This window comes from Populus alba, chromosome 14 (genome assembly GCF_005239225.2).
Source record: "Populus alba chromosome 14, ASM523922v2, whole genome shotgun sequence".
Lineage (NCBI taxonomy): Eukaryota > Viridiplantae > Streptophyta > Magnoliopsida > Malpighiales > Salicaceae > Populus > Populus alba.
In genome coordinates, this window is record NC_133297.1 from 13,040,112 (window position 1) to 13,109,193 (window position 69,082).

The 69,082-nt window shown below is 32.6% G+C and overlaps 9 protein-coding genes, 1 non-coding gene and 1 pseudogene across 24 annotated transcripts in view; 4 read left to right on the forward strand and 7 right to left on the reverse strand.

Annotated features, from left to right (window-relative positions):
- The first annotated feature begins 1,995 nt into the window (after window positions 1–1,995).
- On the forward strand, window positions 1,996–2,067 carry TRNAQ-UUG (transfer RNA glutamine (anticodon UUG)). The gene has a single exon. It is a non-coding gene; the product is annotated as a tRNA-Gln (tRNA).
- A 772-nt stretch (window positions 2,068–2,839) lies between these two features.
- LOC118027788 (chaperone protein dnaJ 10) lies at window positions 2,840–6,778 on the forward strand. Of its 3 annotated transcripts, none has more exons than XM_035031305.2 (10): window positions 2,840–3,098; window positions 3,488–3,547; window positions 3,868–3,950; window positions 4,333–4,486; window positions 4,961–5,090; window positions 5,204–5,368; window positions 5,480–5,658; window positions 5,947–6,027; window positions 6,137–6,271; window positions 6,473–6,778. In XM_035031305.2, the coding sequence occupies exons 1-10, from the start codon at window positions 3,012–3,014 to the stop codon at window positions 6,551–6,553; spliced, it is 1,155 nt and encodes a 384-aa protein (XP_034887196.1). In that variant the 5' UTR covers window positions 2,840–3,011; the 3' UTR covers window positions 6,554–6,778. The 3 variants fall into 3 exon arrangements, with proteins under 3 accessions (XP_034887196.1, XP_034887262.1, XP_034887321.1); XM_035031371.2 differs by having other exon boundaries at window positions 6,140–6,271; XM_035031430.2 differs by having other exon boundaries at window positions 5,210–5,368.
- Window positions 6,779–7,378: 600 nt separating this feature from the next.
- LOC118027496 (F-box protein SKP2A) lies at window positions 7,379–10,406 on the reverse strand. 4 transcript variants are annotated; one of them, XM_035031041.2, is made up of 5 exons: window positions 10,305–10,406; window positions 9,715–10,025; window positions 8,717–9,065; window positions 8,490–8,631; window positions 7,379–8,070 (listed from the first exon to the last, which is right to left on the reverse strand). In XM_035031041.2, the coding sequence occupies exons 2-5, from the start codon at window positions 9,984–9,986 to the stop codon at window positions 7,700–7,702; spliced, it is 1,134 nt and encodes a 377-aa protein (XP_034886932.1). In that variant the 5' UTR covers window positions 9,987–10,025; window positions 10,305–10,406; the 3' UTR covers window positions 7,379–7,699. The 4 variants fall into 4 exon arrangements, with proteins under 4 accessions (XP_034886932.1, XP_034886856.1, XP_034886795.1 ...); XM_035030965.2 differs by having other exon boundaries at window positions 10,211–10,376; XM_035030904.2 differs by having other exon boundaries at window positions 10,206–10,376.
- Window positions 10,407–15,883: 5,477 nt separating this feature from the next.
- On the reverse strand, window positions 15,884–22,484 carry LOC118063208 (ACT domain-containing protein ACR3). 7 transcript variants are annotated; one of them, XM_035077418.2, is made up of 10 exons: window positions 22,149–22,468; window positions 21,930–22,014; window positions 20,314–20,384; window positions 19,914–20,029; window positions 19,754–19,799; window positions 19,125–19,239; window positions 18,770–18,837; window positions 18,020–18,628; window positions 17,392–17,496; window positions 15,884–16,339 (listed from the first exon to the last, which is right to left on the reverse strand). In XM_035077418.2, the coding sequence occupies exons 4-10, from the start codon at window positions 19,982–19,984 to the stop codon at window positions 16,019–16,021; spliced, it is 1,335 nt and encodes a 444-aa protein (XP_034933309.1). In that variant the 5' UTR covers window positions 19,985–20,029; window positions 20,314–20,384; window positions 21,930–22,014; window positions 22,149–22,468; the 3' UTR covers window positions 15,884–16,018. The 7 variants fall into 7 exon arrangements, with proteins under 7 accessions (XP_034933309.1, XP_034933182.1, XP_034933388.1 ...); XM_035077291.2 differs by having other exon boundaries at window positions 20,250–20,384; XM_035077497.2 differs by having other exon boundaries at window positions 20,314–20,409.
- Window positions 22,485–34,212: 11,728 nt separating this feature from the next.
- Window positions 34,213–39,204, reverse strand: LOC118063124 (2-oxoisovalerate dehydrogenase subunit alpha 1, mitochondrial). Of its 2 annotated transcripts, none has more exons than XM_035077094.2 (9): window positions 38,716–39,204; window positions 36,154–36,291; window positions 35,846–36,028; window positions 35,586–35,743; window positions 35,368–35,467; window positions 35,165–35,276; window positions 34,838–34,977; window positions 34,527–34,712; window positions 34,213–34,425 (listed from the first exon to the last, which is right to left on the reverse strand). In XM_035077094.2, the coding sequence occupies exons 1-9, from the start codon at window positions 39,076–39,078 to the stop codon at window positions 34,258–34,260; spliced, it is 1,548 nt and encodes a 515-aa protein (XP_034932985.1). In that variant the 5' UTR covers window positions 39,079–39,204; the 3' UTR covers window positions 34,213–34,257. The 2 variants fall into 2 exon arrangements, with proteins under 2 accessions (XP_034932985.1, XP_073260477.1); XM_073404376.1 differs by lacking the exon at window positions 38,716–39,204 and adding an exon at window positions 36,742–37,167.
- A 2,322-nt stretch (window positions 39,205–41,526) lies between these two features.
- LOC118051034 (pentatricopeptide repeat-containing protein At1g43980, mitochondrial-like) lies at window positions 41,527–42,811 on the reverse strand (annotated as a pseudogene).
- A 1,731-nt stretch (window positions 42,812–44,542) lies between these two features.
- LOC118062922 (putative pentatricopeptide repeat-containing protein At1g77010, mitochondrial) lies at window positions 44,543–48,145 on the reverse strand. 3 transcript variants are annotated; one of them, XM_035076975.2, is made up of 2 exons: window positions 45,817–48,145; window positions 44,543–45,629 (listed from the first exon to the last, which is right to left on the reverse strand). In XM_035076975.2, the coding sequence occupies exon 1, from the start codon at window positions 47,939–47,941 to the stop codon at window positions 45,896–45,898; it is 2,046 nt and encodes a 681-aa protein (XP_034932866.1). In that variant the 5' UTR covers window positions 47,942–48,145; the 3' UTR covers window positions 44,543–45,629; window positions 45,817–45,895. The 3 variants fall into 3 exon arrangements, with proteins under 3 accessions (XP_034932866.1, XP_034932813.1, XP_034932738.1); XM_035076922.2 differs by having other exon boundaries at window positions 44,543–45,649; XM_035076847.2 differs by having other exon boundaries at window positions 44,543–45,723.
- Window positions 48,146–50,961: 2,816 nt separating this feature from the next.
- On the reverse strand, window positions 50,962–54,414 carry LOC118062839 (pentatricopeptide repeat-containing protein At3g26540). Its single transcript, XM_035076733.2, has one exon. It carries the CDS (start codon window positions 53,812–53,814, stop codon window positions 51,685–51,687), a length of 2,130 nt encoding a protein of 709 aa, XP_034932624.1. The 5' UTR covers window positions 53,815–54,414; the 3' UTR covers window positions 50,962–51,684.
- Window positions 54,415–55,097: 683 nt separating this feature from the next.
- On the reverse strand, window positions 55,098–55,857 carry LOC118050954 (auxin-induced in root cultures protein 12-like). Its single transcript, XM_073404249.1, has one exon. The coding sequence runs from the start codon at window positions 55,643–55,645 to the stop codon at window positions 55,223–55,225; it is 423 nt and encodes a 140-aa protein (XP_073260350.1). The 5' UTR covers window positions 55,646–55,857; the 3' UTR covers window positions 55,098–55,222.
- Window positions 55,858–62,890: 7,033 nt separating this feature from the next.
- LOC118062751 (uncharacterized) lies at window positions 62,891–64,873 on the forward strand. Its single transcript, XM_035076629.2, has 2 exons — window positions 62,891–63,845; window positions 64,524–64,873. The coding sequence occupies exons 1-2, from the start codon at window positions 63,046–63,048 to the stop codon at window positions 64,582–64,584; spliced, it is 861 nt and encodes a 286-aa protein (XP_034932520.1). The 5' UTR covers window positions 62,891–63,045; the 3' UTR covers window positions 64,585–64,873.
- Window positions 64,874–68,549: 3,676 nt separating this feature from the next.
- Window positions 68,550–69,082, forward strand: part of LOC118062665 (TOM1-like protein 3) — a 6,158-nt gene continuing 5,625 nt past the window's right edge. Inside the window, exon 1 of the mRNA XM_035076528.2 lies at window positions 68,550–68,811. The gene's annotated coding sequence lies outside the window, so the exon portion shown is untranslated. The remainder of the gene's footprint in view (window positions 68,812–69,082) is intronic.

Sequence of the window (69,082 nt, forward strand, 5' to 3'; positions counted from 1 at the left end):
AATCTTTTAATGATCACCAATATGGTGTCTTTTTTCTTATAACAGTAGAAGTCGCTCAATGGAATCCTTTGTAATATTCCTCCATATGCCTTTTAAAGTTGGCAAATGTTGTCGCAGTCCAGGATAAGCTATTCTTTCTGATTTGGCTTGTTTTCGTTCATCACACTCATTTACCATTCTTTTTATCAAGACCTTCATGGACGAGCAATTGAACATAAATTTCAGCTCCTGTAAGAATTTTAGATGCCAATATGCCCTCCAATATATGAATCATGAGTAGCTTGCACCAATCTCTCCCTGAGATTTCCTTTCCCTTCAATTACTATCCTGTTCTTCAGCCTCAATACCCCTCCTATGAATGAATAATCAGACTAGCTATCTTTATTCAACATGTTATCAACCATAATCTTTATCAATTATTGACCATCATCATAAGAATCATTAACCTCCTCATACCATACATGTACTATTGCTGATATGGCTTCTAATTTCCCACAATCCTGAATAACCATCAGTTGTTCAGATTCCAATTCACTTTTCACTCCAATAGACCTAGATAATGCATCAACCACCACATTTCCCTTCCCTTTTCTGAATTGAATTTGATATCTCAGCCCTAGTAGTTTCGTTAAACCTTTCTTCTATAACTGAATATGGATCTTCTGCTTCAGTAAGTACTTCAAAATTTCATGATCAGCTTTGATTATAAACAAGTCATTCTCTAAATAGTGTCTCCACTTTATCCACAACTATTAATATTATCGAACACTCCTTTTTCATAGATGGATAACACTTGATGTCTAAGACTCAATGCCTTGCTAAAAAAAGGAAAATGGCCTCCCTTCCTGCTCCTAACCTATTAGAAGAATCACGTGTTTCTAGTATAATAGCATATTTGAAATTTAGTAATGCAAAAATAGGAGCTTGACACAAGGCGACCTTCAAATGATTAAAAGTCTCTTAAGATCGATTTCTGGTTCCAACTTCAATTTTCCTTCTTTAGCAAATATATTAGAGGTTTGCTTATAATTCCAAGTCCTTTAAAGAATTTACAATAGTATCCTACCAACCCTAGAAACCCTCTCAATTCTTTGACTGATTGTGGAATTGACTATTTTCTAATAGCCCCCGTCTTCTTAGGATCAGTAACAATACCATTTGATGAGATGGTGTGACCTTAATCTTCCACATGTTGTTCACAAAACAAACATTTTGACCTCTTAAGGGACTCTAGAACATGTCTTAAGATTTTCATATATTTGGAGTGGTATATTGGGATCTCACTATCTCGGCTTTACAGATCAAGTGATGCTGGTGTACACTTTTGGCATGGTATTAGTCACTCAACAATACCAAGTTCTTCATGGATATCTCTTGTTAGGCTAAATTGTAGAGTATTATGCCATGAGAATAGGGTGCAAGTAACTGGAGGTTTTCTTCGTAGATCCTGCAATACATCAAAATCGCTTCAAGAAGGTATAATAATAATAATAATAATACAACGAAAGAAGATGTGCAACTGGGAAAAGGAATGATTATGTCTGCAACCACAAATTGCCTACAAAACCAGTATATTTCGCAAAAAGGAAAAGCAATATGCCTTATGTACAGTAACTAGAGAGTGTCTTTTGCGGTGAAGAGAAAAAAGCCCAACAAAATTCCTTCACTACATGTGCGAAAACAAAATTTTGTACAGGTATAATCCAGCGAAGAATATCTTGAAAGTGGCATCTGGCAAATTTGAATAGGACGCCTGTCAAATAATAATAGTCAATAATGACACTTCGGGTTTTTTCTGCTCCGTGAAAGAATTTGATCGCATTGGCAAAACACCAAAAATATTTCCTGCTCCTGCTGCCTTTGCTGATCGCCACAACCCTGAAAAGAGGGATCGATAGTTTGATACGGTGGCTCGAAATTAAAGATATACATATTTAGTTCCCTTAACGATAATGATGTTATAAATATATTAAGTGTAATATTCTAGACAAGAATGGTTCTATGGTGTAGTGGTTAGCACTCTGGACTTTGAATCCAGCGACCTGGGTTCGACTCCCGGTAGGACCTTTACTTTTGTATTTTCGGTTGACAACCTATTTTCCTCTAAACGGCACCGCACTCAGACACAAACATATAGTCCGAGTAAAGGCCCTGCCAGCCCTATCTCAATGGACCGCTGCTTTTGCTGTATTTACTTATGAGTATGATTAAGTTGTTTTTTAAAATTAATTTTTGATAGTAACATATCAAAAAAATATAAAAATTAATTTTTAAAAAATTAAAATTTAATAAAAAAGCAGTTTAACGGCAACCCCCATAAAAATGCAGATACTGTAGCCTGACTAGTGCTTTTCTTTTGTGTCGTGGAGCCAACACATACCACGTTCCTTCTCATGATGCTCAATCCCCAAAAGCAACGTTCCTTTATCATCATTATTTTATTTTTGAAGAAATATTTCCTTTGTTCATTGTATATAACAGCCTTACGAAAAAGAAGGAGGGAAGATCATTCAGGAGACCTTCCCTTTTGAGTAGGTCCACCCAATCTCCTTCTGGGGCTAGATAATAGAGCCCACCTTCAACAACTTGGATCGAAACTAAACCTAACAGTGAACCCCACTACCCAAAAGAGGGGCCACCTTTATCAAGCCCACCTACGGACGAGCCCCGGCAACACGAGCCCAAGCCCAACGACAGCTCTCTGACCTGAAATCAATGAAAATCATATGCGCCACCTTGGTGGCAGTTAAAATACTGTTTTGCTCCCGCGTAAAGGCAGTTCCAGGTATTTGTTTATTGCAGTGAAGAACTGGAAAGGCAATAGAAGCTAGTGGGGCTCTCGGGCTCTCCTCAATATGGCCATCTCTCTCACACTCAAGTCACTTTTCCTATATTCTCATTTCTTTTCCTATCATCTTTTCATTTCCCAAAACATTTCTGACTCTCCAACTACTTGGAGAAGAAGCTCCAGTTCATCATTTCACTTTCTTACTCTATAGACACAATCAGGGATGGTGAAGGAAAGTGAGTACTATGATGTTCTTGGTGTCAGCCCATCTGCTTCAGAGGAGGAGATTCGCAAAGCTTATTATCTTAAGGTTTGATCACTTAGAGAGGACCTATATTGTTTGACGCTGTGTTACCGAGTGTAGTTAGCAGGGTTATATATGGCTACTAGCGATGCCTGAAATACAAAATTTAGTGTTTTAGTTTTGGTTTCTCTGTGGTGAATTTGAGTTAAGAAACATATCCAGGTTGCTTTTACTTAGACTGGTAAAGAGTGAATTATAATCTAAATTGAGTTTAAAAAGTAACGAAAATTTTGATTTCTTTTTAATGGAACCTGGTGCCTTTCAAAAAGTAAAAAATGCTGAGCTTCTTTGCGTCCAAATTGTTTTTCCTCAGGATTTTATATTGTAACTCTGTAAGAGTTTTCGTTCTTTTCACCATGGCTAACTATAAGAGAGAGAGATATTATATTTTACAGGCCAGGCAAGTTCATCCAGACAAAAATCCAGATGATCCACAGGCTGCAGAGAGATTTCAGGCAAGTCCACCCGGTTATGATGGTTATTTATCCCTTCAACATAGACATAGACCACATCTTTTTCCTTATCAAATGTCCGATTCGTTTCTTAAAATAATTGGGCAAGTGCAAGGAAAATGCAATTAGGGATGAGGGTGTCAGGAGTCGTCTTTCTATTGCTAAATCCATTATTATATTGGCAGTGTGTTTCTCGTGTACACCTAGTAAATGTGGAGTGTCTAATATTCCAGAACACAATTTCACATAACAAGCATAGAGAATCTAGTCACAAATTATTGATTGGAAACTACAAAGGGTTTAAACCATTTTAACTTTGGCAGGTTTTAGGTGAAGCTTATCAAGTTCTGAGTGATCCAGTGCAAAGAGACGCATACGATCGAAATGGAAAGTATTGCATATCAAGGTGTTTATTTTAATTTTTCTTCCGTAATTTTCTCTAATCCTGTTTAAAGATGATTCTAGTCCCTTAGGTTTGCTTGAAAATATATACCATAGATGTCTTGGCTTGAAAAATGCAGAATGATCAACTGAGACAGTTTTCTGGTCAATACTATATATTTCTTACTGTAGCAAAACCCTTTTCAAATAATGGCTCGTTCATTTTTCACTGAATACTTTTTAGCGAGTGCAGTTTGATCAACAATTTGGGCATGTAAATATCTATTTTTACTTGCATAATGGATTTTATGCGTCATTAAGATGTAGATTTCCATTTGAATATAGCTGTCTTCGTCTTCCCAGTATGGTATCTTCCCCTTCAAATAATTTGATATCCTATTTCTCAGGGAAACCATGCTTGACCCCACTGCTGTATTCGCTCTTCTGTTTGGGAGTGAACTATTTGAGGACTACGTAGGACATCTGTCTGTGACATCAATGGCTTCTTCTGAATTAGCTAGTGAAAGTGGGAATCCTGATAAAGTACATGAGAAATTGAAGGTATGGAATTTCACCAAGTTCATGAAGTCTTGTGCTTAAGAAGTAAGCAGTCCTCTAAGTACAATTAAACTCAATTATGCAATAGCAGGTAATATCGTCACACTCATATAGAGCTTACACTGTAGTATTTCACTCCACCAAGGAAATTCCAGTTGGTTTGGCCGTTCCCATTGTATTTTCCTCTGTAATTTCACGAATAGCAGAGTACCATGTATTTTGACTTCGACTTCTACCTGTGTTTTTACCCTTACCCTACTAAATGTTTCAGCTTTGAAGTTCTGCAAAAGTAGCGATGGCTTAGAATTTCTGTCCCTGTTATCACACATGCTGGAAGTATGCAGTGTGTAGCTTGTTCTAACATATCTATCCCTACATAACCCTATTCTGTTTTTTACGTTTCTGTTTTTGATAAGCTATGATGTATGGATTATTTAGACTAACCTTTTGTTTTCGGTTTGTGATTATTCATTGAAGGCTGTCCAAAAAGAAAGAGAAGAAAAGCTAGCAAGATTTCTGAAAGATTTTCTTAACCAATATGCTCAAGGTGACAGAATTGGATTCTTAAGGCGTGCAGAATCAGAAGCCAAGAGGCTTTCTGATGCAGGTAAATTAAACTGAACTCTCCCATCCTTCCTTTTCTTGTTACATCTGCAATTTGATGGTTCTCTATGATTAGAAAACTCCGCAGCGTAGCTTAATATTTCGTTTGACTGAAAGATACAGCTTTTGGAGTGGATATATTACATACTATTGGCTACATATATTCAAGACAAGCAGCACAAGAGCTTGGAAAGAAAGCAATTTATCTAGGGGTGCCATTTTTGGCAGAGTGGGTTCGCAATAAAGGACATTTCTGGAAGTCACAGATTACAGCAGCAAAAGGTATGAGACATCAGCACCCCAAACCCACATCTCTGCCTCCAGTAATAGCATTGTTTGCGGGTGTCTGTGTACAAGTAAGCTTACCTAACTAAATATGGAAAACAAATCCAGGTGCCTTTCAGTTACTACAGCTTCAAGAAGATATGCGCCGCCAATTTAAAATGGATGGAAGCGGCCCTGGAAATGATGTTGAATCACATTTACTTTCAAACAAAGACACATTGATGAACTCGTTATGGAAACTGAATGTAGTGGACATTGAAATTACCGTGATACATGTGTGCCAAATGGTGAGGCTCTCCATTTCAACTCAAGAAAACCTTGGTTATCTTCTCTGTTTCACAAGTAGGAGTTATTCACGAACTATTCCTTTTTATATTCTAACTCTTGTTTAACCTTCCATTTCAGGGTAGAATTTAGGAAATCTAGTTTATTTTGAGTCGTTTAAGACTTTGTTGGAGAAAAACAGAGATGAATTGGGAATGCATTTTCTCCCTAGTAGCTACTTTTTTTTTTCAACTGCTTGAAAGAAAAAGGTCTTCCATAAGATTCTTCTCATAATTTTATTTTTTTTGCAGGTCCTAAAAGAAAATAATGCTAGAAAAGAAGAGCTTAAAGCCCGTGCTCTGGCATTGAAAATTCTTGGGAGGATCTTTCAGGTGGATTATTATCATAATCACTACACAATATTGTCTTTGTAATTCCATGAACATTTATCGGAAAAATTGATAATTTTGGACTTGATGTTGCTTTATAAAAAATATTCAGCAGGAAAGGCAATCAAGAAATGGCGCAACATCAAAGGGAAAAAATGCTGTTGAAACTGACGACGACGACGATGATAGCAGTAGTGAAGAAGATTCACCAAGGGCATTATCCTATCGAACTCCTCTCCTTACTCAGGCATGTTGAAATACCATTTAGAGCTAATACATCAGTTGCATTCGTGTTTCGACTGCTTCTTCTTTTCTCCTTTTAGCTCTAAATTTATGCCCGATGAGAGCATAATTGTTATGACCTGCATTCCAGGAAAATCATTCTGAATTTAATAGTAAATTGATTCCAGGAGAACAATGTCATTAGTGTGATCTTTTGCTTTGGCAGGGTATTGGCAGACTATTCAGATGCCTGTGCAATCCAGCATTTGATGTGGATGATGAAGAGATCGTGTACAAAAGCAAATGATGCACAAGAATGTATATGCCAAAGGCTGACTCTGAGGCTGTAACACAGTGTTTTTCTCCTTTTAATCATAGATTGGGACAAGCTATATTTATATTTTATATTGTGTGCGTATTTATTTAAAGAGAGAACAAATCACATTGATTGTAATCTCTCGTATAGAACTGGCTGTCCATTTGACTGGAACCCTATTTGTCAAGTAGAGGTTGTTTTCTGATATAATAGGAAGGGCACTTTTCAGAAATGCATTGAGCACTTTTTCCTGGTTCAAGCCGTCTTCGAATGATGAGTCCAACAAAGCTGCGGGGTGGGGCATTTTATGTTCATTGCATTCCTCGCACTAGCAGCCATCAGAAAAGGAAAAGATGAGGTAACATGGCTCCAACTGTCCTCCTGGCGACAGGTAAGCGACAAGAGAAATAACTAGGGTTTCTTGATTGATTTTTTCCCAAGTCGTTTTGAGTGCGAAATGAGCAATACCTACAATAACTCGTTGGCATTAGGAGGCAGTTCCAAAAGCTGAACATGACAGCTTGGGCTGGAAGGTTCTTGATTTGGGTCGAAGCAAATCTAATGAAACGCAGGAAGCACCACCACCAGCAAGAAAAAACCTAAATGCCGAATGGCTTCCGAGCCACTTAAACATCCTCAAACGCTAATAAAAAGACAATACATAGCATGATCAGTCAGATTCTTGTTCTTTTTATTTGAGATCTTTTACGGAGTTTTCGCGTGACAGAATACTTTCTGCTTAAAAATCTGAAGTACATTACATATTCGAGGAAACGGAGACAATCTTTAAAATTCTCAAGAAAGCGTGCCCCTTGGTAGATCATATGAAGCACTTAGGCATATAGCCAATGATTTGGATTGATTATCACATGAAGGTAGGTTTATAATTGTCATAATAAATCATAAGCAACCAACACACACATTTGACCAGTAAACTTGGAGCCAGCATACTTGCTCAACCAAGAGCAGAAAAAAGTCCACAGCTTTACTTACAGACCATATTTCGCAACAATGAATGGGCTGCCCATGTGCATCCACATTGTCAACTCTTAAACACAACCACATTTACAAGGGCACAGTTCTACCTTTACAGGTTCACATGCACAGTTGCTTTAAATTCAGAACTGCATGTGCGGCTCAATGTGCCGGATGAGGAATAGAACTTGCGGTGTGGTGTGCTTGGACAGCACAGGCACAATGCACGGAAGTTAAGTTCCAACAGCCACTCATAACGAGGGAATGCCTCCCTGAGCAGGTATGAAGTGCAGGGAACGAGTCACATAGAGCCTGAACAGCAGGAGGTGTGATTGCCGTGCACTGACTGATGTTGAGACTCTTTAATCCTTCCTCATCATACCTGCCTTTCCTTGATTCCCACGTTGCAGGCTTGTTCTTCACTCGGTTGTGGACAAGGGAATACATTGCTCTATCTGTGATGTTCCGGCAGTAGTACAGACAGAGGGATCTAAGACGGGGACACCTGTTTGCCAAAGCAATCACGCTATCATCTGCAGAAAAATTGTGAGTATTCCATCAGTTATCATCATAATCAAAATACCAAAACAGCCTTAGCATGTAAATAACATCTGCTCTCAAATTCAAATTGGCAGTATACCTTTCACGTCAAATTAACAGGTTGCAGGTTCAGTTTAATATTGTTAGCACTAAATGAATCACCTTTCTCAATTTCATACTCTTACCAAAAAGGGACACCGTCCAGTACTATGGAAAACGTCATAGGATTGCAAATATAATTTGATCAGGCCATGAGAATTCTTGGGATTGCATTGTTTCTAAGTCTCTTGCCCATTCAATGGTTCAGTGAAATTTTGCGTCTTATAGCCAATTAACAAATACATTTTGGTGAAGTAATAATGCAAGAACATCTTGTGAAATGATACAAAATCATCCCCAAATTTGAAAATACCTGTTATACAGACACAACCACACAAGTCAAGGGTTCTGAGATCAGGACACCCGTATGCTAGACTCATTACTCCGACATCACCCACATTCTCACACCATCCCAGATTCAAAGATTGCAACTGACTGCAGTTGCGTCCAATAGCCTGCAGATTGTTTACCAAACTTGTAAGCCATATAACTCCTTCAGTGGCAGATGGGGAAAAAAAAAAAATAGTTACAAGCATAAACCTGCAAGGCACGGTCAGTTGCACCATTCACACATCCACAGAGATTTAAAAATTTTAATTTTCGGCAAAATTCTGTCAGATACTCTAGAGAAACATCACTGAATGCCGTACAACCACTGATGTTGAGTTTGGTAAGATTGGGAGAACCGTGAGCTAATGCATACAAGGAGAGATCACTAAGCTTAAAGCTTTTGCTGAGATCCAGGTCCTGCAGATCATGACAGTAACTTACAATAGTCTCAACAGCATTGTCCTCGAGTTGTGGTTTATCTTGGCGCAGCACAAGAGTTTGCAGTTTTGTAAATTTAGGAGCAAGAGATAGAACCAAGTTGTTCATGTTGTTTTTGCACCTGAAGAAAAGAGCTGATGCGAGATGTTATCGGTGTCAATGATGAAGAAGAATAAATTCAGAACAGATTGGTCAACAAAATAAGACCTGATAATAAGCCGGAACAATTTCTAAAAGGTTACTTTTCAAAAGGTCTTGAATGTTGATTAGAAATACTTTAGGAATTATACACAACAAATCTAAAATCTTGATGCAGAGCAAACTCAACCAAATCTTTTAACATTCCCCTCGCAAACAAGCAAATGAATTTCTGATTGTCTATGTATATCACTCATTTACCCGTAAAAAAATCAAAAACTACCATGATGAGAACTGATTACAGCACGTGACATTAAGACTGAATTAGGGTTACAAGTTTTCAAAGATAGCATGTTTCATGTTACTTTCTGTAACCAATCAGCAATGTTTTCGATCATGGCCTCGGAGAAGATGGCAATCCGGGACAAACTGCTCTGTTTAAAAACCACATACAAACTCTTAAGTAAGAAACACTTCAATAACTCAAAAGGCATGATCACCTGGGTCGGATTAAGAGATAAGAACAATTTTATATACAATCGATACAGCTTAAATAAAACAAAATCCCAAAAGAATTACAATCAGCTTGAACAACATATTGATTATTAAAGACAGAGGAAGAAAGGTTATACCAAGAGAGACACAGATGGGTGAGTCCCGAGCAAATAGCATCCCTCCATCCACTGCAAACCCCGGAAGCCATAATCAAGGTCCTATCATCAACAAGAGAAACAATCCTTAACAACAGCTCCATAGGGATATCTTTCCACTCAGTGATCACCAAGCCTTCGATTTCCACACCTCCTGCACCAATCCCACTCTTTCCACCATCAAAAGCAAGCATCATCGGCTTCTCAGAATACAAATTCAAGTCTTCCCTCCTCCCTTTTACTTCCCCTGCCATTTCACGTGGAAAAGTTTGTTTGTTTCTTGTTTCTGTTTTCTGTCATCAATACAGTTTAAGAGGTTACGAGAGAAAAGAAGAAAATTTTAGTAAGACGACAAAAAAAAACCCATGTCAAAAACCGAATTAAAATCATGAAGGCATAACAAAAGAAACATTGATTAAGAATCATTAACAAGACACAACTAAATGATCATTAAAAAACAATCTTTAACTCACATTACCGGCAGATTCTATGACAGAAAAATTGAGTCTTTCAGTACCAAAAGTCAAGAGGGACAAAAATAAAAGAAATTTTGAAGGGTGTCAGTGATATACGTTTTTCAGCTGTAATTTTCTTTTTCTCTGTGTGAGCTCTGCTAACGGCTGAAGCTTTGGAGCGGAGGTGCATTTATCGAGACAAAAGGATTTTAAAGAAAGGAGAAACGTACGGGAAGAGGTTAAGCGGCCCGTGTGGTGCCATGTGTTTGATGTTAATCAGTGATGTGATGACGGCCCCGCTCAAAAGTGGCCCTTTGATTGCTTTCTAATTTTACTAGATTCCATGCCGCGCGACGCCACAATTTCATGGCATACTTGTGCGTCGTGGCGGGTTTAATGAAAAAATCAAATAAAAAATTATATAAAGAAAAATTATTGCAATTTATAATTTTTTAAAAAAAAAAAATTACAAAACTAAATTTTTAACCAGATTAATATTTAAAAAAATAAACTAAACAAATAAAAATTTTTAAAAAAATCATAACAAAAAAAAGAGAGAGAGAAAAAACCATACAGGAAAAAACTGTAGGAATCTATAATGTTTCATGAAAAAATCTACAGTTGTAATTCTCAACCAGTTCAGTATTAAAAAAATCAACAAAGATAATTTTAAAAAAAATCATTATAAAAAAAAACATATATAGGGAACACTATAACAATCCACGGTGTTTTTAAGAAAAAAGAACTACAAAACTAAATTCTCAACCAACTTAATATATAAAAAAATCGATAAAAAAAAATTTTGAAAAAAAAAATAAAAAAACAAATTCTCAACTCAGCTGCATATTAAAAATATAAAATCAACAAAAATATAATAAAAAAAAGAGAGAGAGAAAAGAAGAAGAAGAAGAGAGACAATTTTGGATAAAAAATGAAAAAAATAAAAAAACAGAAAGTTAAAATTAAATTCTCAAACCAACTCAATATTAAAAAAAAAATTGACAAAGATAATTTTTGAAAAAAACTATATAGGGAAATACTATAGCAAAATAAAAACCATGTGGGAAAACATTGTAACAATTCATAGTGTTTTTTTTAAAAAAAAAACTACGAAGCAAAATCTACAAATATTATTTTTGAAAAAAAAAAAGCATGTAGGGAAAAAATTATAGTAATCCATAGTGTTTTAAAGAAAAAAGTTACATAACTAAAATTTCAAACAATTCAATATTTAAAAAAAATCATTAAAGATAATTTTAAAAAAAAAATAAAAATAAAGAATAAAAAAATAAAAAACAAGAAACAAGAAAGCATGTAACGTGAGGAAAGCTACAAATATTTTTATGGATAAACAATTCTTAGAGATTTTTTATTTTTTAAAATTAATGTTATCTCAATTATTCTTATGAATCTCAAATTTAACGATCATTTAAATTTTTAATAATTTTTAAAAGGATTGAAACTTATAACTATTTAAAAGCAAATTTAAAGTTTGATGAAATAAACTACCTCTAAGAAATTTTTTTTTCTTAACATTATAAATGGGAATTTTTTATATAAATTAGCATAGCTTAAAAAAAAAAAATACAGTGTAACTAGATCTGTTATGAGGAACAGCACAGCATAATTAATAAAATTTTAAGAAATCGCACCATTTTTTAATAGCATGATTAATAAAAAAATTAAAGAATTTCGCTAATGAAATAACAAAAGCCTTCAAAAATACAGTAAACAAACAAATAAATATTCATTTGAGCCCAAATCTTGGAACAAATGCTTACTAGAAAATGTAAGGGATGTGATACTTTTTATTAGCATATTTTTCTTTTATATATATATATATATATATATATATATTATATATATATATATATAATTTTAAAAAACTATAAATAACACAATTATTTAAATGTCATCTGATTTACGCTGCAATAAATAAGGTAATCAGTAGCACAATAATAATCGGTTGCTCTATTAAGAATAATCCAACCTATTAAATTTTTATTGCTTATACTATTTTTAATAGTATGATTATTTAAATTATGCCAGTTTGAAAAAAAAAAAAAAAATCCCCGTCAATACTCCATTGTTTTTAAAGCCTTGAGTTTTTTTTTTTTTTTTTCGCATACAATACTAGTACCAGTCTAGTCCAGGATAAGCATTAGACAATTTCAGATTGACCGAGGAATGGAGCTGTATTATCAAAATATATAGAGACTCCATAAAACAATTAATGAGCTATTATTGATCATTCCGTGAAATGTGACTTTTTTAAAATTAAATATTCAAAATATAGTTTTACTTTTTTTAAAAAAAAAAACCACACTGCTCCAGTGGGAGAAACATGTTGATCTTGATGAAATTATTTATTCTGTCCCGAAAGAATAGAGGACAGTTTTTGAAGGGAAATGAATTTTGCTTTTTAAGAAACTGTAAAATATAGTGGAGAAAGAAAACAAATAAAAAAAGTTCGGAGAGAATGGATGAGTGTAGTGTTAGAAATAATATAAATCATATATTGAAACTCACCTAATAGTTTAAAGTTATTGAGTTGAAATAGTTTTTTGACTAGATGATCAAACATTCACGAGTTCGAATCTTATTATTTCTATTTATTTAATAAAAATTAAACATAAAGTAAAACGGTATGTTCAAGTTTCAAGTCAAAAGACTTTCACTTGATGAAGTGTTAGAAAATAATATAAATTATTTTTTGGCGTCATTTTTTTAATGGTTGAGTGTTTGGAAACAAATTATATTTTAAATTTTTTATTAAAAATATATTAAAATAATATTTATTTTTATTTTTTTTAAAATGATTTTTTATATATAGACATCAAAATAATTTAAAAATATTAAAAAATTAATTTAAAACTAAAAAAATTCAAAAACATAATTAAACTACAGTAAAAAAAACCCTTCCCTCTATCTTAAATCTTATATTTTTCCAAGATAGAAAGACTCCCTTTATTACGAATATGGTCAATAACATGTGGGCTGGATAATATTCCAATTTGATTTCGTGTTGATCGGACAAATTCTAAAACTTTTAATTCGCAGTTCCATTTTCATGAATCCTTTGACTAAATATTCCCCTTCCTTTTACTTTAGGACCTGGATTCCTTTTTACTTGTGGACCAGGAGGATCAACGGTGAGGGTGGATGCTCTGACAGGTTTTCGTTTGAAACCAAGATGTAAATTCCCCGTTTCGATGTGTTTTGGTTTTTTCAATTAGAACAGAATGTTTTTAGTTTTGGGAGTGTTTCGGCGTGCCGTTTCGAGGTTATAACTGTTCATATATATATATATAAAATTTATAAATAGCCGTATATATTAGTGATAAAAACTAATTAAAAAATTAATATCTGTTTTCCATATCGCTATTGAAAATATATAATAAAAAAACTTTTTATAATCGGGAAAGCTGGTTTAATTAATGAAATTGAACAAGGTTCAAGATTTAATGGCTCATGTGGAATGAAAACGTTTGGCCGGAATTTGGTTCCCGGAACGGGCCGAGAATTTTAAAAAATAGATGAAAAATTTGTTTTCCGTTTTGTTTCGTTTTTTTGAAATTGGGTATGGAATGAAATTTTCGGCCATTCGAAACTTGTTTGAAAACTTGAACCCATCATTTTTGTGTCCTAAATCTTCAACTATTATATCAGGATATTATTTATTTTATTTATTTATTTATTTATTTGTTGTAATATATTCCTAATTAAATTATCTACGTCTTGAGAAATATAGAAGTAAGCATACTGGGAATAGAGTTGCTAATGACTAAATAATTAAAATAAGAATATTGAAAAATAAAACCTTTTTCTTATGTTTCGCTAGAAGAGTGGATAAGTATATTTTGAAACATCAAATAACTATGTCGGAAATAATAGTTTTTAATTATATGGATTTGATTTGATTCTAGAAGAAAAAAACAATAATAGTAATAACACTCAATGAGAGGAGATAGGATCAAAAAGGTTGTCAACAAGAAGTAACCTTTTCGGAAAATAATGGATCATAGCGTCCTAACTTGTATGAGTATTTTTTTACTGTTTGTATAATTTTTTAAATGGGTATGGTGAAGGAATTAATCATATACTCTTATAAAACATTTTCCTTCTCTTGAAATCTCAGACTCGGCCCCTGAGCGGCTGACGTCTAGATCATATGTTTTTATATGGGAGAAAATACATTTAGTAGTTGGTAGCTGGCAAGAAAAGGAAACGATTGTTGGTTTTGTCAAGTTGGTGGATATATTAAACAGACTTGAAGGTAAGGTGTTTATTTTTTTGTTTGGTTTGATTTTTATTAAAAAATAATAATTAAATTCAATTAAAAAAAATACAACCGGTTAAAACTGGTTTTGGTTTGTTTTTTTTTTTTTTAAATTGATTTGCCTTTGTTTTTTTGCGGTTTAGCTAGGTTTTTTTAAAATTTTTCAATTAATTGGTTTTTTTTTACGGTTCGGTTTTTTTCAGTTATTTTTTTTCTGTTTTCTCGATTTAATGGTTTTTTTAATTTTTTGCTCACCCCTACTTCAAGGCTAGAAAAATTATTATATTAAAGATATCTAATTGGTTATATTTGTTGCATAATTAAAGTAATATACAATAAACAAAGTTTTTTAAGCTTATAAACATAAATTTTCATAAGTATTTTTTTAATTTATATTTTGTTTTTGATAAAATATGGGTCCTAATAAGAAAGATATTTTTTTGTGTGGTGATTGCAGCAATTGATATATAATTTAAATATATGCTTAGTTTTGGTATTAGTTAAATGGATTTAACTAATTAAAATCAAGTGAAGTAAAAATTATGTAATTGTTAAAAAAATAACTAAAAAAAAATTAAAACACCTATTCTTAAGTCTAATTTGAGCATATCTCAATATCTACATGCATTAACTAAAAATTTATCCTGATTTAATAATCATAAAAAAAAATTATGTTATTGTTGTTAAAAAGCTTACCTAACAAGAAAATTTTATTTAAAAATAAAAAATAAAACTCCTGAATACTGTTCGTAAATATATCTGTTAAAACTTTCACATAATTGAATTGCCTATGTTTCGTAGGCAGCGTCGATGGATGGTTAATAGTTGATCTTTCAGCGGTATGCTTTCCTTTATATTACGTCAAATTGACACTTGAACTCTGACAGTTTGCAATTTTATGATGATGGAAAATGTTTTTTTTATTAAAAAAAATATTTTTTAAAAATTTTTTTATATTAGTATATTAAAATAATAATAAAATAATTTTTTTAATACACAACATAAAGGCTGCATAAAATGTGAATTTTTTCTTCAAGAAATCTATATTATATGATAAAAAGTATTTATTCAGTATGCACATAGTTATACTCCTACATCTTATATCCAGAGCAAGATTTATGAATCTATTTTCATAACAAAAATTGTATTTTTATAAAGCAATAATAGTATAACTACTTGTATATCTAATTATTCCTCACATTTTATAGATGGAGTTTCAATACCCTACTCTCGTACGTGCTTTTTGAATAAACATTTGTTAAAAAATATATTAAATTTTTTTTATTTTCTTTTATATTATCAATATGAACCCGTTAAAAAACACTAAAAAATTAATTTAATGTTTTCTAGATTGAAATATATATTATCATTAATTTTTGAAATTTCTGTCCTTTTTCCGCCGAAGGTTCGAACTTCATTAGCTTGCAAGATTTATTCTTTGAATATTGAACACAGTCTAGTGCAAGCCCTGTCCATAGTTCATACTTGGTAATGAAGAGGTTTATTGTCCTGTACAGTTAATTATTTCTGTGACAGCAAAACAGAAACGTTGTCATGCCAAGAACCTTTCCAGCAAGTTCCCGAAAAAGAAACTTGTCTTGGCCCATCCTCTAGCTTCAGGTTCTCTGGAACTAGCAGGTGTTTTCTTCACGTTAAGCATCATGGTGTGCCCGATTTCTTTACGAAGCGCTTCGATAATCTTCGTGTCCACTGGATTCCCAGAAGCATCTCTTACATAGAAAACATTCGTTGCTTGCTCTCCTATTGTCATCACACCTGCTCTTGATACGGATAATCCATTCTCTCGCAGAATCCTTGTGACTTCAGACAGTAAGCCTACTCTATCCTTTGCACAGAGCTCAAGGCTCAGACCCTGAAATCACAGTGAAAGATTCAGAAAACAGGTTCTCTTCATTTTAATTAATCACCTTCTCTTATCCCTCATGCTTCTGAAAGCAAACGATAAGGTCCTATGATGCACGCTGTACAGTTCTGAATATTGAGCATAATTTCAATCTCTTTTATTCTCTTACTTCGTCCTTAGAGTTGACCTAATATCCATAGCAATCAGCATCTCTCAACTCTTCTAAGTATCTTTGTAGACTAGCAATACTGATTTCTCATTCATCAAAAAGAAGAAAGAAAAGGAAAACGAAAACGAAAGGCTGACAAGACTTTGGCATGCTGCATGTATTTTGTGAAGTGATAGATGTGAGGTTGCAGAAGATGACAGACAATGTTATGAGTACTTTTACATTATTAGAGTGAAATCTTATCTAAAAGCTAAGTCTATGAGATGGTTCTTGACTCAGAGGACTGTCACGATGTCTGTTATGTGGTGACTGTGCTGACAGCTACAAATTATTAGATGCCATCTTCATACCGTTTTCATTCCCGGCTTAGTGAACCTAATTGACATGGTTAGCCAGCAAAAGTGATTACAATTTTCCGCATTGGTTATAGAGAATCGTTAAATTAACCATGAAGTGAAGTATCAATACAATACATGTGAGAATCCCAGTTATAGACTTTCAGAAGCATTAAATTAAACATAAACTAAACCTATATCTTCTTACTGTTGTCTCAGTTACATTATATTCTGCCACAGGCCTGTAGCTGAAAAATGCTCTCTATTTTATGCTATTATAAAGGATTCTACCATGAAACTGTTTCAAGGCCAACAGCTCAAAGATTCTGTCATTTCAGCTGGGCATCAAAGATAGACTACAGCATAACTCAGAATGCAAAACCTGAGATGTTCTACACTAATATAAAGGGAATAACAGAAATAGAATTTTAAAATCACTACTTTTAGCTGAACCATGAAAGACAAACAGCAATGTTAGACGACAAAGCACAGCGATGCCCTTATCTACAATTTCATACAGCACCAGCAGGAAACTGTAAGGTAAACAGTTTACTCACCTCGCTCACTCTTCTTCTAATCGCAGCTTCAAGGCATTTGATAACTCTTTCCTTCTCTCCTTCGGTATCAAGCACGCAACCATCCATGTGACGAATATAGTACTCCTAAAAGTTCGTATACTGGGTCAGTTGCTTCAATAAAATCCTACAGAGGCTATGAAATTTATTACAACTGTAACAAAGATAGTGGAGTCATTTCAATCATTTCAGTGAACAAATGGGCTCATAACAAATGAACCTTTTTTATTTCTTAAATTCAAATTCTGCAGCACACAAAGCATAATGCTGTATTGAAAAAGACAAAAGGAAGATGGAATGAAGTAGAAATCTGTGTAAATTTGACAAATTGATTTGCAGAGACTAAAAATTTTAAAACATTCTGTTTCTAGTTGCTACTCCCCTCTACTGATTGGAGCAGTTCCGGTAAAACAATTACGAGCTTAACTAATCTTCAGCATGAGCTCACATACACAAACAGACAATCTAGTGTCAATGTGAAAAGATGGAAGCATTGAGCTTCATAATGCATGCGTCACATCAACAAAACTAGAAATGCCTTTAAACGAGAAATGTTTCTTTTTTTCTTCTAGTTATCGGTGTACGTATACTTGAGTGGGGTAAGAGGTACCTGTGATGCATGGGGGCCATCAGACGAGACTGTAGCATGGAAAACAACATATTGCATGTCTGTGAGAGTGCACACTATGTCAAACATTAACTTGGCACGGTCTTTGCATCTAACGGTGACCACAGAGTATCCTTTATCCTCACAACGCTCAACTGTGATCTTTGGCTTGAGGGAGGGAGGATAATCAACCTCAGTAGCCCCTATTCCACCTTCATAATCCCTGTCGGCGAACAACATTTGGTGCAGCCTACGGTCAACATGAGTAAACCCCATGGAGAAACTAGTACGACCCGCCTCATCATTCTCACACCCGCGTAGGATGTTCTTGAGCTGGTCCTCCATTATAGACAACCTGGTTGGGTCAGCTACAGCACGAGATGTGGTGTCATCGTTGACATAGACAACACATGCTATCCGCCTATTATGGGTCCAAACTTCAGCAGCAACCACATTGAAGTGAAGGTTGGCAAGGACGGCTGAGATTTCAGATAAAAGACCAGGGCGATCCTTTCCAATGAGTTCAATGGCAGTGTGCCCACCAACAGAGTGCACTCCAACCCGTTTGTCTGCCCAAGTAGTCACTTCTTCTTGGCTTTTCGGTCCTAGAGCCTGTTGCGTTGAAGACACTTTCAGTTAACACTGGTGCTAAAATGGGTCAACTCTTTTCCAATCAGCACTGAACATCCTATATTGGTTTGAATTTATAGCACATGAAAGCAGATAAGCGAGAAAAACATAAGGATTGCATACCTTCTCTATGTAGTTAATGGTTTTATTATCTGTAATCTTCTTTCCTTGTTGTTCAGTGACATGAAATACTGTGGATCAGAAATAACTATATAATCAATACCAACTTGTTCTGTGTGAGAAAGTGAAAGAGAAAACTTAACAGAAGGATATAGTAAGATGGCGCCTTGTTTTGATCACTTGGTTTAAAGTCTATTCTTTAGACTTAAAATCAAAAGATTGGATATAATAAATTCATAATCAGGTGAAACATGTACTAATTCCAGAAAGGATCTTAGGAAGCACATGTAGAGCACTGCCCTTGCATAACCATTAAGGAAGAAGAAAACAGGGGAAGTCAATAGAAGCATACTCATACCATCCATGAACCAACCACCATCCGAGGAGATGTAAGCTTTGGTGATAATGAGGTCAAGATCCGTTAGGACTTGCACAACTTCCAGGAGAATTCCCGGTTTGTTCATGCTGTCAACCTAATACATCACATTCATGAAGTTTAGTTTGTCATTGCGGTGACATTATCTAAAAAAAATTCATAGCAAGCATAATAATTTGCTTTCCAATTAATAAATTACAGCACACAAGGAATCTGCTTAGAGATAAGATCCTGTCTTTGTATATTCCCAATTCTGCAGTGTAATTGGATGGAGGAAAATTTAAGAACAAAAATCGTTTCAGTAGAGGCCCATCGTGCAGTAAAGTACTACAAAGGAAGGGATACGTTCTGAAAGTCTGATATTCAGCAATTTGGCTGGCTCGGGTCATTCATACATCAAAATGACTGTCAATAGCCTATGGTGTGGCTTTAGCCACCCATACATTACAGGGCCTGTTTTCATTTCTATCAATGGTTGAAGCTCGAACTAGCATTCAAACTTCAACCAGTAGTATTATGTGACCAACACTCTAGAAGGGTCCGGTAGGACTTGGCTCTAACACAAGTATCACTGATCTTGATGGTCATGCAATAACAATAAAAAAGATTACCTTAACAAGAGTACTGTCACTGCAACTAGTGTTGTCTACAGATACCCTGCTCCCCAAAAAGAAAATCAAAAGAAAAGAAAACATGAGAGGGACGAAAAAAGAAAAGAAAAAAATGAAGCAGGGTCTTGGAGTACTTAATTTAATTAATCGTGTTAAGTACCTTGGAGGATTAATCCTAGTGCTCAAGTTCTCATACTCAGGATCAAAGTATGGCCAACAAACGTTAGCCATTTAAGCAGCAATTACTTTCTCCAATCAACAAAAGAGTCTCCTCTCCTGTCACAGCAGCATTAACTATTAACATTTGATATGTTAAAAGACAAACATCCTATTATCAATAGCCATGTCATGCCCTTTTCAACAGACAGCACTAATTTCATTAACAGTTAGCATAGACATATAGGACTCAAAAGGCAGGACTTTGTGAATGAATGGAACGACAACCAGAATGATTTGATGTTTCTACTGTAATTTAGTTGGAAGACAAGCCACTTACAAAGGAGCTACATGCAAAGGACTTCTCACCAAACCTTACGAAGGAAATATTTTAAGAGCAATACCCTGTCCGAGGCTGACACCAATTACTCTTCGATAGCTAAGCGCTCAGGCCAGGAGATTCAACAATCCCTTTCTGTTGACAAAACATGCTCAGTTTCCTGGTTACAATTTACAGAACAACAACTTTATGACATGCCTAACATGTACGATTTCAACCCTATCAACATCTAATCTTGACCTCTTGATCTCAAGTGACCATTTGAGATTTAAGAAGTTAGTCTTCCACTGAATTAAGGCACGACATGTTGGTGGAGGTTACTATTATTGAGTAATATAAAAGGTTACTAACATGTAAGAATGTGGACATGCAGTGCAGGAAACCCAACTGAACAAACTACAATTGCACTATTCTCTAGTTTTTCTTTTTGCCATTTTGTTCTCTTTTTGAGATGTTAAATCTTCAAATCATTCTTCTATTTTGTTTCCAAACTGAATGCTGAGAAATTTCATTCAGACAAGGCCTAAACTAGCCCAAGGTTCCACTAAAGCTGCTCAAGAAAGAGGGTTTTTTTTTTTCTTCTTTTTCCATGATGGGCTAAGTTTTTCCTCTTCAGTCGACCCAAGCACAGCCCATCCAATGAGTTTTCAATCAGCCTATTCTCTCTCTCTCTCTCTCTCATCTCTCTCTCTCTCTCTCTCTCTATATATATATATATATATATATAATATATATATATATATATATTTTTTTTTTTTTTTTTTTTTTTTTTTTTTGGTGCGCGTTACAAGTAAAAGACACAATCAAACTCTATCATTACACTCTTGAAACCTAAACTTTAATTTACCTACATTTTTTTTTTCAAGCTACTCATGAAAGTTTCTGTTCAAGCAAAGCAAGGATTTGCCAAGAGGGACAGAAAAAAATAGATGATTAGGTGTGTGAAAAAGATTGTTTTTTAAAATATTTTTTTATATAGATTTTTTTTTTTAACATTAATACATTAAAATATCTAAATACAAAAAAAAAATTACTTTAAACAAAAAAAATTCATAAAATATTTTTAAAACATAAAAAAAAATTATAAAATAAAAAATATCGGATGTATAAAAAAATTATTATATGCCATCGTGGTTGAGACAGAGGTAGGAAACGGTAGCAGAACCAAAGAATTGTTGCCATTATGAATCGAGTTTAGGTGTTTGTGAACCAGCCAAGTAGATTCAGCAGAACAAAAATCTCTTCAGAGGAGAGGTGGCAAAAAATAGAAGAATTAGATTCCCCAACTTTAACTACCGTCGTCAGAATCCTTATACTCCTGCCGTCGTCAGTATCCTTATACTCCATTTGACCACCCACAACCCCCCACCATCACTGTCCTCCACTTTACATATTGATTTAAAGCATAGATCTTATTGTCCACATGAACAATAGTATACTAGCTGTTGAAAGAGAAATTAGCATCTGTTTTAAATTAATTCTACCTTGAAACAAAAGTCAAACGGAAAATTGCGGCGGTTAATGAAGTAGAAAGTTCCACGCTTTCAAATGGCCTCAATTACGCAGGCAAACCACTTTTTTTTAGATATGATTGTGGACTGACTCTGCCACCATAACCATTTGAAGCAAGATTCATTAGAATTCTATAGAGCTGGAAGGAAGATTTGTATGAGAACTTACCGAAGAGGAGAAGATTTTTCGAAACTTGATGAGTGGTGCCCAGGATCCGGATGAGAGAAATGGTGAGAAAATTAGGAAGGGAAACCTGACAATTTGACCATTCATTCAAGAAAACTTAAAGATTTCTGCAGTTCTGGGGATTTCGAAATAATTTACCAAAGACGCAAAGAGAGAACTGGAGAATTAAAGGGAAGAATTTCCAAGTCGCTGTTTACTAACCTTTGATGGTTCTTCCTTCCAAAATTCCAACACAAGAAAAGAAAAAAGAAAAAGAAGCAGAGCCACTTCACATCCTTAAAACCCAAAAAGGAAGAGGAAGAGGGGTATTAAAGAAACAGAGGGAGTGGGTGGGCCTAAAATAGGGTTCTTTTGTATTCTCAACTCTCTGCTTTCTACGTTGGAAGAGCACTTGCAAACCCTCCTCTGCCTCTAATAAATGGAAGTGGGCAGTGGAATTCTTTCTGAGAAGGAAATGAAGCAGACACTTGAGAAATGGCGTGGCCTCTGAGGGCCTTTAACCCTTTAAATATTAATTTATTTCCATTAACAATCATTTGATGTTTCATACATGACGCGGCGACCAAACGCCTTAATCCTCAATTTTGGTGCGATGACCAAATATTTGTCACAGCCTTGCCATGAGCGTGAAATCAAGATCTGGATCATGTTTGTTTGTTATTGATGTGCGGTGAAGGTTTTTTTATGGGATTTTAAATAAATAATAAAAACAAGTATTTTTAGTTTTAGTCAAGTGTCGCTGAAAAAAAACTTAATCTTACCCATACATATTTCAATATCAAACACACGCTTTGTTTTCTTTTCCTAAACTAGATATTCCTCAACTTGCACTCAACTCCTTCCTATAAAGGTCGGTAGAGCATGTGTGTGTGTATAATGAAGTACGATATAGTTTTATAAAATTGTTGTCAGTGTCAGTTAGGTATGGAGATCTTTTTTTAAAAAAGTTTTTTTTATTTGAAAATATATTAAAAAAAATAACAAATAAAATTATCAAAAAATTAAAAATTATATTAATTTGATGTTTTTTAAAAATAAATACACTTTTATTAAAAAAAAATATACTAGTTATTAGTTAGTCAATTAAACATGCTTGACGTGGAAAGTCATCAATCATGCCATAATATAGAAGAAGAAAAAAACTATCCTTGTATTGTTTTTAGAATAAATAGAAAGAAAAATTGCAATGTAACTGAATTTTTATAATCACGTTGTTTTTTGTGTGATTTTTTTTTTTAATCTTAGATGTAACAGTTTAATTGGTTAGACTTAACTGCTTATAAATACTAATCTTTCGTACCATATTGTCAGGAGATTACAAGCAAGTACAAGTGAATTTAATGAGAAGACTGATACTCTTCTTTATTGCCGAAAGCAACATGGTTCAATATCCACCGTTGAGTGAGCCCTTGATCTGTATTTTTAATACAACTACGTACAGATAAAGCTGATGGGACCGTTATGAGCAAAAACATATGCTTCAAAATAACTGGGCGATCGGGCATAAGAACTTGGGGCGTTTTATAATTGTGGGGGTGGGATGCCCTTAAAAAAAAATAAAATAAATAAATAAATAAGAGATGTATGGTCCTTGCTGGACTACAAACTTAAACTAAATAACTAGGCTAGAGGTCACATGATGATCCCTTGCCAAAACCAAGTTGGAATATTTCTTAGGCGATAGCTCGTTTTTTTTATCATTTTGTGTTAGCGTGGGTGATGCGCCGAGTGTGATCAAGAATCATGGATCGGATTTTCTTTCTTTTGTTTTTTCATTTGCTTAATTTTTTTCATATATATATATATATATATATATAAACTAACATAGTCGATGGAATCCACGAATGTGGCGTAGATTTCTTTATTAAAAAAAAAAGGGAAATAAAAATGTAAATTTAATCAACCATTAAGATTTTGAATTTATTTTTTAAAAATTATCAGTTCGAGTCTCATAAATCTTAAAGTTACTGAAAATTTACATAATTATTAATTTTAGGACCCATAAAATTAATAAAGATGGCACACAATCTGCTTTAAATACCTATATTAATTAAAAAAACACAAAAAAAGAAATGCAAAATGCAGGTGCTGCAATGAGAAGAATGAGGAAGAATTGTTATAATAACAAGTGTGTAATGATTTTAAATTGTACATCAAATTACTAGTCCACAAAGTAGCTAAGATATTAAAAGTTATAGTGGATATGATGTTGTAATAGTAATTTTTTAAATGTTTTTTTATTTAAAAATATATTAAAATAATATTTATTTTAATTTTTTTAATATCAACACATATTAAAACAATTTAAAAATATAAAAGTTCATAATTTTAAAACAAAAAAAAAATAAATTTAGCAAATATTTTGACGGTAATGCAACGCATGCCCTTATTAGTGCGCTATGAATTATAGAAGCGATGGATATATAAAACATAGATACAAGTGATGATTTTAGTGAGGTGCAAGTGTGTGGTAGATCAAGTGAATCGTTAAAGTCTATACAAATGAAACTTTATGAGTTGTGTGGAGTGAGAGTAAAATAACTTTAAAAGAGAATTTTTATTTGTAAGTGAGCAAATTAATTAAAGATATATAAAAAAAAAAACTCAAAAGTCCTGCTTACAATCATGTGAGATTGATATTCATAGTGAAATGATATAAGGATCGTGTCACGTACGCCTAAATTAAGCATCCTGAATTGAACTCTCATGAGTCATTCTATTTCAGGTTGTTGTAATTAAAGGCTAAATAATTAAAATAACAATTAGGTTTTTCTGCAATGAACCCTAATTCATGTCCACTGAGTCAATTTTCCAAATGAATATTAAAGACAAAACATAGACACTTACCATGACGACGACGAAGAAGGAGAAATTAAACGGATTTGGTGTATATAGGTACTTCTGTTGATTTTTTTTTCCCTTTCAAAATAGAAATTTAATTTGTAGAGATCTTTTATCAAGTAAGAAAAAAAGAATATGAAGACTGGATTCTCAAAAAAAAATAATAAAAAAAAAAAGCGTGGAGATTCCAATCTTTCTAACTTTGAGGCCTTCATATATTTAATGATGCTAGTTTAATCTCCCGTTCCACACCGTGGATATATAGAAGTTAATAAGAGAATATATTAATATTATGGATTATTTTAAATATCATATTTTTTAATTAAAAAAAACGTATGCATGTTGAAGGTTTTTTAATCTTAATGTTGAAGGTTTTTTTTCTTTAACCGAGAACAAATAACTTTTATTTTTATAAATATATCATGGAAATAAAACTTATTTTATATAAAATATGAAAGGAAAAAATAAAGATAAATTACAACAATTTCTATAAAGATAATCCAATTTTTTTAAAAAAATAACTACATACTAATTAGAAAATATGCACCAAACAATTTTAAAAAAATTAGATGAAAGGGTGCTATTTAAAATTATTTGTTTTATTGGCAATTTATTTATGAAAAATATTTATTTGTTGGACCCAACAATTATGAGAATCTTGAGAGAAAGTTTAATAAATTTATTTTTTTTCATAATCAAAATGTATTAAAAATATAAAAATAATATATTGAAATCTTCTAAAATCTATTTTCAATGTACTCATATAGAATATTAGAGAATAATATAAATCATATCTTGACACCTCACCTAACAGCTTAAACTGTTAGGTTAAGATGGTTCTTTGACATGGTATCAAAGCCTTGATGATTAAGCGGTTACAAGTTTGAACATCATCATTTCTATTTATTTGATAAAAATTAAACACAAAATAATGTGGATCTGTACAAGTTTCAAGTCAAAAAACTTTTACTTGAGGGAGTGTGTTACATAATAATATAAATCATGAACTCACCTAACAACTTAAGTTATTGAATTAAAATGATTTTTTGATATAAAAAAATTTGCAGAGGAAAGATAAATGATTAAACTTAAAAGGGAAAATTTTGTCATTCCAATTCAATTAAAAGCTTTATTTCATGGAATTAGGCTAAAAAAAATCAAATCAAAAGAGAGAAAAATATAAGGATTGAATTGAAAAAAAAAAAAAAAAAAGAGAAAGGTGCTTCACCATTGAACATATAAACAATGAATCACCATTAAAAAAATGTCAATTCCTTTGGTCGCGAAGGTAGTGCCATGATTGAGATTTATTCAATTAACATATAATTAAAACCATTATAAAAGAGTGCCATTACATCAAACCAAAAGGAAATGGAGAAATAAATAGATATAAAGAGAGGTGGGTTCAAATTCCAAGCTTGCAATCCATTAGATATAAACGCTAGTGGATTTTATAGGTTTCCAAAGTCAGCTTTCGTCTTTTCAAAGGATTCCGGATCACATGCTCTCCTTCTCAATAATCTGTGTTTGCTGTGGTGCTTTGCATAGTTAATCAACAGTCCAGCAAACACTTGTTTGGTTGAACTGAAAAGCAAATGAGATCTCTCTCGTTATTAACCCAAAGCATTATTTAATAAATCAGTGGTTAACGATCCATGATGGGAATCAGATTTCTTAAAGATGGAATCAAGCAGATTTCTTAAGTCGGAGTACGATAATTCATATATATTTCGCTCGCTGTGGCCTGATGAAATCACAATCCACCAGAACCTTACTATAGGCAAGAATCTGGGTTAATGGCCTCACGTTTGTTTGAGAGAATAACGACGACGCAAAGCGGCCTTTCATTCCTTTGTTTTATCGTGGCGTTTGCTGATTCATTTCCCCCCGGCAACGAGAATTGGTATTGGAATCAACGTGGGGAAGAAGGAAGGCGGGGAGTAGGAGAAGGCCGCTCCGCTGCTTTCGAATCCGCTGGTATACGGAATCCGGTCTCTCAGCATCCGCGGCCTCTTGTAATTTGCCCTGCAGCTGACCTAAGAGGATTCCAAGCATGTTTATTCTCGGTGACGTCCATTACAGTCTGTTTCCCGTATCCTTCTCGGGATCTCACGAGGCTATTCTATTCAAGGTTGTTAATTTTATTTTGGTGGGTATTTTATTTTTTAAATTGAAATTAAATATTTTAGTTTTGAAGTGTTTTATCATGCTATTTTTAAGTTATACTGTTCAATTGGGATATATATATATATATATATATATATATATATCCAACAAATATAATTTAAATTTAAAATAAATTAATTATAAATTATACAATACAAACATAATATAAACAAATATAATTTTAAAATTTAAAATATTTTTTAAATAGTGAAGATTAAATATATATTTAACTTAAAGTAATTTAACTTAAACAAAATATCAAAATATTATGAAATTAAAATGTTTTAAATATAAATATTTTAAATATAAAGCTGAGTCAATGTTATCAAGGCTAATGGGATCTAAAGCTTCTCTTATTTTGTTCAAATTCGTACAAAGCATAAACTTGAAGAAAAATAAACATGAATATAATCTATATCTATTAGTGATAAATTTAATTTTAAAAAATTAATATAATTATTAATGAAAATAGTAATAATAATTTTTAATAATATTATTAATATCATAATTATTGAAAATAGTAATGAAAAAGAGCTTTTTATACTTGAGTGGTTTAATAAATAAATCAAATTAAATCAGGTTCAATTTGATTCAAAGGTTTTTCAAGACTAAAACGGAACAATTAAAATGAAACTAGAACATTCCAAATGAAATTTAACTAAAAAATTTGGAACAGATCAAGATTTCAAATGAAATAAAAAATATTTTATTTTATTTTATTTTTAAAATTAATATGAAATAATTTAATTATTTTAGATAAAACAAAACAGAATTGATAACTTTAAATCTATCCTTTAGATCTCGTAACTGATGCAATTTTCTTTCTAAATAATTTTAAGAATATAATTGGCCTTTTTTTTTTTCTTCCACCAAGTCCTAACAAATCTCGCATCTCTTTGTTTTGTAATTAATATAAAATCATTTTAAAAATCTGATCATTATTTAAAATCAATATAACAGTATTTATTCAATAATTATTTTCAGTATATTTTCGTTGGCATGTATTTGTTTTATGCAGTTTGGTGGATAATATTTGTTTTTAATATTTATATAGTCAACCTAGAATAAATAAATTTTTTTAAAACTGTTGACATGTGTATAATAAATTGTTTGATGCGCGGTTTAATTTTTAATATATTTAAATTTATTTTTGAATAAAAAAATATATAATTTTTTTTATTTTCACAATTCTTTCGCGTAATAAAAATATTTATAACAAAAATATAATAATAAAAGTATATAGTTTTAATAAAAATATTTTTTATAATTTTAATTCATTGTTTCTTATATAAATACATATTTTTATCATTATATAATTTAATATAATTAGATTTGTTTTTTAAAAAAATCTCATTACAGCTAGCGGACTAGCTACTTCTATTTGTTACAGGGAGGAGTGGGGACCGTATGCTACAGCGACGGTTCAAGACAGAAGGGTCAAGTAACTCAAGTTGCTAGGATTCCGTAATCCGTATCCTTCTGGACCTTCTCTATTTATTGGATCTTAGCCGTCCACCACAACTTTACGGAACATGGGATGGGACCACTAGTATTTCTTTTCTTTTTTTTCAAAAATATTTTTTTTTAAATTACCGTTTACCATAGTTTTACGCGAACATGGGACAATTATAAGTATTTTTGTTTTTGTTTTTTTATTTTAAAATAATTAAAATTTTAATTTTAATTTTTTTAGATTATCTTGATATTAAAAATAAAATATAAAAAATATTATTTAATATATTTTTAAATAAAAAATTAATAATGCAGATAATTTCTCAAACAAAATAAAATTAACCCAAATTATCGAAATGTTCGCCCATGAATTCAGCTGTCCATTACCTGTCTATAAGTTCCACTCCTTCTTTCACAGGTTCGAATTCGAACATGAGATTTTGTAGTATAATTTCAACTTTTAATTACTGAATGCCGTACGTGAAGAAGCCCTCTATCTATCAATCAATCAATCAATATAATGTTATTTAGTATAAATTATTTATGTGTAGATATATTTAAATATTAATCAATAAAAATTTTAATTTTTTTTAAGAATGAAATACACATTTGATCCTTCTTTAGATTATAAAAAAAATTAAAACATTGATATTGAGTGGGAAAAAATATAAGAAAAATATTTTTGAATCATAATTTTTTTAAGATAAATTTATCATAAACTGTTTTTACTTAAACCAGTTGGAAATTTATATTATAATCTATAATTTAATATGTATGCTGAATATCTTACAGTAATATGCAAAAATAAAATAAGTAAAAAGATAATCTTTTATGCTAGATCAATCAATATAAAAGTACTTTAAGTTGTTCAAAGCTTTTTGATAGTATAAGAGTTCAATTGCTTCTTTTTTTTATTCTTTCTTGTTTTTTAATTAAATCTTTTTGTTAATAAAAATATTTCTCTTAAAAAATATAAAATAACTAAGAATTTAAATTTAATATACATCTTGTTTTTTCTTATATATTTCTTTTTTTAATTTTAGAATATGTTCCCGCAACAAGTTACGTTCAATTACAGAGATAACATGATTACAAGAAGGAATGTATATTTTTTTTGGTGGGCTGCGGTATGTACATATTACTATCTAGCGTCTTGACAGGTATTATAAAATAAATCGATGAAGTGGCAGCTCTACTGTATTTTTTAAAATTTTAAAATTAATATTTTTTTATTAGTTACTAATATTAAAAATAAAAAAAATATTTTTTTAATATTTTTTTCAAAACATTCTGCAACGTAATTCTAAACTTTACCTAGATTTTAACGCTTTCTCTGAGGTCCTTGTCCTCGATAGTCGATCCCACTGAAGGAAAAATGGGCACATGGAATATTATTTCAGCTGACACAAAATCTGTAGCATCAACCCCACGAAGAACACCAAGAAGATTATATTAAACGCACGCGCAGCATTTTGTTTTGTTGTTTAGGTATTTTGCCACAATAATTTCAAATTAATCAGTAATCAGCACTCCATTTTTTTAATCAGAAAATAGCTACACTTTAATTGTGCATACGTACTGCAACTAATTCATTCATCACAACAGTACAGTTGCTGTTAATATCCTTCCTATTTCTAAGAAATCTCAAGTCCAAATATTTATTTTTTGAAAACGATAAAGATTTACTTTATCATAAAATATTTGACAACAGTAGATACCTGTCAGGATGTAATTGATGATGTTAATGTTTAATGTTGAGGATGAAAATTAAAATGATAAATTTAATTGATTAGATTTTAAATTCGTATAATTAAAAAATAAAAGGTAGTTTAATTAATTAAGTCTTTTCAGAGGAGGAAAAAAATTAGAATGCTTGCAAATGAGATTTTGAAAATAGGGAGAGAAAAAATATTAATGCATATAAATTGGACCTCATGGCTAAAACAGCTTACTCGAATTTTCTAATTAATGCATTCAAGTAATTAATTTGTGAATGGACGCTCCTACCACAAGTGGTGCGCCTGCTTGAAGCAAGAGATGACCACGTCCAGCCTTTGGGGAGCGATTTGCACGTCATTATGCAAAGCGATAAAGCATATAATAGTTGTCCTTTCATGTTTACAAGAACTTTAAATAAGGTAGTAAAGCCTACCACTCCTATAAAATAACCTAAAGCCTTAAAACATAGAATCCAAAATAAAAATAAAAAATCTTAAAAAAACAACAAAATTAATCCAAATAACAACTTTTAGATCTAATTTTAAAAAATATCTTTGTTTAGGACAACTAATTATAAAATTATCAAAAAAAATTTAATTTCAATCCAACAATTGAATCTCTTATTATTTTAATTTTAAAATGTTGATATAGCGTAACTAAGTGTACTCTTAAATCTATACTTATCTCAGGAACCATAAACAATTAAACATAATCTACTTGTATCATATCACTATTTAACAGTGTTGGATGCATACTCAAATATTCAAAACTTTCGGTTTCAACCCTGCATCACAAATAAATGTCAACATTAAGATTGATATGGTTCATATAGTATGCAATATTCGAGCACTAGCGAACTGAAAATCTGCTCGTCATACAGATATCTTATCTTGAGAGATACAATTTATCATGGCGTAATTAAACATATTATATGCTGAGAGTATTTGTTACAGCTATTCATAATTGATCTGTCTGCTAAAATGATATTAATTTGCATAACTCGAGCATACGATAGTTTCTCATCTTGATGTTGCCGGCAACCTACTCCATCCCCATACAATAATCATTCCAGCGCATTTAGAAGGTAGCCCACCAAACTTTATGAGGATGCAGAGAATATCATGGCAGAAGTACTCACTTTGGTATATATATGGATAAGGGTCAAACAACTGCTAAAATATCAAGATTCCAGCCAGGCAATGCAATCCCAATAGTCAAAGCATATCTGCCATGTCTCCTGACTCATGCGAACCTTAACAATCTACCAAGCTAGGCGCCAGCTCAATGCATGGCAGCAGACAAGATAAACCTACTATAAGGTAGACTATACAACAGTTCCTGCCACAATGTTGGTGTATACCGTGTGTTTTGGAGAATAATATAAATTATATTTTTAAATTTTATTTAATAGTTTAAGTTATTGGGTTGAGTTGGTTTTTTAACATGATATCAGAGTTTTGATGATCTAGTGATCACGAGTTCGAATCTTACCATTTTCATTTATTTAATAAAAATTAAATACAAGTTAATGTAAGCATGTGTAAATTTTAAGTTAAAAAGACTTTTACTTAAAAAGGTATATTAGAAAATAATACAAATTATATGTGACCTAATAATTTAAGTTATTGAATTGAGTTGTATTTTGATATATAGGTTATGGATTGTTGAGGGAATCCTTGGTTTTTCTCGTTTTGGAAGGATCCATCGCAGGAACCATTTAAAGTGTCTTCTCCCGCATTGATATTTGATGTCTGTCTCTCTCTCGAAGTTCATTACAAATTGATATTGGATGTGATTGTTACGCTATACTCACCAAGAAAGAAAGATCTTCTCAAATAAGGGTATTAATTACAATCAGATTATCATGCTTTGCTTTTTCCGTGTAGTCAACGCTGATTTATGTCTCCGGGCTTTATATGCTCTTCACATTTTCTTGTTTGCATAATATCACCTTTGAAATTGCTAGAAACACGCTAGTGGACTAAGAACCATAAAGCACCCAAGAAGTGGGGAGCAAGAAAAAAAGATGAACACAGAGTTGACAAATGATTAAACAAGGCACCGGCTTTTAGAAAGTAGAACAAAATTTTCATTGGAATTCCATTAGCCGTTGAATTATATTCTTTCTTTCCAGATCAATTGTCCACTTTCACCTTGAATTTAGCCTGAATCTATGATGATTATTGAAGAACGTCTAGATCGAGGTCTGCTTTTCTTAGAATTTTAACATCAGCTAGAATTTAGCTTCATAGAAATTTAGAGTTTACAAGAATTCTAATATTTTTAGAATTCTAAAAGATCAATGATATATTAGAGTTTTAGTGTAGTTAAGAGATAGTTAGTTGATTAGTTTTTTTCTTAGTTGAATAAAAATAAAAGTCTTAACTTAGTAGCTAGGATTTGTAAGGCTATTTAAAACCACCTTGAATATTCAGATCAATGAGAGCAAGAACAAAAGAAAAACATTAGCTACTGCTTTTTTTTTTTTTTTTCTTAGAGTAAAAACTTGCGTGAGTTTTGTTCAAGTTTTTGCTCAATAATTGGTATCCTAGGTTGATTAAAAGACCAAGGAAGGGAAAAAAAAAACAAGAGCAGTAGGCAGTAGCAGCAGCTTGTAGTAGAACCCCACGCATTATCATCCTCCTTGCAGCAACAAAAACTCGTAGCATCAGTAAAACAAACGCCACAACAATTTGTTTTTTGGAAAAAGAAAACAGAAGCAACGACGCCCTTTTTCAACACCAGCATCCTTCTATGCAAGAGCAGCCTCACTAGAAAGCAGAAGTGCCAGCAGCAGCAGCTTAAAAAAGTGACAACAGTTGTCAATCACAGGCTCAACAACAGTATTTTAAATTGATTTTATAGAAGCAGACATGAGAGATGTTCACGTTGTTGGGGAGAAAAAAGAGTAAGGGACACCCTTGCTAGTTTTTCCTCAAAGAAGAAGGATACCATATTACAACTTCTCAAGAATGAGTTGTTGTCGATGAGACAATGAGACAACAGAAGACATGACAATTCCTCTTTTTTTTTTTTTTTGTTAATAGATGAAGTTAACGACCATGTAAAGTGGATGTTGGAGCAAACCTCTGGTCCAAACTTTTATCACTGGGCCACCACAATTCCTCATTATTTTAATAAAGTGAAATCAACATGATATGAGATTTTTAAATTAAAACCTGAAGTAATTAATGGTGAAACTATGATGAAAAGAATAATTATTCATAGCAGGACCCGAATATTAGAGTTTTATTGTTTTAGTACAAGAGTCAACTTTTGGCTTAAACGTACAGAAGCTCCAGAAAAAAAAAAAATCTATCGAAATCTAATTTAATTTAGTCTTAAACTAAAATATTTCTCAATTTGCTATCCGGAAGTAAAAGATTTCTCAATTAGCCCTTTTGTTAGGAGACCTTGGCATTCACATCCTTAATGGTGGGACCATGTGCCTATTAATGCTTCCTGACCCCACCAAAAATAGGTTAAGATCTTAATTCCCTCCAAAAACACAAAAAGTTTCCTTCAAAACTTAAAATTCCCTTAAAAGTCTAAGGAAGTTTGCTTTAAAAATCAAAATCTGACTCAAATTCACCTTTCTTTCAAGTTTATATATTGATGCTAAAAACATCTTAAGGTGCATGCTAAATTAGAAAGTCAAATAATACTTCAGATGTTCTAATGATATTTTAGTTGTTTTTCACATAAATACTAATTGAGAGATCTTGGGAGGTTCGGAACGATAATTTGTTTTTTTTTTTAAATTCAGAAATTAATTTAAGTTTGACAAAACGTTCAGGATTTGCCTAAATTTTTACTACCATTTTAATTATTAATATTTTTTTAATTTCATTGCGAGGTCATTGGAGGACCTCCGTGTACAACTTCGAGTTAAGCAACCCATCAGACTAACGTTAATTTCTTGTAATGTGCTCAGATTCTTCTTATTTCTTTCTTGTGAAAAAACAAGAGTTAAAATAGAGAAATTATTTGCATTATTATACGAGCATAACAGTTGGAATCTTTACAGATGCGGTATTCGGATCCCTTTATTGATTACATGTTGCTTCTTACGGGCTTGAAGTGTCAGTGATGACGAAACTATCTCTTATCTTCTCAGCATATCTCAGATATTCTACAATGGAACATCAGAGGGATAGTCCTGAGGATGTCTAATGATGGTTTCTCTGAGTTGTTTCTCTTGCTCTCGAAGATTTGGAGGTGTAATATCATAGACATCAGAGAACAACTCCTTGAGTGGAGGTTTTTCTTTTTTCTCTGCCACCTGAATCACTTGCAGAAGCTGCGAGAAGAAATAAACAAAACTTGATGTCAGCTTTGGCCAAGTAAAACATGTTGAACAATGAAGAAGACGCTTATACGGGAAGTTCTGTAAACTTTTACCTGCTTCTTCATGCTGCTTCTGAGCTCTGATTCTTCCTCCTCGCTCCACCAGCCATTTCTTTCGACCCATTTTCTGAATCTATTCACAGGATTCCGTACCATTTTCCAGTATTCAATTTCATCAACTGACCGATACTTTGTGGAGTCATCAGATGTGGAGTGGTGGCCTACTCTGTATGAAAGAGCCTGAAGATTTGTTGCTTGTTAATTTACAAGGGTGATGTTAAAGGTATTCTGGCTGTTGTGAAGTTCAGAAGGGATCACTGCCTCAGATTCTGGCAAGAAAATCCTACGAGGAAGTTCAATCTCACCTCAACTAAAACAGGCCTTTGCTCACTTATGGCCATTTCGCGAGCTGTGTGAATTGCACTGTAAACAGCAAGAGCATCATTTCCATCTACTCGTATGCTTCGGATTCCATAAGCTTGACCCCTGACAACAATGCCATCGCCTGCGGAACATATTACAAATACCAAAAAACATCGAATTGTTAGTGTCCAAATAATGTGATTGGTTAGGTGCGCACGAGGACGAGGACTGATCAGTCTCTAGCAGTTACTAGTAAGTTGCAAAATACGGTGACCTTGTACTTGAGAATAAAAATGGAAGCGTAAGAAGATAAGAGATCAGAATAGCACTTCGAAATTGCTCTGATATATTGGTACTAATGGCCCAGCCATTGTTGCGACAGATAAACACCACAGGAGCTTCTGTCACTGCTGCAAAGTTTAAAGCAGCATGAAAATCTCCCTGAAAAATTAGTTAAACATTAGATAACAAAAACAAAAACAAATCCGAGAGGAAGAAAGGAAAAACTCTTGAGAGCTTTTTGTACTGTTACCTCACTGGTACCACCATCTCCAGTATATGTGACAACACAAGCATCCTTTTTGTCCATCTTAAGAGAATATGCAACGCCTACTGCTTGAGAAAGTTGAGTTCTGACAAACAGCATAAATAGTAATCAAGAACATTTGATGACATTACAAACGTAACATTGATTAACGATAAGAAATGCACGGAGGATTTCAGAAATATCTACTGGTATGGATATATTACGCTATAGGTGATGAAATAGTGACAAAATTGTGCTTCTTAGACCCATAATGCATGGGCATCTGCCTCCCTTTCCCACAATCATCCTCGTTTCCAAAGCATTGGCTGGCAAATTCTTCAATTGTGAAACCACGCCATAATAGAATCCCGGGCTCTCGGTACTGAAATTACATCAGATGGATCAAACTCTTGCTTTAATACGAGTGACATGACAATTTGGCCCGGTACTGCAAATTTAAGCATCCAATGTGCAAATGCTATACCTGAGGCAAGACGATATCGTCTGCACTTAGTGCAGCTGCTGATGCAATGTTTATTGCTTCTTCACCAGTTGAGGTCATGTAGAAGGAAATTCTTCCTTGGCGCTGAGCCTCGTAGAACATGGTATCCATCATTTGAAGGGACACCATGTTCGTATACATCTTCACTGCAATTTCCTCGCACAACTGACAAAATTTTCATACACAAGCAACTACATTAAACAACTCGTTATGCTGTTACGACCAAGATGATGTAGTTTTTGGCCAGATTCAACGGCTGTGGATTGCTTTCATTAGATGGAAAGAGATACCTGTTCATAATCGCTGCCCACGATTATTTCTCCATTGTCATCAAGAACACGGTAACAGGGTATTCTCTTCCCAGCGGACTCTGGTAAGAATCTCATTTCAGATATGCAAGCGACCTTCCCTCCAGGAAAATCCAGGTCCTAAAACAGCAAGATATATTTTCAATTTTGTAATAATTGAAACACAAGTTCAGTTTTCAAAATCCATAGTTGTTCTACATGGACTCAAAGAAGAGTTTTGCAAGTTTGTTTTAGTTATAGTGTAAGGAGTTCACTAGCAGTAATTCTTCAGTACAATTTTGATTAATGGATCAACGCTATTGCGACTTGAAAGGGTCAAAGCTATTATTACGACTTAAAAGGGTCAACACGATGAAAATGAACTTCTATTAGGGACCCTTCCCACAAGCCCCAGGCCTAATTTTGCTGGAACTCAATTCCCATTTTTAGCTCGAACTCGATCTCCAATTTCAACAATCAGCACCCCTATTTTTTATTCTCTTTTGGTTTCTCTTCTACTTGTCCAAGCAAATAGGATTACCAATTACAAAAGGATGGCTTTATTTATTGACAACGATATGTGGATGTTACCTTAGAAATGAGCTCAGCCAGGGAATAATCTCTTAAGAGGTCAAGTCCCGATCAGTTAACGTCAAAGGAAGCGGAAATCAACACACGGGTGCCATCTAGGCTCGGATCAAGTGATGGACTGGTCGAAAACGATACGAGATTCGAACTGAACTATGCCGTAGTTTCTCTACAAGGCACCAAGAGTTTTTTGAAAGAGAAGCACTTCTGGGGACCCATGACAGCTTAGAATCTATCTCAGTCCGAGTTATAGAAAGTGCTAGTTTTCTAATACATGTAAAAAAGAAGCGGTGTATCTTCTTCTTTTGGCAACATAAGGACTCTTCCGGTCTTCCTTGTCTCACCTTGTTTGGTGAAAATAGAATTGCAGACGTTATGCCAACTGGAAGGCCGATCTGCTATCTTAAATACTACAACAAGACAGATGGGTGGTTGCTACCTTGTAGGTGAGGCAGAGAACTAGGTTTCTATAATTTAATATAGCACTAGTTCTATGTACGTAGGAATAATCTCTTATTAGAAGACCTTAACATGTGATTCTCTTCAGTTGAAATGAAGACGACTGCGACGACAAAAAATCATGTCTTGGCCAGTGCTCATTACATCGAGAAAATGCAACATCATCACCTTATATGTATATGAGCACTGGGTATTCTGGAAAATACGGCACAATACTATTCTGACAGTGAATTTGATAGCCGAAATATAGGGATTATTGGAACTCAAATAGTAGAAGAGCTCAAGGTTATATCTTGATGATGATAAGTGGACAAGCTTGAAGGATAAGGATTAGGTAAAAACCGGAACGGACGATTGTCCAAAAAGGAAAGGAATGGTACCGCTGCCTTCTCCTCTAAAAAAGGAGGATAGGTAATACCTTCCTCCTCGAGACAGATATTATTTTGGAGTAAAAATAATTAGGAAAGGTAATACCTTCTGTTTTGTCGGCCGGGAACAATATAGAAATAAAAAAACGAGTTCGAAATACGGGTCCGTCCCCATCATTTAATTTACTTATTAATGGGTTTTTTTTTTTTCCATGAATGAGAAAATTCCCATTTATCAAAAATACGAACTCCGTGTCCATATCCTTATTCTGCTTTATTAGGAAAATGTTATTTTATCATTTCTCTTATCCTAAAGAAGGATGATGAATAGATTTGTTTTTTAATCAGGAGAGGGTAGATCGTTTTTGTCTTCGTTCTTTGATTATCGGAGATTAGGTACTTTTCTTTCTTCTTTCTTCTTTTCCTTCCAGGAAAACAGAAAGGTAGAAGGAAGCAGCCACCTGCTAAGCAGCTGATCTCGAAAATGTGACAAAACACATTGTGCTTGATTGTTGTTCATCTTATAAAAAATAATAACAGAAACCTTTCTTTTCTTTTCAAAACTACCGTAAAATGTTTTTGCTCATGATTACTTATGAAAAAGGACATCGATCTCATATAAAAAAGGGTAACACCTTGGCAGTATACACTTGCCAGAGATCAGCTTAAAATAAAGAAGCACGTGGTGTGTAAAAATTTGAAAAACATGATGAGTAATTCCTCGAAGATCATTGAATTCCATTGATAGAAGCATATGGAGATGTTTTACATGAGAGAGGGTCGTTGAATTCTCTCTGCAAGAGAAAAGAAACAAAAATGATATCTTCCGAAATCGTAAGTTATTTTGGTTTTTAAAATAGGTGTGCAAAGAACAAGTCAATGTTTGTAAACTGCTAGAATCTAATTAAGGTTAACATTTCGGGTCATGACAAGGAAAAAACATAATATTTTGGTAAGAGATGCCCTCTGACAATTTTTTTTGTCATAGTCACAAGCAATTGAGCCATCATCTTTTTGTGAATCGGAAGTGCATTATGTACTCAACACTCCATAAGTGGGTAAAAAGAACCAATTCATGATCAAAAGAGAAGAAAACAAAGCAAAACAAAATATCCACTAGAAAGGCAGAGTTGAAAATTAGAATATTTACCTGACTATTATCATGATCATCATCGTCAGTACTAGAGTACAGATGTTCAAGTTGGCTTGCAGCTTTGGTGGATTTGAATCGATGAAGGGAGAAACGGGTGGAAATTGATGAGTTAAAAGGAAACAAACGTGGAGTACTTGAGTTCTGATGCTCGTGAAACCCTGGGATAAATATTGACAATAAAGGGCCTGGTTGCATGCAAGAAGAAGAAGAAGAAGAAGTCCAAAGATCTTGGTGAAAAATCCCCATGAACCCCACCTTTCTCTTTAAGTGATGGGTGATGGTTCTTGATTTTGCGAGCCAAACAGCCATATTGTAACGTAACGGACAGGCCGATGAAATCTGTATCTTCAATTTCTTCATATTTATTTCGGTTTCTTCCACTGGTTAATTAAAATGCTGGTAAAGAAGTACAGGGACTGAAGAAGGGAAAGCAATGAATAACGATTTGGAGAGATACACATATCATCAATGCTGGGGATGGAGAAGCAAGTGTCTGTGTGCCTCTGTCTTTAATAATCGTCAGACCCTTACGATGAGAAGATATGAGCGTTTATGATCCGCTGCATGTGACAGATCACCTCGTACAATCCCACGTGGAGTCGTGGTAGCCTACCATCTCTCTCTTCCTTTTTGTCCCGGATTAGGTGGTCCGGACTGAGTTTGGACTCCTCCTTCACTCTTTCTTACCGTATTCATGTTTTTTCAATCTATTTTTTTAAAATACAATTAAAAATATTTTTAAAAAATTTATTTTCTTAACTACATCCACAAAAATTATCACAACATCACTTTATTCATAGATATATCAAAATTTATTGATTATATAAGGAAATTTTCGTGAATTTTTTTAGTGTATTATGACATTAATATCGTATATACACGCACTATCAAATATCTTCTTACAACCATAATAGAGACAGCAGTTCAATTGTGTATGGATTTTAAGTGTAAGTAACGTTTGGATGGCTGTATTTATTTTTAAATAACAGCTGCAAACTCATAATTAAAACCTAATATTACTTAGAAAATCTTTAATTAATTATATAGGAGAAATAGCAATATATTTCCAACTCTCTCTCTCTCTCTCTCTCTCTCTATATATATATATATATATATATATATATATATATATATATATTTTTTTTTTTTTTTTTTTTTTTTGAGGTTGTCGAGGCATAAGTTCAGCATTGATGTGATGGAGTCTTTTTCACGTGTGCACAGTGAATGAGAATTTCATTATTGAGTATAATAATAGGTCATTGGTTATTCCAAAACCATTTTATATTTTCACATTTTTCTCGAGCTTCAGAACAAAACATAAATAAACTTATATTTCCTTTTTTGGATAAATAAACAATCTTTTATAAAAAAAAAAAAAAGAGTTTTAACTTGATTTCTCTTAAAAATATATTTATAATAATAATAATAAAAAGAAGCAATGCTACGAAAGAAATTCTTATATTTTCAGTTTGAAGCTTGAGGAATCTGATAATAATAATTGACACCGAATGGTAGTCAGATACTCGCATTCCAAACTGACGCCAGGTCAAGGTGAATTCGTCGGCATGTGGTGGGCACCACGTGGCTGAGCGTGAGCCACGCAGCGTTCTCTTCACCTGTTTGTGCTCCTTTTTATCACATCAGTTGTGTTTGACCCAAAAGGGCTGTTCTCATAAATTTTATTAGGATTTAAGATGTATTCTAAATATATTTATTTGTGATATATTTATTAAACATACAAAAAGAGCAAATTACGTATTTGTCTCATATTTTATTTTCAGTTATTAAGAGAAGAATTGTTTGAATTTAAAATTATAATAATAATAATAATAATATAAGTATAATTAACATGCATAAATATATTAATTTGAATGGTAAATTATGACAAAAGGACCTATTTGGGATCCAACTAAAAAAAAGATACAACTGTACATCTAAAGATTTATTGGAGACATTTATTTAAAATATAAAACACATGAGCTACTTACTATATTTAGAGTTAAGGATATTTTTTACATCAAAATATAACATGTGCAAGTCACGAGATTATTCTGTTAATTTAAATGAAAAATATAAACAAAAGAACACATGAATTTTTATTTAAAAATTAAATAAGCATAATGAAAAGATATAAGAAGTAATGAAAAAGTCATAAGGACAAAATAGATCATTTTCTTTAAAAAGGAATGATAGTCTTTTTAATAATTCAAGAAGTTCACTCACTTTTTAGCTAAAGTATTTTTTACTTAGAAATGTATTAAAATAATATTTTTTATTTTTAAAAATTATTTTAAAATTAGCACACCAAAATGATCTAAAAATATCAAAAAAAATATTAATTTAAAATAAAAAAATTAAATTTTTTTTAAAAATATTTTTAAAATATAAAAACAAACTAAAAGATTTTGAGATACCTGAAAAACTCAAAAGCTATTTGAAGGGATACTCTCTTTTTTAGCATTCGAGTTTTGATTCATTAAAAGGCCTTAGCCCAGTTTACAGGCACATGCCCAACTTGAGTCCACTAGGAAGGGTAATTCGATACAGCCCAACGTGCTGTAGTACAAAGCCTAAACTCTAGCTTTAAGTACACGAGATATGAGAAAGACTTTAACAAAAGAAAATCTTACTGTTAGTTATTTCAAAAAAATAAATATATAAAAGTAAATTGAAAAAAATATTTCATCTAGAATTTTTCTTTTCTAATTATATCTTTTTATTTTTTTAAGTGGATATATAAAATAACAAATAAGATATTTACTTCATAATCACTATAAAATTACTTACTTTATGCTAAAACTTTAATTTTTAAAAGAAAGAATATACTCTTAAATCATAAATATTGCACCTGAGCGTAAATTTGGATCCTGGTGTTTCCGAGAGGTGATGCTGTAACTGGTTTTCCATGAAAGTAAATGAATGGTTTTTGCTCCAATCCATCTGCATCCAATCACCTTATACATCCTTTCCCTTTTCACGGCTTTCTTAACTCGAACCACAGCCTCCCATCGACCCCTTCGTTTATCCGAGCCAATACCAAATACGGTAGGGATGACTGTGGTTCTGATTCCATCAACCTCTCTGCTACTCTTTCAGAGAGTTTCAGGTCTCCATGAATCAAACAAGAATGAAGTGTTGATTCCCAGATTAAAGAACCAGGCTCACAAGGCATTGATTCTGCAACATTCAATGCTTGATCAACCCTACCATCTCGACACAACGAGTCCATAAGGCAAGCATAATGCTCATTGCTTGGTGTAACCCCATACCTTCCTTCCTTGAACAAGAATATGGCCATCCCTTCATTGATAGAAACCCCAAAGCTGCAGGCTAAATTAAAGATTCTCAGCTGGTGCTATTTGATCTGGTGGCAGACCTCTCCGGAGTAGTTCCTTGAAGGTTTGCCGGACCTCATACACTCTACCATTGTGAGTCAAACCCAAGTCTGAAACTAACAAATCTCTTAAAATCATCTCATTAAAGATTCTCGTAGCACAGTTAATGAAACCAAATTTACTGTACTTCTCCACCAACTAGCTGGTAACAATAGCATCCACCTCCAAACCTGATTTGACTGCCAAGGAATGGACCTGTGCTCCCTGCTCCAACTGAAGAAAGGAAATAGAGTGAAGAACACTGCTTAACGTGAACTCGGTAGGCCTAATATCCTCCCTCAAGGTGAGCACAAAAGGTCGGAGACCATCCTCCCTCAAGCCGCAGTACACATAGCTTGAAATCATGGAATTGCATGGTGCAGAATCCCATCGACCCTGCTCTTCAAAAAGTCGAACTGAATCCTCCAATCTGTTGCATTTGGAAAACAGGTCAATAGTGGCATTTGATATAATGCTATTAAAAAGAAATCACACTTCGACACAGAGCAAAAATCCCCTCACCCTTCTCCAAATTTCGCAAATTTGAACAGGAAATAATCACTGCAGAAACTGAAAAAACATTAGGTGAATACCCCCGAGGATCCCATCAAACAAAACTTACCCAATGCCAGCTCTGGATATCCCGATTTACAGCATACTGAAATCAACGAATTCCAAGAGGTAACATTCAGCTCTTCCATTGTCAAGAACACACTCATGCATGAGCTTTTTTAAAACATATTTTTCTTCTTAGTTAATTTTTTTTTCCTATTTTATTTTATTTATTCTTTATTACGATGCTTTTCTAGTTTTCTTTTTGTATTTGAAAGGATATTTTTCCCTAACTTTTTTTTTCTATTTACTATTATTAGAATTTTCTAGTTTTTTTATATAAAAAATTATAATAGCGTTTTGGTAGAGAGATAGAGTAATAAAATTAAATATTTTAAGAGATTTTTTTTTATGTTTATAATATTTTTTATCTTAGAAAGTTTTGACTTGTAACAAGTTTTTTATCCTTCTCTTCATTTTACGCTAATTAGTATCTTGTTTATTTTATTTTTTGTGTGCTGTAATACAATTATAGCTAAAAAATATTACCTATTAGGACAGCTCCAACGGAGCAGGCAAATGGAAAGCCAAACCTCATTTGCCTGCTCCTTCTTCACTGTTTATATTCCAACGGGCATGCTAAATGGAAAGCCAAAATGGCTATTTATGCTCTCAACAGCCATTTCTACATTTAACTGTAGAAATGGCCAAAATGGCCAACGGCTATTTTTATAGCTGTTGGCCAGCAGCTCTACTTTTTTTTTTTTTTTTTTAAATATAGAAATTTTTTTCTATAAATACATAAAAAAAAACTTGTAGTTTTTAAATTTTTGTATTGTGCCTCACCCTTCTCTCAAATTTAAAAATTAAATGGTGGCGGTTATTTTTTCAAAGCATAAATTTGAATTTACTTTTAAAAAATTAAAATTTTAACAGTAATATATAAAACTGAAAATTAAAAATATTCATATAAATAAATTTTAAGTTTTATTATTTTTTTATTTTATAAATTACTAATATTAATATATATTAATAACATCATAACATCATATATTATATATAAAATATCTAAATTAGTTACATAATTATATAAAAATGAATTTAACATGAAATATATTAAAATATAAATGGCTTTTTTAAATGGCTTTTTTACCATTGGAATGCACATAATCAAAAAAGCTATATTTCTATTATTTAAAAAGCCATTTCATCAATTTGGCTTTTTAATTTGACTTTTTGCATTTGAGATGCTCTTAGGACGTGTTTTTATAAAAGGACATGAGAAGGTTTCCTCTAAAAGAAAATTTCAAAAACTAGTGTGTTGTTTACTTAAACTATTCTCATTTGAAAAATTGGTTGTGGGACAACTCACACAAAAATATTTTGTTAAAGATCCATAATAAAGCTGCCAGCACACAAAAATTGGTGGTGGGACAACTCACACGGTGTATGGGCTTCGGTTCGGCAAATTAACCAATACATACTCGCCATGTCAATCTCGGAATTGTAGTGCTAAGTATTTGGGAATTTTTAATTTTCTCTGCAAGCTGGTGCGGTATATCTCAATTTGTCAACTTTCGGAGGTTCAACTCCTTTTTTTTCTATTTTAAAAAAAATCTAAAAGAGTCAACGAGAATTTTCTTTTTTTTTTTTCATTTTATTGTATACAATTTTTTTTCTTTTCCTTTTAAATTTTAAAAATAAATTTTTAAAAGATAAATATAAAAAAACTTTAGAAACTAAAACAAAAAAATAAAGTTATATTAATCCAAATTAACATATCAAACTCATATTTTGGGTAATGACATGTTCTTTGATTTGGTTATATATCTCTTTCATTTCCTTTCTTTTCTTCTCGATTGGCACCGGTGGGATGAAATATAGAAAGAGCTATCAAATAATAAGAAATCAAATTAAATAATTGAAGAGTTATCAAATAAAAAGGTATCATGAGGTACCAAATAAAAAATGTATTGTTTGTGCAATCAACGCACTAGCAAGAGAGAAGCCTGTAACATTGGGGTAGCGCATGGTGGCTTTCTTCAGGCTTTAATCTTTGTTGGTGTCCTTGGAATCAGCTTCCGAAAGCTCCCTTTCAGAATAGCGCTTGTCGGTGAGGAATCCATTGCGTGGCTTCATGAAAGTCACCCTCCCTCAAAGATGCAGAATCTTTTCTCTTTTTTTGTTCGTTTTTTTTTTTTAATGAAAGCTCCATTGACGGCAGAGCCCAATGCAGATTACAAAACTAAAAGGAAAAATCTCCTTGTAGACCAAACATGTCTAAAACTAAGAGTCTCCTACGAGAGTTGCCAATTATTACAGCCTTCAACTGCTTTTGACAATATGTACAATCCACATGATGTCATCCTCAAGAGTTATGAGGAGCATTATGAAACTTACCGGTCCTTCCCTTCCGAACTCCATAAATTGTGGAGCACCAAGCTAGTCTTAACAAAATTGCTAAAAAGCTCTTTTTCTGCACATTTGCTCTAGCCCATTGAAACTCACTACTCCAGTCTTGAGCATTCTGATTGATGCAGCATAACTGCAGAATAGACTTCCAAATTGTCTAAGAGAAGGCGCAAGCAAAAACGATTGATCTCAGTCTTCAAAAGCGATACCAAAACACAGGACACAATCTGTGTTCACAGCTCTCCCCATCCTAATTTGCTTACACTAGGTAGGTTGTTTTTTAGGAACTGCAAGCTAAGTTATGAAACTAAATCTTGGTACAGGCCGAGACCCTTATATGAGCTTGTGCCAATCAACTCTTGCTTCTTTAAGCATGACACGATACCAAGCACTTCTTGATGAGAAAATGCCTTTAGCAGAGGGCTTCCAAGTAACTTTACCTTCCTGTTCAGCTTTAGGGAGAACAAACACAAGTAGCACTCTGCACTTCAACAATTTCAGCAGTCCTTGCACTAGGCGAAATCCATTCACCACTCTGAATAACCTTAGATACTGTAGCATCAATAGATAAACCTGATTTATGAACAATTCTCCTGTCAATACAAATGAAGAATCTTGATGTGTAGTAATTGTGAAACCATGGCATCTCCAAAACGACATAATTTCCCTAAAATTTATAATATTCAGTGAGTTGTCAAAATGAGTAAAGAAAGAAACCACCAAATCAGTGTGGTTGAATTCAAAGAAAATATCCACAAACCTGAACAGATAGGTTGTTTCACCTCATGAAGATGAAAGTCCTATGATTATGTACCAGTACCACCATCTGAATAATGTATTCAACAATTAGCCCAACTGTAACCAGGGTATTTTTGTACTTGCCTCTCCTGCATTACCTTTCTAACCAGTGCTGAGCTTTCCCAGTCTCCAGAAGTGGCAAATATGCTAGATAGCTGCACATAAGCCCCAGAGTTCTCAGGATCGAGCTCAATGATCTGCTGTGCCACCTTTTCTCCAAGATCCTTTTCTCCATGAGCCATACAACCTCTTAGAACTGATGACCACATGCTAGCATCTGCCTCAAAAGGCATACGTTTTATTAAATTCATTGCTTCTTCCAAGCAACCAGCACGAGCAAAAAGATCAACCATGCAAGAATAGTGCTCAATCCCTGGATCAATATGATAGTCATATTGCATTTTATTAAACCATCTCCATCCCTCTTCAACCAATCCACAATGATCACAGGCAGATAGAACCCCTGTAAATGTAATTTCAGTTGGCCTGACACCAGCATGCCTCATTTCATTAAACAATGTTAGCGCTTCCAATCCATGACCATTTGTAGCATACCCCATCAGCATTGAATTCCATGAAATCTCATCAGATTTCATCATTGTGTCAAATAGTTTTCTTCCTATTTCAATAAATCCACACTTGCAATAAAAATCAACTAGGGAAGTAGAGATGACCTCATCAGAATCAAGGCCAACAACAGTTGCTCTAGCAAAAATCTGTTCACCAAGTTCAAGTGAAGAGATACTAGCACAAGCACTGATCACACTAGCAAGGTTAAACCTGTTCATCCTCAAATCCAGTTTATTCATCGTGCAAAAAAGATCCAATGCCTCAACTGGACAACCATTTTGACTAAGACCCACTATCATTGAATTCCAGGATATCAAGCTTTTACTAGGCATTGTATTGAAGATCTGTTTAGCATCTTCGATTTTACCAGAATTGCTATACGCTGTGATCATGGAGTTGAGCAAAATCGTGTCATAGGTTTTGAGCTCACTAAATAATTTACAAGCATCATTCAGGCTTCCACACTTGGAGTATGCATCAATGAAAGCACAAGCAACAACATTGTCACAAATCAATCCAACTTTACAAGCATAAGCATGCATTTGTTTGCCAGGTTGAGAATTGCATAAGCTGCTGCAGGCACTCAAAATGGTTGCAAGTGTAGAGAAGTCTACTTTGAGTCCCTTTTTCTGCATGTCATTGAAGAGTAAAAATGCTTCAATTTCCTCATTATTGGTAACATATCCTGAGATCAATGAATTCCATACCACAACACACGAATTACTTTTCCTATAAAATGCTCTTCGAGCATCATTCATTCTACCATGATTCGCATAACCTGTGATCAATGCTGATAAGGAAAAGTCATCTGGCTCCTCCATCCTATTCAAAACACAATGTGCACTATCCAAATCACCACACTTTCCATACAAATTAATTAACGAGCTAGTTAACACCGAATCAAGTTCCATGTTATCAATCAAAATCCGGGCATGTATTTGCTTGCCACATTGAATTTCACCCAAATCAGTGCAGGCCCCAAGAACTGTAGCCAACACAAACGTATCACAACATGATTTATCCAAAGGGTCCAAATTCAATTCCTTGAATAGCCTGACAGCTTCTCTTGGTGACCCATTTCGAGCATAACTGTGGAACATCGAATTCCATACAACCCCATTTCTGTTAGGCATCTCGTTGAATAACCTCCGAGCAATTTCCATTTCACCAGCTTTTGCAAACCCTGAAAAGACCACGTTCCATGAATAATCATTCTTATTTGACATTATATCAAACAACTGAATTGATCTTTCTTTATTCCCGGACTTCAAGTAGCCCTCTATCATGGTATTCCACGAAAAACAGTTTCTGTGAGACATTTCGTCGAACAGTTTGTGTGCATCGGTCATGCTGCCACATCTAGTGTACATTTGCAGAAGGCGGTTTGCTAGTGATAGAGTAGATTGTATGAGACCCTTTTTGAAGAAGAGAATATGGAGCTGCCTTCCTTGGTGTATTGAATGAGGGGTGTTAAGGGATTGGAGAAAGCGAGCCAGATTTTGGAGATCTTGATCCATGGTTATTGATAGAGAATGATTTTTCGGTTTTGGTATATAAAAACAGTAATATTATTTTGTTAAGAATGAAGGAGAACGGGATTTTGTATGGTTTTTTATTTTGCATTTTACAGTTGAAGATGATGCAGAATAAGGTTTTTTAGGCATTTGGTAAGATTTATTTGCGGCGGCAAATATGAAGACCTAACATAACTACCCTGAACCGGTAGCTATTGGAATCTTGATAATTACATTATTATTATTAATTATTAACAATATCTAAATGGTGTGGGGGAATCACTGTTCCCCCACACAGAAAGCACTGTGGATTACAACAGTAATCCACAGTGCTTTCCTCCTTTTTTTTTTTAACTTTCTTATTTTTTCATTTTTTAACAGTCCTCTTTTTTTTTTTTTTCTAACTTTTCCTCTTTTTTTTCCGTTTCTTTTCTTCTTCTTTTTTTTCAACTTTCCTATTTTTTTCTTTTTTTCATTTTTTTATTAATTTTTTTTCAAAATTATTTTTGTTGATTTTAAATTTTAAATATTATTTTTTACTTTTAACTTTTTTTTCAAACTTGGTTAAAATGTTTGCTTTCTAATTTTATTTTTTTTAAATAATGTGGAGTGCTGCGATGTTTTTTCACATATTTTTTTATTTTATTTCTTAATTTTTTAAAATTATATTTGTCGATTTTTTTTTAATATTGAGCTGATTGAGAGTTTAGTTTTGTAAATTTTTTTTTTAAACATTGTTGATTTCTACAATGTTTCTCTGCATGATTTTTTTTTTCTCTGAAATTATCTTTTTTTTATTTTATTTTTTAATATGGAGCTGGTTAAAAATTACAGTTATAATATGTGAGGAAAGGAATGTAAATTTCCTCAAAAATTACTGTTGATTGCTACAGTTTTTTTTCCTCACATGCTTTTTTTCTATTTTTTGTTATGTTTTTTTCCCTGAAATTATCTTTTGTCAATTTTATTTTTTAAATATTAAGCTGGTTAAGAATTGCAATTACAAGTTTTTCCTCACAAAACACTATGGATTAATACAATTTTTTTCCTCATATTGGTTTTTTTTTTTCCAGTTTCTTTTGTGTTTTTATTTTCTTTGTAATATTTTTTTCCAAAATTATCTTCGTCCATTTTATTTTTTCTAATATTGAGTTGGTAAGAATTTAACTTTATAATAAAGCTTAATCATGTGGGGAAAGCATTGTAGCCTTGCTCATAAAAACATTATGGATTGCTACAGTGTCTCTCCGCATGGTTTTTTTGTTATAAATTTTTTTCAAATTATCCTTTTTATTTTTTTTTTAATATTGAGTTGTTTGTGAATTACAATTATAAGTCATTACAAATAAGGCTAAATCATGTGGGGAAGCACTGTAACTTTCATCACAAAACACTGTGAATTGCTACAGTGTTTCCAACATAATAATTTTCTCTTTTTTTGGTGTTTGTTTTGTTTTTTTTTTTTTTCTAAAATTGTCTCTGTTGATTTTTTTTAATATTGAACTGATTAAGAATTTAGCTTTATATTTTTTTTTCTTTAAAACACTATGAATTGTTGCAATGTTTTCCCATGTGATTTTTTTTTTATTTTTTTCAAAATTATTTTTGTTGATTTTTTTTAATATTGAGTTGGTTAAAAATTATAATTACAATAAAGCTAAATTATATGAGAAAAGCGTTGTAGTTTTTTTCTCACAAAACACTATGAATTGCTACAATATTTTCTCTAAATGGTTTTTTTATTTTATTTTATTGGGAAAAGCGCTATAGTTTTTCCTTATAGAACATTGTCAATTGCTGCAATATTTTTCTCATGGGTTTTTTTCCTTCCAAAATTATCTTTATTGGATTTTTTTTAATATTAAGTTGATAAAGAATGTAGCTTTGTAATTTTTTTTTCTTTTTATTAACTAAAAAACTAAATCATGTAGTGAAAACACTGTATCTTTCCTCACAAAACACTATAGATATCTATAAATCATTTTGTTCAGTCTCTGAGTTTTTTGATCATCAACACAACTTTTTTTCCAGTCATGAAATATTTGCTCTAAGTCTAAATATACCTTTAATTTTTATTACTTATCTAGCAATTGGTTCACAGTTTATAATACTATTAAGTGTATTTGTTTTATTAAGACCCGCGCAGCGCTGCGGACATGTCATCTCGTGTTGAATACTATAATATTTACTACATTATAGAAAATACCAAAAGGTGTGACGTTATTATTGTAGATTAACATTACTATAATATATTATTGTTTACCTACACATGATTTATTGTGGATTTACAGTTCTTTATTATTAATTTATTTTGATTCTCGGAATTTTATTTTGAACAATTTTTTTTTATTCTATCTATAAAGTTAAGTACTTTTTATTTCTTAAGCAACGATAGAATTAGAACAAAAAGAACTGAAATAAAAATGCATAAGAAATAGATGGTGTTTCGTATTTTTTGTGAAAAATATACTTAGGTTTTTTAATCTTTTAAAAATAATACAATTTAGATCTTTTATATTTTTTAAAAAATTAATTTTTGATACAAAAATTTATTTTTATTATTTTTAGTTTTTGGTTTAAGAGAAGAGAAAGATGATTGTTGGAATTTGATAGTAAAAAGATAAAACTAGCATTGATATCAATTTTGATCATTAAAATAATTAATTTTTAGTGTCAATGAGTTTTATTTATTAAGTAGAGTTCCACTTAAGTGTTTTTTCATCTTGAAATTATCTAAAATAATCAGATATAAGTTCACGAAAATTTATTTGTTTCGAGTTGAATTTGAATTTTTATGTATTTTTTTTAATTATTTATGGATTTCATTAAGGTGTTTAGATTTTTTTCTTAATGTTTTAAGTATAAAAATATATTAAAAATAAATTTTTATATCAAAACTTATTGTTATAACTAGTGTAATTGTCAGAATTTAATGGAAACGAGACAACGGTTGTTTGCAATTTTATTTTTTTAAAAAAAATAATACCCCAATTTAATTTTTGAAAAATAGGGCCCGTATACGGGACTTTTTAAAATGGATCGTACACTGGTCTGGTTGCCAAGTTTAAATTTAAATTTTATGCTGACAGGCGTCACGGGTTTGCTTTCGATGGCATCATCATATTTGACAGTTTTTTTAATGTACTTTAATAACTTTATTATTCTCAAAATAAGAGTTTAACTTGTTTCCTAGAATAAGGTGTTTTTAAACTAATTACACGGTCGAGGAGAGAAAAAAAGGAAGTACCAGGAAAAAATCAGAGAAATGAAATTTTTGCAGAGTGAAGAGTGAATGGCAGCTCCCACTTGTGGAATTTCCCCGTTACAAAACTACTTGTTGGATTTCATGAGAAATCGCTGCGAGTATGCTAGATAACTCAGATTTATTCAACTCAGCTTTGGCGGTGTACCGATCATCAGGCTTTGCTATCTAACCGAGTCCACTCACAGCGTACAAAAGTCCAAATACCCGAATCATCTAACTGTGGAAACATTGAGCCCCCGCTGTATGAGCTCCTTCAAATCACTTCAGATGATAACGTAACGCACCCGTTGATGCTTTTTGAGGAGCCTGCGTAAGCTTGGTGTCTCACCATGAGGCATGAACATCTAGATGAATTATTCTGGAGTCTAATACTAATATTTATGCTTCATCCAGTTATGACTTCACGACTTCCAAATGCAGATTTTTGCCGACCTGGATGGGCAGATATGGACTATGGCTCCTTCAATATGTACCTTGGCAATCACAACAGGCTGAGTTTGGTTCTGTCCGCAATTTCAAAGGGCAAAGGAACTGGAGGACTCAATTCATCGAGTCGTTTAGCAGCCCATTCTCCCAATCTCCACCACTGATGCTCTTTACATGCATCCACTACTCTTGTCAACATCGGAGCAGTGGGATCAAAAGGCATATCCTTAATAAAATTCTCAAGCTCGTTCATGCACCCATACCGACTTAAGAGTTCGATAATACTCTCATAGTGCTCCAGCCTTGGTATGATACAATATTTACTGCTCATTGAATTAAAATACTGCCTAGCCAAATCAACATGACCCTCGTATACACAAGCAAGCAAGATACCTTGAAAGGTGACATTATCTGGCTTGGTTCCTTCCTCCTCCATAAATCCAAATAATCGAAGTGCCAATTTACCCCTTCCAAGGTGACAACAACCCAAAATCATGGAGTTCCAAAGAACCAAGTCCCGTTTATCAGCTTCTCTAAAAACAATGAGAGCATATTCAAGGCACCGGCATTTAGAGTACATGTCAAGCAACGCTCCTGCAATCACAGTGTCTATGTCATAATCATTTCTGATCATGAACCCATGAATTTGTTTCCCCTGATCAAGTACAAAAGTATTTGCACAAGCTGCCAAAAGAGTAGCAAATATAAATTTATGCGGTTTTGTCTCCCATTGCATCTCCCGGAAAATCGACATAGCTTGTTCACTCATTTGACGACGAGCATAGCTGGTCAACAAAACATTCCAAGAAACACTATCTCGTGACTGTCTCATTTGATGAAACCAAACTCCAGCACTTCTCAAGTTTCCACATTTGCAGTACATGTCAAGAAGGGCATTTCCAATAAGAGTGTTGGATAACCAACCATGACGATAAATGAAGCCGTGTACCTGCTTCCCCCTGTCAACATCTGATAGGCCAGAACATACATTAAGCATCAACTGAAGAGTGATGTGATCAATGCTTTTAGTTGTCCTGCACATCAGATAAACAAAATCTAAGGCCTCTTCCCATTGGAGGGAACGGATGTACCCTGCCAATAATGCATTATATGAGACCATGTTCCGTTCAGGCATCTCATCGAAAAGCTCCCTTGCCTCTCTCATTCTGCCACTCATTGCATAAGCTGACACCATAGAAGTCCAAGAGATTAAATCTCTCGAACCAGGCAGGTCAAAAACCCTACGAGCACTTTGTATTTCACCACACTTAACGTACATATCAATAAGTGAACTCAAAACTACCTCTTCCTCCTCAAAGTTAATCTTAGTTGCAACTCCATGGATCTGCATTCCCTCCTTGACTGCCCGCATATCTGAACATGCAACAAGGGCATTAGAGAAGGTATAACTCAATGGTCTAAGTTTGGCACGAAACATCTTAAAAAACATGGCCACTGCCTCATTCTCATCACCTACCTCAAGATACCGCCTAACAATAATGTTCCAAGTAACATTATTAGGATTCTCAATCTCATCAAAAATCCTCCTTGATTCACTCATAGCTCCACACTTACCATACACATCAACAAGCGAACTCCCAACAATGACATTCCCACAAAACCCATATTTCACAATAAGCCCATGAATTTGCCTCGAAAGACAAAGTTCCAGAACATCACCGCATGCTCTCAAAGCACTAGAAAAAGTAACCTCATTTGCATAAACCCCTTGTTTATGCATATCCCCAAAATAACTCAACGCTTTTTCCGGGCGCACACATTGCAAGCAAGCCCTAATCATCGCATTCCAAGATCCGCCATCTCTCTGAGGCATCTCATCAAACAATTCCTTTGCATCCTCCAAACACCGGCATTTTCCATAAGTATCTATGGCTCTATTTAAGAGGAAGGTTGGAGGCGTTGGACAGGCACCAAGTAACTGCGATTCAACCTTTCGAGCCTCGACGATAGCAAGACTGGACGAGCAAACCTGGAAGAGATGGGCATAAAGGGAATAAGCGAAGCAATCAGGAGATGCAAAGAGAATAGAAACGGCTTGTTTAAGGCGATTGGCTTCGAGGTGAGAGAGGATTTGTTTGGTCAAGGCTTTGACATTTGCAGGTCGGGTTTGGAGTTTGAGGGTTTTGTTGGAGAGAAGAGAGCTGAGAATAGAAGCGCCACTCATCGGAAGGAAAAGAATAAAAAAGTAACGACCGGTTTTGGTAAGAAATTTTCTCTTTGAAAGCTTCCTCGTCGTGACTTAGTCTTCTGCTTTCACTGTCTTCTCGAAAGCTAAAGATAGTTCACCTAGGGGAAGAATTCGACTAAGCTTAGGTTGACCATTTCGTCGAACAGTTTGTGTGCATCGGCCATGCTGCCACATCAAGTGTACATTGCAGAAGGCGGTTTGCTAGTGATAGAGTAGATTGTATGAGACCCTTTTTGAAGAAGAGAATATGGAGCTGCCTTCCTTGGTGTATTGAATGAGGGGTGTTAAGGGATTGGAGAAAGCGAGCCAAATTTTGAAGATCTAGATCCATGGTTATTGATAGAGAATGATATTTCGGTTTTGGTATATAAAAACAGTAACCTTATTTTGTTAAGAATGAAGGAGAACGGGATTTTGTATGGTTTTTTATTTTGCATTTTACAGTTGAAGATGATGCAGAATAAGGTTTTTAAGGCATATGGTAAGTTTTATTTGCGGCGGCAAATATGAAGACCTAATAACTACCCTGAACCGGTAGCCTTATGCCGGTTGAGAGGATGTTCCCATCGGGGGGTTGTTAATCTGTTCGAAAGCTTACAATTCGGGATTTATTTATTTATTTTAAACTAATAACCTGCTTAGAACGTCATTAGTTCTTTCATCTGCGCTCCACTATTGATCATATCAAAAGTTTTTTTATATCGATTATATTAAAAGTTGGAGTATGAGAAATATCAGTTTATTGAAGATTTATATAATTATTAATTTAAAAATTTTATAAAATTAATTAAGATAAATACAATTTAATCTGAATATTCATATTAATAAAAAATAAATTTAACATAAAATAAAAATGTTGGTGTAGCTAATCTCTCTCTCTCTCATCTATTGGAATCTTGATACTTACTTGTTGAATGCTATAATACTGCATTATAGATTTAGATGTGACATTATTATTGTAGATTAACATTGTTCACATATTCATAAATTATAGTGGACTCATAATTTTTTTTTAATTTTTTTTAATTTTCAAAGTTTTATTTTGTACAATTTAATAGTATTTCAGGATCAATCAGTACTGGGGACCCATCAATTTTAGAACCTACAGTAAGGAAGACCCATCGTAAAAAAAAACGTTGGGTCCTTCCCCAGCAGACCCAATACTGGCATTTGCTTTTCTTTTCTCTTTTTTTTTTTTTTCACAGGGTAAAGAGTTCTTCGTGTACATAGGAAGAATAAGTTTACTTTGCACCAGTTTCACTTGCTCTTTCTCGGTGGTCCTCTTTCCGTTCAACGGGTAATGAAAGGAGCTCTTAACTTTTAGGTTAGAACAAACACAGCAAAACATAAGCCCACATTCATCTCCTTTATCCTTTAACTCCCACTATTGCCGCCACCCACCAGTAGCGGTGGTATTTGAAGAACTAGTAGTACCATTGCCTGTTGAATTGCCACCAGCTGGGGTGGTGGTGGTAGCAGTCTTGCCAGTTTTCTGAGCAGTAGTCAACTCCAAAGTTGCTTTAGCATCCTTGTTTTCTGCTGCAAATTCATGCTTGACAGGCTTCCCATTATTCACAGCAGCACCCACTTGCCAAATATGATTAAAAGACTCAATCTTTTCAGGCAACTTAACCGATGCATAGATGGTAAACTCACCACTTGTTGCATTGGTCTCAGCACTCAAGTCCCAAACATCAAAAGACAGTCTCTCCTCCCTGATGCCACCGTATGATATGATGTTGTATGTTTTTACCTCTGGTGCGCCTTTGCTGGATTTCAAAGCTAAAATGACTTGGGCCCCCGCCATGCCGATGCCATTAAGGTTGATGCCCCAACCGGTCCAGCCATCGGGTTTGACCGGAGAAGCGATGAACGCGACTGAGAGTGGGGAATTGTAGGTGTAGTGCAGGTATCATGACTTGAGGGCAGGTAGGTCGGTGCAGTTAGTGTAAAGCTTGTTGTTGGTGAATTTTTGTGAGGTGCAGGTTAGTGAATGTGTGGGCAAGACTAGCAGAACACAGGGGGGGGGGGGGGACAGAGAGAGAGCAGAAAAGAGTACTTCTGCCAAGACCCAAATTTATTGGTCTGGCACACAGTGAGACCCAAATAATAATGGATCCGGATGCGGTAGGCTCCAACAGCAATAGGCCCATAAAAAATTTGAATATTGTAGCTAAAAAAAATAAAGCTATAAAGTGAGATTAACATTAAAAATAATAAACGGAATATGAATAAGATCATCCAAAGACTCTTGTTAACTTTAAAAATAATTAAAGCTATTGTTGTCATGTGATGGGCTTTGAGAGAGTCAGGCTACCATCTGTTGGTTACCTAGTAAAACGGTTTGTTTGTACAGTATAGACCTCATTTCATAAATTTTGATTTTTAAAATTTTTTAATATGATAATATTTAAAATAAATCTTGAAAAATAAAAAATATTATTTTTATATATTTTCAAATAAAAAAATATTTTAAAAAATAATTTATGTAATATAGAACACTAACACGAAAGAACGGCAAGAAATCATTATGGGTGATTTTTGTTAGCTAGATCAACTCACAGGTCTATGGGTGGCGCGGCTCAACAGGGCTAGTCCGTACCCCCAAGGGTATTGGGCCTGTGAATGGTTTTTTAGCCTCTTGACTAACCTGGTTATTGGCGGGCTCAGGTTTATCATCTTACTAGCCGAATCGAGCCGTCCACGCACTAATGCAGCGATGTCTAAACAAAACACTGCACAGGTGTAGGAACAATTAAAGTACATAATATTAACAAACATTTTATCCTTATTTTTGTATTATTTAAAAGCTTTTTTAAAAAAAAATTATTTTTCACATTATTTTTAATTTAAATTAATATATATTTTTTAGTGTATTAAATTTTTAGATTTGTTTATTTAGAATAATGCGCTGATTTCAAAAATATTTTTAATAAAATAAAAAAAATATTATTTTAATATATTTTTAAATAAAAAACACTTAATGATGCATTTTTTATTTATACTGGGTTTTTTTGTTTTTAATTTATTTTTAAGTCTGTCATTTAATGATGCATTTTTAATTTTATTTTATTTTTTAAAAATTGAGTTAATGATAAATTTATTTTTATATTTTTTTATTGTGTAATAAAATAAAAAAATCAATTCAACCCAATAAAAATTTATAGCTCAAGTTGTGGGTTTAATAGGTTGATTATGATTAATTTAACATGTTTTTTTTATTAATTTTTTTACATGCTTCGTTAATAAGTTTATGTTAAGATAGTTTCTATACAGTTTAATTTTAAAAAAAAAAAAAATTTAAATTAATAATTTTCACATTTGAAATAGTGTGGGAATAAGCTTTCAAAATTATTAATTAGCCTGAACAAAACCCTAAAGTGTAGGAAATACACTAATGAAGCTAAATCAATTTATTCACCCTCACATAACATTATTTTTTGAGTTTTTTAATTTTCACGTTTTAATTTTTATTTGTTTTGTGGACCAATACTTTGATAACAAGTATAATCTCTTTCTCTTTTAATTAATAAATTTTTAAAAATTTTTAAACTTCTTTTGAATCATTAACATCGCATGATTTTGTTTTTTGTTTTGCGCTGGTAAGAATCGGTGAGCGGAGTGGGTATGGCCATTTATCTAAAGTCTCGCTAAAAAACGATGGATTTGCGTGTTCCAGCAGAGTAATTGATTAGGCTCCATTTACACTTGGGTGAAGAGAAAGGCACGAAGGAAGAAGACGAATTAAAAAAACAGTAAAAAAGGGAAAACACACAGAGAAAGGTGGCCACGATCACTTCTCTGCTTTTGTCGTGTCATTTCATATCTTATCAATTTTTGTAAAAGCCTGCAATAAAACAAAACAGAAAGGTGTCGAGCTGGCAAGAACCACTGAGCTCATTACCCTTTCGTAAGCTTTACGAAAATTTATGTTTGAGTTTACTGAATTTTAATTTTAATTTTAATTTTAAAATATATTAATATAATTAAACTCAGTTAACTATTCCGGACAGATATCACCGTGTAAATATTAATTATTTTTTTGTTTTCATAAAAAATAATTAATTTGGTAACTCGTAATTTAACTTGAGACATGAAATTCTTTTTGGATAAAAATGTGTTTGGAAATACGGTGTAAATTAAATTTTATTAAAATTTAATTTTTTTTACTAAAGCATAAATATATATATTATTTTAATATATTTTAAGCATAAAAAATAGTTTAAAAATTAACCATAAATTTTGAAAGATAATCTTTAGCCCAGTATCACAGTTATATTTTATAAATTAGATTGATATACAAAAGCTTGAGAAGATAATCTGAAAAGGCATACGGTCATTGCTCCATTAATAGATTATAACAAATTTTTTTTTGTACCCGCAGCTGTTGGATCATTCTCTCAACTAATTACATTAAAATAAATTTAAATTTTAGAGCAAAAAATATATTTATTAGTCAAAATTCTGTCTTTTTATTGATACATTTGTTTAGTTACTTGATGTGGTCATCACTATTTCACTTGGTTTTTTCGTCACAAACTTAAAGCAGTTAAAATAGAAACTCATATGAATTGAAATGATTTAAAAATAAATTATTTCTATCATAACCCCCCCCCCTTCCTTATTCAGTGGTTTTTTTTTAATATAAAAAATACATTATTTATTGGAAGTTTATTTTTTCGTATAAAAACTAATCATGACTTGAAAAATAATTCTCAACCTAGAAAGAAAAACATATATATGCTATTTTAATATAACTATATATAAAAATAAGAGAATTAATAATTCAATTTTCATATATAATTATTCATAGATTAATTTTTAATGTTAAAAGAAACTTTCAATGTTATTTGAAAATTGTGGCATGGTCGAATTATTTTTAAATATCATTTTACTAATTTAATTTTTTTTTTTTTTAAATAAACTAACAAAAAGATGAAGGGGCATTAGCGTGAACTTGGAAGGTGTGCCGCACCTAGAGAAAGAAAGCCCAATCTTTAAGGTTATTTTTCAATTTCACCAACTAACTCAAATTTACCACCTATCGTGTAGGTCAGCTGGCAGAGGGCTGTCCTAGCTTAACCAAGGTCTCGAGTTCGAGCCTTGGGTATGCAGAGGCGCTATGTGGGAGAGCTTTGCTGCCCTTACGGGTCTCACCCGGCTCGAATCCGGATTAGTCGGCAGTGGTCGGAAACCGGATGGTTATACCAAAAAAAAAAACTAACTCAAATTTTTTTATTTAATTTTTTAGTTTTTAATTTTTTTAAATTTAACGTTGGATCTTTTAGTAATATAATTTTGTAATTTATTTTTCTAATTTTTTTTATATAAAATTATTCTAGTATTGTAAATTTAGTTTTTTTATCTTTTAATTTAAACCTTTAAAATTATCTAAGTTTGATTTTGATAATTTAGATTGTTATCATAATAAGTTAGTATGGGTTGATATAAGTTGTATAAGTTGTTTTATTTTATTTTTATTTTTCCAGTGACAGACTAGTTAGAAATTGAACTTCGTAATTTGTTTAAACTTGATTTTTACATGATTATCTTGATATAATAATCTAGGTTGTAGGTTTAGTAGATTAACTAAGGTTGACTATTTTTTTTATATAATTTAATATAATTTTTAATTTCATTATTAAACGTTATATTGATTGAGAATTAAATTCATAATTTATTTGTTTTGTTTTTTATAAAGTTATCATGATCTTATGATCCGGATTGTAGATTTAGCTAGTTAACCCATATTGATTCAGTATGTTATCTTGTCAACACTTGGAAAATATATTTTAATATATATGTATCAATATTTTTCTTAAAAATATCATTTATCATATATTATATTATATTTAAAGTTTATAATTTATTATAAAACTATCTAAATGGTGTGGGGGAACAGTGATTCCCCCACACCTAAATCACCGTGGATTACAACAGTAATCCACAGTGTTTTTTTTTTTTTTTGTGTTTTTTTATTTTTTTTTTAAAAAAACTTTCCCTCTCTCTCTCTCTCTCTCTCTCTCTCTTTTCAAAATTGCTTTCCTTTTTTTTTTTTTCAACTTTCCTTTTTTTTTTTTTTTTTTTCCATTTAATTTTCTTTTAAAATGTTTTCTTTATTGATTTTACTTTTTAAATATTAAACTGGTTAAAAATTCTGCTTTGTAATTTTTTTCATTTAAAATACCGTGAATTGCTATAGTGTTTTTCCAATTAGATTTTTTTTTATTTTTTATTTTTTCAAAATTATATTTTTTTATTTTTTTTATATTGAGTTGATCAAGAATTTAGTCTTGTAATTTTTTTTTCTTTAAAACATTGTTGATTGCTACAGTGTTTTTCTGCATGGTTTTCTTTGTTTTTGTTTTTATTTTATCCGAATTTTTTTTTTTTAATATTGAGTTGGTTAAAAACTACAATTACAATATATGAGGAAAGCACCGTAACTTTCCTCGCAAATTACTGTGGATTGCTACAATGTTTTTTCTTGTGTAGCTTTTTTCTATCTTGTTATGTTTTTTTTTTCTAAAATTATCTTTGTCAGTTTTATTTTTTAAATATTAAGCTGGTTAATAATTGCAATTATAAATAAATACAAGTTTTTTCTCAGAAAATACTATGGATCGATACAATTTTTCCTCACATGGTTTTTTTTCCAGTTTCTTTTCGTGTTTTTCTTTTTTGTAATATTTTTTTTAAATTATCTTCGTCGATTTTATTTTTTTTAACATCGAGTTAGTTAGAATTTAACTTTGTAATAAAGCTTAATCACGTGGGGAAAGCACTGTAGCTTTCCTCACAAAACATTGTTGAAAATTACTATTAAAAGTTATTATAAATAATGTTAAATCATATGGGGAAGCACTATAGCTTTCATCACAAAACATAGTGAATTGCTACAGTGTTTTCAACATGATTTTTTTTTGTGTTTTCTTTTAATATTTTTTTTTTCTAAAATTATCTTTGTCGATTTAATATTTTTTAATATTGAGCTGATTAAGAATTTAGCTTTATAATTTTTTTCTTTAAAACACTGTGAATTATTACAGTGTTTTCTCATATGATTTTTTTTTTATTTTTTCCAAAATTATCTTTGTCCATTTAAAAAAAATATTAAGTTGGTTAAGAATTATAATTACAATAAAGTTAAATCATACAGGGAAAGCGTTATAGTTTTTCTCACAAAACACTAAGAATTGCTACAGTATTTATCTAAATGGTTTTTTATTTTATTTTATTGGGGAAAATACTATAGTTTTCCTAAAAAAACATTATCAACTGCTGCAATGTTTTTTCTTATAGGTTTTTTTCCTTTCAAAATTATCTTTGTTGGTTTTTTTAATATTGAGTTGGTAGAAAATCTAGCTTTGTAATTTTTTTTGCTTTTTATTAACAGAAAAGCTAAATCATGTGGCGAAAGCAATTGTATCTTTCCTCTCAAAACATTATGGATTGCTACAAATCATTTTGTTCAGTCTCTAAGTTTTGATCACCAACAGAACTTTTTTTTTCCGTCATGAAATATTAGTCTCATCATATCTTTAGTTTCTATTACTTATCTAGCGTTGATTCACAATTATAATACTATTAAATATATTTATTTTATAAACCCACGGCAGCGCGTGAATATGCATCTTGTTTATTATTAAAAAAACACACTAAAAACACTTAGATATTTTTGTTTGCATTAAAAAAAGGGAGTCAATCTCACCTGCATTCCAGCTCTGCGAATGATCTAGCCTTGGTCTTGACTAACCTAAATATATTATGTTGGAACTCTTCGCCACAAGGATCTAAGGCTGACATTTACATTTCCTGACCGCAACTCCAAAAGCTAAATGCCAAAACATTCATTCGTCGTTTTAATTTGGAAGATGCGGACAAAAACAATGAACCTCGTCCCTCGAAGAGAGGTGTTTATAACTGCAAACGTTTTTGAAAATTTTTTTTTTTTGAAAATTTTAAATTAATATTTTTTAGTATTCTTTTTATTATTTTGATGCACTTATATTGAAAATAAAAAATATTTTTAAAAACATTTTTTATCCGTTATAAATGATAGGACGGCGCTCAAATCATCTGTAAACGTATTCAACGTATTTTCGTATGAGTACAGGTTATCCTCGCGAAATGGCAAAATCGGGAATTAATTCAAAATGAAACTCTAGTATTTCCAGCAAAGAGACCAGTTTCGAATATATTAAAGAAATCATCTTAAAAAACAAAGAAGGGTCAAATCAAGACTTTACAGAAATACCTGGAAAGAATGCGATATATACAAAACATAGGAAAATGAGCGTAGATATGAAAATGAATATTAAAGATACTGAGGTATTAAATAAGAGAATAATGCCTGCTAACGGTAGTGTCCCACTCAGGCATTATCCTTACAAAATGGAGCGTCTCCGCTTTTAGCTGCTGTCCTTCTAGGTTTCCTTTTCACAGTTTGTTTACTTTCATAAAGTTATTATAATGACATAATTAACAGCAAATCATCAATAATATCAGGGGCATGTTTTGGATTATCATAGATATATTTTTAAAAGTATTTTTTTAAATATATCTAAATAATACATTTTTATTTAAAAAAAAACATAATGAAACAATAATAGAGGCCCAAAAAGATAGTCTTTCTTACGTCTCACTTTTATTGTATTTGAAAGTGTTATGTAGTTATTTATTAAAATATTTTAGTTTAAAAATATATTAAATTGATGTTTTTTTTTATTTTTAATATTAAAATATTTAAAATATCTAAAAACATATAAAAAAAATAAAAATATATTTTTCTATAAAATATTTTTAAAACCATGATTGGCAGGACAAATAATGCAATGAAAAGGTCAAATCATATGGAAAAAAAGGCTACATTAGATGGCCAATCCCTCCCTCCATCATCGAAAGAAAACAAAAACCAAAGCGAAGGTCCTCAAAAGACAATAATGAGAAAAATGGACCCTACCAACACACCCCGCCATCTAGAAACCTTGACTTTAGTGAGGCTCAAGCCGTAAGCAGATAGCATCACGCCCTTTATTAATTAAAACTTGGTTGCAAAGAAAATGACCTTGACCATCGAGGTTCGGTGATGATATTATTCCCACACCCAATCTCCCTTGAAGCATACAATTCAAACAGAACCACAATCACACCCTTTCCTCTCTTCTCCTCCACTCATCTCCCCAACCAAGACAACAGCAACAAATAATGCTAGACCCTGGCACAAAACTCCCAGATAACCTGCAAGTCCATTCAAGGGACAGTTGTAATTATCACGGTGTCCTGAGTTATGGTGTTCTGACGAGAAAAACAGCGGAGACATATTGCAATAACCATGGTTGGAATAATATGGGGATGCTTGGAGCTCAAAGAAGGGATGTGAAGGGTGAGGACTCTGGGGTTTGTTCACCTCCCTTGTGGAGGACAAGTCCACCTAGAAGCCCCCAGCATCGCAGAAATCATTACCGGAGTCTTTCTCCGTCATCAAGAGCTCAAGCTATTGCTAGGGGCCAAAAGGAGCTCACGGAGATGGTAAGTAGAATGCCTGAGGGATGTTATGAGCTATCTTTAAGAGATCTTGTGGAGCAGCCAATGGTTGTTGATGATGTTAAAGAAGAAAGTATTAGTGAAGATATGTTAAGAAGGGGGAAAGAGAAGAAGAAAAAGACTGAAAAGAAAGTGCAAATGAATAGAAGTGGAAGCATAAACAATGAAGGGTTTCTTCTGAAGATGGTGTTTCCATTTTCTTTTGGTTCAAGAAAGAAGAAAAAAAATATCATTAGTCCTCAGACCATCAATAACAGTTCAAAGGATGGAAGGGTTTCTCCAAAGCCTTTTCTATTTGATAATGGATCTGAAAAAACTGTCGATGAAGAGTGGTGGAAGAATAAATTCCGGCAATCCAAGGACAGTGAGAATGGTGCTGGATTGACCACCAGTAATAGTGGAAGCTCAAAAAGCAGCGGCGGCAGCAGCAGCAGCGGCAGCGGCAGAAAGAACAGCAGCAGGTATATATTCTATTGGATATAGTATTTTTTTTTTCAATTGCTAGTTTTTAACGATCTTGTTGCAAGTGATAGAGGTCCATAATTTTCTAAAGATGAAGTTTGTGGGAGGCAAAAGGCCAATCTCAACTAAGTTGGATCTGATATTTCCAATTCCACCTTCCTTTAATTTTTCTACTAAAATCCAAGATCAAATGTTAAACCTTTTTTTGAGATCCAGTAGGATACTTGGAGAAATTCAATGAAACTGCTCCGACATGAAATATAGTACGAAACAGGGGAATCATGCCAAGAACAGAATCCTGTATAGAATCCTTGTCTTAATAAACAAAGTAATCCCCTTGATTTTATGAAATCAGCAGGTGCACCATACAATTAAATTTTGTTTACGATTCTCTTTTTGTCATCTAAATAATAAGTAATATTACGATCCCCTTGACTGGTCAAAAGTCTTTGTTAAGGAAAACATGACAGTGACAGATAGAAAAAATGAAGTGCACTAGATTTTTCTATGTGACTTGCTATTCTATCCAAACCCTTTAACTCATCAAGTAGTAGGAATTTAAGATTGTGGAGAGATTTGCAGCTGTGGATTGATAGAGAGAGTAGATAATTGTTGTAAATCACAAGGGGAATATTCAAGCCTAAGAATTTAACCTGGGGTTACTGATTGCATTGCAGGAACGGAAGAGGTGGTTGCTGGCCTTTCATTTACTCCAAGAAAGGCAAAGCAGCAGGATGAATGACATGATCTTGCATGGATCAGAATCTGTTTACATGAAATGCTTTTGGCATCCCTTTTACTTCTGATGTTGATATCAAAGGCGGAATATAAACGTTATTAATGGCAGCCAAGATTTCCTTTGTAGAATAATGTATATCCTTTCGCTGATGCTCGAAGAATCTGCTACGATTTTTCTTAATCGCTCTGTTCTTCGAGTTCTATCCCGACTTGCAAACCATACCTGAGTGTATGTAATGAAACATGTTTTTTGATATTGGGAATGCTTCAGCTTGGATAATTTGTTGAATCTGAATGCTTTACAACACTGCTTTGGCAAGCAACTAGCATGATTACCTGTTAATAGGAGGAGAAAAAAAAAATCCTACTGACTAAAAGAATCGGGGGAAGCTACCTGTAGAGTTCACTGTGCGCCCGCACCCAGACTCCTGCATTATTGACTACACACTGCTCAGATGAACAGTTCATAATTTTTTTCCCATTTAAGTTATTAGTTTTTTATTTTCTATGCAATTTTATCCTTTCAAGTTATATTAGTATTGTTTTATGTGTTGAAATTTCTTTCAACTAGCATGCTCTTACATGTATGAAGTAAATGTGAATATTCTGACCATGAATTAAACATCAATTTTGTGAAATAAGGCTTCATTTATAGTTAAAAAAATAGAAATTAAAAAGGAGCATATTTTAATATAAAAACAAAACAAAACACCAACTCTAACAAAAAAAATAGACCCCATTTAGATTTTGACGAGAAAGACTTCAATTTGATCATTTACGTTTTTTTTCTTGTGCAATTTCATTTTTATGTGTTGAGAGTTCTTTTAATTTGCATGCTCTCATAAATATTACGAAGATGAACTAAACATTAATTTTATGAAGTAGAACTTTAATTATTGTTATAAACAGAAAAAGAAGGAGAACCAACTTTAATTTCCCTCTACTTGCTCAATCATGAAGAGACTGAGTCATGATGATGACATTTTCCAGCCATTTTCTTTCTCCTTTATCCAAACAGGGTAGGTTACCTTTGTTTTTTTGCCATTTTTCCTTCTGATTCTTTCTCCCTGCTTTCCACCTTTCCAGACAAAGGCTAAGCGTCTTGTAGCGAAGCGCCGGAACTTCCCGTGACTTCTTGTTAAAAAAGTAGAAACTCTCCCGGCTAGCTACTAGCTAGGCAATTAAAATCATCTAGCAGGAAACTCTCCCTTGACGAGTCGCTGAGTTGTGTTTATGAACAACCCAGTAAAGTGATGAGCGAAGCCCAGTTGAACAACGAGGAGCTGAATGTCTTTCTTCCCATGTCTGTGATCTTGGCCCGTTTGAAGGTTAGATTCTTTCCTGCAAATAAGTCATTCTAAATGGGCTGCAAAAGGTCCATTGGACAAGTTCTTTGGATTTTCCAGGCCACAAGATGTGCTAGCTTTGCTTTTTGATATTTTTTAGTGTTTCATTAAAAATTACTAAATTGATTTTTTAGTATTTTTTTATAATTTTAATATGTTAATATAAAAAATAAACTTATTTTAACGTATCTTTAAGTGAAAATCACCATATAACACAATACCACAGATTAAAATTAAAAAATACAAAGGACATCTCTGAAATTTTTGCTTACCACATATTGCTCTCAAAGCAAGCTTTGAAATTCTTACTTCAAGAATAAAATTGATATTTTACTGCATTTAGAAAGTGATAATAAAAAAAGATCATCGCTAGCATGGGAGCTTTAAAAATTGTATCTTCAATGGTATTGCAGCCATGTCCCTACACTTTAAAATAAAAACATGAGAGGAAATAGATTAATTATTCGGATTCTATATTTGTTTTTTAAAAATATTAGTTTAGAGGTTTATATAATTATTAGCTTTAAGAGCCTGAGATTAGTTGAGATGTGTGCAAGTTGACCGAATACTTATATTAATAATAAAAAAAAAAATATTCAGGAAAATACACATCCATCCCCAGTTGATTTTCTGATGATTAATAAGCCTGCGAAAAGATTTAGACAGGTCTCTGGTAGGAACCCAAGAAGAAAATTATGTCGTCAAGCTGCTGTTTGAGAATTGCCCTTCATATATTTAATGGTGTTTCTTTCCCTAAGCTCAGGCTACCCCATGCATCCAGCTTGTCTGGGCTAATTTGGTAAAATCATTATCCACAACACTGATTGGTTCAAATAGTTCAATATTTGTTCTTTTTAAATAAAATTTTTAGTTTGAGTCTTATGTACATATCATATGAGTTTTATTTTTTAGTGGAGAATTTAGCTCGATCGGATTAATTGAGGTATAGTAAATTTCTGAATGCAGAGTTTAGACAAAAGTAAAATAAAATAATTATTTGAATAAAATTATTAAAAAAATAATAAATATTAGGTAAAGACTCGGTATAAATTCTTTGCTGCACGAGCACAAGTCTTAGTTAAAATCACGGAGTGCCTATTTCTCCTTTACTAACACGTGAGATTTTGTTTTTTGACTTTCCAAATATTTTCAGACGAATACAAATGAATTCGCTCTCGACATGATTTTTCTGGGCGTGATATTTTATTAAATCCGATTAATTTGCATGTGTAAACACCAACTTTCTTTTCCACGTGGGTCACCACTATCCTATCCAGTCTTGACGCGTAGGCATAGCAAATGGAATAGTAAAACCTTAACTGAGAAAGGATGACGATACTTGACCCAGACCAGCAGTTTGGAAGACCTCTATTTTCTCTGTCGCCGTGTGTTATCCTTCTTCAAACGTTCCGTTTGTTGAGGATGTAGCTTTTGTGTTTGTGGTATAAAAATTATAGTTAAATGTTTAGTAATATAGTAAATTATATTTTATATTATGAAATTTAATAAAAATAAGTTTGAAAGGCGGTTTCTGTAAAGTTTTTACATATTTTTTTAACTAATTTTGTAAAACTCTATTTGTTTTTATATTTTAAAAAATATTTTTTTTTAATTCTTTTCTTTACTTTAAATTAGTTTTTTTTGTATTTTTAGATTATTTTGATGTGCTAATATTAAAAATAACTTTGAAAAAAATACAAAAAAATTATTTTGATGCATTTCCAAAGTAAAAAACACTTTTGAAAAAACAACCACAACTAAATATTTTATACATGTTTTTTATTGTACATAAACCTCAACTATAATTTTTATCAAATACACGTACCTAAATTTAAATAATCATATATTTTTTTTAAATTATATTTTTTAAAACATAATCACAAAAATTATAAAAAAACAAACTCGTAAGCATTGTGTTTGAACACTGTTAGTTAAAATATTGATTTTTTTTTAATTTTAAAAATAAAAAATATTATTTTAATATATTAAAAAAAAACAACCCTTAAAATATTCTTAAAAAAAGTCAATAAGAACGACAAGCTTGGTTTCAGAGCTGAGAAAAACGCGTTTGTGGTATTGGAAGCAAAGTCAAAAGTCAAAACTACTGGTAACCCTCCTGCAGCTAGTTACTGGAAATGAAAATATATTATTCTTTTCCCAGAAAGAAAATATGAAGCAGTGACACACCATAATTTAATTCGCGACTGGCCAATAATGAGCAATGCTTTTTATATTTTGGTTCCCTTTTTTTTTTTTTTTATTTATTCATGAGATTATTTTCCATTGGTGTTGCTCATGTGCAAGATGTGCGAAGAGAGGTCTAAAAAGACTTTTCTCCTTTAATTTCTTAAATTAATCTTCCATAATTTAATCGAGAGAATTTTATATTTAGGTTTCTAATATTCTAATTTCCTTTAAAAAAATGAATATGGCTGCAAAGAGCTTATCCAAGGCAAAATTGCATTCAAAAAACAAAGAAGACATCTGTCATGCGTAGGAAACAGGTCACCTGTTATCTTAAATAATAAAAAAATAAAACATAACATCATTAATTAATTCTTATAGAATATATTATTTCTCGATGGCATAGAAATAATAATAAATAAATAAAAAACACCGCCAAACAAATAAACAGAAAGACTATCTCCCTCTCCTAACCCAGTCCCCTCCTATTGTATAATAAAATTGCCAGTATTGTTTCTATTCCTTTTCATTTATTGTTACCTCTCTCTCTCCCTCTCTCTCTTGACAGGGAAGCTTCAAGATCCTTACCCCCCACTATATTTTCTCTTCTGATTCTTACATCCTGTCCTTTTATTTTTCTTTTCTTACTTCCTGTCAAGTGGGGTTTGGGCGTTCTCTTTAATTGCCTTAAATCTGGGTAATCAAGGCTTCTTGTTAATGATTGCTACTGTTTTCTTGTTGGGGTTTAAGGTTGATGCGGGGCTTTTATCTGTTTATATATAATTTAACTGTTTTTGGTTCTTGTTCCCTTGATCCATTTGGGTCAAATTGGGTTTTGTTGATGATTTTGATACTCTATGATTGTGTTGAGATTGCCATGAGATTTTTGTTTTCTTTTCGAGTTTTAATGGGTTTTGATGGAGAATCTAAGTCTTGGGCTTTTCAATTTGTGATAATTTGCTGTTTTG

What these genes read in the sequence shown, in the direction of transcription:
- LOC118027788 (XM_035031305.2), top strand. Translation starts at nt 3,012, where the DNA reads ATGGTGAAGGAAAGTGAGTACTATGATGTTCTTGGTGTCAGCCCATCT. An exon ending in GGAAAGTATTGCATATCAAG is followed by an intron (nt 3,951 to 4,332) that starts GTGTTTATTTTA and finishes CCTATTTCTCAG; the next exon opens with GGAAACCATGCTTGACCCCA. An exon ending in CAAGAGGCTTTCTGATGCAG is followed by an intron (nt 5,091 to 5,203) that starts GTAAATTAAACT and finishes TTTGACTGAAAG; the next exon opens with ATACAGCTTTTGGAGTGGAT.
- LOC118027496 (XM_035031041.2), bottom strand. Translation starts at nt 9,986, where the DNA reads ATGGCAGGGGAAGTAAAAGGGAGGAGGGAAGACTTGAATTTGTATTCT. An exon ending in CAACTGACCGTGCCTTGCAG is followed by an intron (nt 8,632 to 8,716) that starts GTTTATGCTTGT and finishes AACAATCTGCAG; the next exon opens with GCTATTGGACGCAACTGCAG. An exon ending in TGGTTGTGTCTGTATAACAG is followed by an intron (nt 8,071 to 8,489) that starts GTATTTTCAAAT and finishes ATTTTTCTGCAG; the next exon opens with ATGATAGCGTGATTGCTTTG.
- LOC118063208 (XM_035077418.2), bottom strand. Translation starts at nt 19,984, where the DNA reads ATGGCTAACGTTTGTTGGCCATACTTTGATCCTGAGTATGAGAACTTG. An exon ending in ACTAGGATTAATCCTCCAAG is followed by an intron (nt 19,800 to 19,913) that starts GTACTTAACACG and finishes TTTGGGGAGCAG; the next exon opens with GGTATCTGTAGACAACACTA. An exon ending in GTGACAGTACTCTTGTTAAG is followed by an intron (nt 19,240 to 19,753) that starts GTAATCTTTTTT and finishes GTGATGTATTAG; the next exon opens with GTTGACAGCATGAACAAACC.
- LOC118063124 (XM_035077094.2), bottom strand. Translation starts at nt 39,078, where the DNA reads ATGAAGAAATTGAAGATACAGATTTCATCGGCCTGTCCGTTACGTTAC. An exon ending in TGGGCAGCGATTATGAACAG is followed by an intron (nt 36,029 to 36,153) that starts GTATCTCTTTCC and finishes AAATTTTGTCAG; the next exon opens with TTGTGCGAGGAAATTGCAGT. An exon ending in GAGATGGTGGTACCAGTGAG is followed by an intron (nt 35,277 to 35,367) that starts GTAACAGTACAA and finishes CTAATTTTTCAG; the next exon opens with GGAGATTTTCATGCTGCTTT.
- LOC118062922 (XM_035076975.2), bottom strand. Translation starts at nt 47,941, where the DNA reads ATGGATCAAGATCTCCAAAATCTGGCTCGCTTTCTCCAATCCCTTAAC.
- LOC118062839 (XM_035076733.2), bottom strand. Translation starts at nt 53,814, where the DNA reads ATGAGTGGCGCTTCTATTCTCAGCTCTCTTCTCTCCAACAAAACCCTC.
- LOC118050954 (XM_073404249.1), bottom strand. Translation starts at nt 55,645, where the DNA reads ATGGCGGGGGCCCAAGTCATTTTAGCTTTGAAATCCAGCAAAGGCGCA.
- LOC118062751 (XM_035076629.2), top strand. Translation starts at nt 63,046, where the DNA reads ATGCTAGACCCTGGCACAAAACTCCCAGATAACCTGCAAGTCCATTCA. An exon ending in GGCAGAAAGAACAGCAGCAG is followed by an intron (nt 63,846 to 64,523) that starts GTATATATTCTA and finishes ATTGCATTGCAG; the next exon opens with GAACGGAAGAGGTGGTTGCT.